Here is a 70,334-nt window from a genome sequence, read left to right as displayed (position 1 = left end):
TGTTCATTTTGACCTCGAACATATTCTAGTTTCAAAGAATCCTTTAAAGAATTTAGCATTTTTCAATTCTCATGGAAGTGGTCTCATTTCACTCTCTCATAGGTGATTTTTATTAAGAATATCCTGTAATACCTCACTTGGATTTCTTAAGCTATAAGAATAATTAAAAGTTTAACTTATCTTCTTTTTTTTTAGTTTAACGTGGGTGTCCGGGCCAGCTTGCGCGCACCTCAACTAATTCCACAGACCCTGAAGTTAACGATCATGTAAGCCTCCAGTGGCCATCATATGAGCAACCACAGGGCTCGAACCTGAGACCACAGAGGGAGCAAACCTCTTAGTCCCAAGGTCTTACTACTCGGCCACCACCTAGAATAATTAAAAGTTTATCTCATCTTGTTTTTACTACAGGTAGCACTTTTCATCATAGGAATGGATAAGAGTGCTTCCACTGAATTGACACATGATTTGGGTTTTTTTTTTTAACCTAGATCTTGAGATCTCCAATCAACTAGGTTGGGTTGCCACCATGGCAATTCTTTGAATATAGGCTTTAATCTCATTCCCCTTGATGATTTATCGACTTGCTTTATTGTTAAGCATTTTATTAGCTGATCCATGATATTATCTTTTAACTTTATAAAGTCAATAAAAACAATCCTACTTAAGAACAACTATCTTACGGTATTGTGTCTAACAATTATGTCAAGACTTACCGTTATATGTAAAATTTTATGCCCTTCCAATTATAGATTGGTTATTGCAATGTACACAAATCATTGGCATAAAATTTTGGTCAACTTAGAATATCCTCATAAAAGTTTTAAAAATCACTTTGCTTCTTTTTCATATTTATCTAAAGCTATAAACTTAGACTCCTTCATGGATCTGAAAATGCATGTTTATTTAAAGGATTTCCAAGAGGATATAACTTCTTTAATAGTAAAGATAAATTCATTTATAAATTTTAAATCTTTAGCATTGAATATCCATTTAGCATTGCTATACCTTTCAAGTATAGATTGATATATTATATAATACAATCTACATTTTGACTTTCTAGGAATCATCTTATCTAATTTCTTAAGAGGTATTTTATTTATAATATAATTTATTGATAAAATAGCCTCTATACAAGTTCCAAGATAATCTTGAACTCATCATTAATTCTTTCAATATTTGATTATTGTATTTAGCAATATCATTCTCAATTTCTTTTCATCAACATAATCTTCATGCTAAGTTGATTTTTACCATTGTTTTCAAAATGTTTTGTTATAGAATAATATAAATAATATCTTGGGACCTTACTTAACAATTTAAGTTATTGGGTTGAGATGGTTCTTTGACATGTTTGAACACTCCTAAAGCCTCGTCTTTACTTTTTAGCAAATAGACATAATAATGACTTATGCAATTATCGATAAAAGTAATAAAATACTTTGTATCACCTCTAATTTGCATAAATTTTAAATCATAAATATCAGTGTAAATTAAATCTACAAGCTCGCTAATTTTATTTATGGAATAGATGAGAAGACTCGACTAAATAAATAGAGGAAGAAGCTTTATTAATTTATTTATTTTTTGTACTATAGTCATAACATTAAGCTTAAATGATCTGTCATATAAATATTTGTTGCCCATATGCATCCCACTCTTGGTGCGGACACACTTTTTGAACTCAAAAAACAATGTAAACCTAGTAGTAGTAGCAAGTAGGAACCCAAATTCTTTTAAATATCAGGAGCATGAACCACATTTAGAGTAATCTATTTTCTAGATTTCATCCAAAACACCAAATTTCCATGGTCTAGGATTTTGTGCCCAGAAGAGTTTTCCATAAACAATTGTTTTCCATGAGTAGTTGTTGCATACTCAGAAAAATTATTCATATCATCGCATACATGATATGTAGTTTCAAAAGCAACCCATCATTGTTCGGGATTGTCTTTCAAGTTCACTTCTGGTATAACTACAATAAGCTTAGTAGCTTTCTCATCAATGTTCTTAATCACATTGGTTTGTGCATTCTTTCATTTAAGATGGCAACAAACCTTAGTATGGGTCATGGCTTGTTGTAACCAAAACAGGTTCTTTTGAACCCTTTTTTTTTTTTTTTGGTTGCTGCTGCAACTCGATAGGTTATGCTTCCTGTTTAAGTTCACGCCATATAAATATTTGAAATTTTTTTTCCATATGGAGCATGTGTAATTAAGAATAGGGTTTACCAACAGGACAACAAGGGTTATTGGTATTACTAGTGCATTAGTGTTATTAATACTAATTTTAACCATCTATTATCTCAATAACAGGATCAACTATACACATGTTTATCACACTAAAAAATAATATAAGCAAATTGAATCACATAATGCATATAAAAAATCAAGCAGTGGCAACGAGTTCGACATTTACTGTCAAGGAGCAAAATAATATTTAAGTATTTATCAATGGAAAGTGGATGTGGTTCTTCCAAGAGTTCTTGTGTTCAAAGCCCAGCGTCCACTTCCTTTCTTGCATGCCTTAATAAGGCAATTTAACATAAAAATGTGCACCCACACGGTAGAGTTTCTTTAGCATTTATTTCCGGTTTTGTTTCACCAAAGCAAAGCAAAGCAAACAGTCACTTCTTTTATATTATTGAAATTAATTAGGAGACACGCTCAAAATTTAGATTTAATGTAAATGCTATACTCAAAATTGCCAGTGCTATTTATTTAGCAGTGGACTTCTTTTATATCAAGAGAATTTCATTGCAGAAATAAACATAATATATAGACGTAATATTGTAGAAGCAAACCAAACATCCTTTTATATTTATTTTTAGTTTTGTTTCAACAAAACAAAGCAAATTAATATCACATAATAGCTAGACAACTTCCTTTTCAATTTCCGTTTATGTCACTCATAAACTTCAACAATAAATTAAGGAAGGCAGTGATCAACTTCAGCAATTTTATTTCAACAAACGTTCTTCTTCTTCTGTTCTTCTTTTCCAACGTAGACAGACCATTAAAATAATTAGTATAGTAAAAAATATTTACTTCACCTTCCCAGTTAAATGCGAACATATATCTAGTTTGTTTTTAACAAATTATCTATTAGATCATACTCATATATGAGCAAGCTAAATTGTTTTAAGATTGTTGCAACACTTTGAATAAATAGTTCTTATTATTGTTCTTTCTTTACTCTGATGTTTTGGTTTCTACAAAACATAAACATGCATATAAATCAACAAATTAAAAAAAAAAACTAAAGATCAAGTACAAATACATGAAAGTTCTCTCAAAGAATTCAATTCTATAAAGGAAGTAAATGATCAAATTCCTTTCCTTCATCAAACACTACCAAATACATAGATATATGAATAACCAAATACAGATGCGGCCATGTTTTTTGATCTTATAAAAGATTTTGACGAACCATTATAGGATGGCTGCATAAATCACAATAAATTATTGGTTATTGCACAAGTGTTTACTATTAAGTCGGATTATAGGTTGAGTGAGGCTGGTTATAACAAAATTGTCGAATGGGCGAGAAGCATTTCACCTGAAAGAAATAGGCTGAAAGAAAAATTTTATGTTGCTAAGTCCATGATGAAACCCCTCAGTCTAGGATATCAGAAAATTGACATGTGTCCAAACTTCTGAATGTTATACTACCTTGAAAATGTTGAGCTAACTAAGTGCAGAACATGTTGGCATTCCCGTTATAAACTCAGAACTAGTAGGAGAAAGACTCTGATAGCACATAAAAAACTTAGATACTTTCTAATCACACCTGGACTACAGAGGTTATTCATGTCACTAAAGACTATTGAGCACATGACATGCACCAATCACATGATGCGGTAGATGGAGTGATGATGCATGTAACGGCCTGGCCCAACATGTTGTATATTGTCCACTTTGGGCCTCCCAGTCCACCCATTATCAGGGCTTCCACCCAGGTCCCCCTCACGGTTTTGTTCTTGGCAGCCACGCATGGCCCCAAAACGCGTACAACATGTTAGCAACCAGCATCACATATAAGGCCCTGTCTTTGAACGCTCGCTTCCGATGTGGGATCTTACAATCCCCCCACCTTAAAACAAGTTGTCCTCGGCTCTGATACCAAATGTAATGGCCTGGCCCAACATGCTGTATATTATCCGCTTTGGGCCTCCCAGTCCACCCATTACCAGGGCTTCCACCCAGGTCTCCCTCACGGTTTTGTTCTTGGCAGCCACGCATGGCCTCAAAACGCGTACTACATGTTAGCAACCAGCACCAAATATAAGGCCCTGGCTTTGGACACTCGCTTTCAATGTGGGATCTTACAGTGCACCCTTCTGATGGTGAATTAAGAAAACACTTTAACAGTGTGCATCTTTATTTTTCAGTTGAATCAAGGAATGTGAGTCTTAGGCTATGTACAGACAGATTTAATCCATTCGGTTCATTTGTTGCGCTTTATTCTTGTTGGCCGGTTATACGAACGGTTTACAACTTGCCACCAGGGATATGTATGAGGCTAGAGTTCATGTTTTATCTACGGTCATACCTGATCCTAATACTCCAGGCCGGAATATAGAGATTTATCTTTGACCGTTGATTGATGAGTTAACGCAATTATGGTCCTCTAGGGCGTTGACTTATGATGTATCGATGAAACATAATTTTCTTATGAGGACAGCTTTGATGTAGAATATTAATGATTTTCCAGCTTATAGAATAGTTTCTGGTTGGAGCACACATGTAAAACTAACATGTTCATATTGCATGAAAAATAATAAGGCATTCACGCTAACAAACGAGGGTAAAACATCTTTTTTTTTTCAATGCTATCAGTGTTACTTGCCAACAGATCACATGTACAAAAAGAACAAAAAGGATTTTTTTATTGGCAGAGTTAAAAAAGATGTTGCACCCCTACATCTTTCCAATGAAGAATTGTATGACGTGGTGTTAGAGTACGGTAATATTGTGTTTGGTTTTCAATCTGGTAAGCAGAAGTTTCCTGATTTTAATTTGACCAACAACTAGGCAAAGCAAAGTATTTTCTAAGAGCTTCCTTGTTGGTAGCGTAATCTCCTCCGTCATAACCTTGACGTCATGCATATAGAAAAGAACGTGTTTGAGAACATTTTTAACACGATTATGGACATGAAAGGAAAGACAAAGGATAACATCAAAGCTAGAATAAATATAACATTGTTTTGTCACCATAAAAATATGGAGTTGATTTATGCTAGGTCACGGGTTGCAAATCCCAAAGTAAGTTTCGCCTTAGACAAGAATGCACAACTATTGGTGTACCAATGGCTGAAGAGTCTATGTTTTTCTAATGGACATGCCTCGAACATATCAATGTTGGTTAATTTGGAGGATTGTAGATTGTATAAAATGAAGAACCACGACTGCCACGTGTTTATTTAAATACTTATTCTATTAGCTTATCATGATTTATTGTCAAAGGGAATATGGGATGTACTTACGAAGATCAGTTATTTCTTTATAAATATATGCTCTAACAAGTTACAGAAACAACACATTGAGATGCTTGAAATGGATATTGTCGAGACAATATACATTTCTCCATCATTTTTTGAGCACTTTATAGCTGAAATATTTAACATATCATACTGTTTTTCTCCCTCTCATAACTTGTGAACCATAAATTATTTTTTTGTGGTGAGTCCCATATTTTTATAAAAGAAAGGAATATGATTACTTCATACCTGATAATTTCTCACTTTTAAAAAAAAATAATAATAAAAACATTTACGATTTAAATTCATAAAAAATATATTTTATTAAATGAATTGTTTTTTTTATATATATGACTTTTTCTACCATAGTAATTTTTTTATTCGTCATGTTTTTTGAATTAATAGTAAAGGTATATAATTATAATAAAAGTTTGAAAAAATAATTTAAAATAAATGAATATATATATACACACACATTCAATTTAAACTACATTTTCTTATTAATGAATTTTTTTCTAACAAAAAAAGTTTTTTCATCAAAAGTATATATATATAAATTAAACCAAATCAAAAGAAAAATTAGTTATTAATTAGCTGCCATATCCATTAATTCAAAAAAAAAAAAGAAGAAAAAACTCTTAAAATTCGGAAAAGATCGAGCTTCAATCTTTATATCAAAAGAGATGGGTGGATGATCTTTAGAAAGCACACAAGCCACCATTGTTTAAAAGCAAAGGGGAACACTGCACTTCTTGACATGGGTGGATGATCTTTAGAAAGCACACAAAAATTATTGCCTGTTGCTGCTTTGCTCGACAGCTCCGATACACAGGGGATTCTGTGGTGCGGCGGTGGACATCTTTTCCTGCATGCTTGTGTTATTACAATTCACAGGCTTACAGCTAGGACAAAGCTTCATGAGAGCACGCACATCCATTATAAACCACTCCTCTCCCTTCTAAATCTGCTAACTTCTCCCCTAGCTCGCTCCGAATAAGAAATTGGTTCGAAAACATTAAAATAAAAATGATTTTTTAATATAATTTCTTTGCATAATGTTATAATACTATATTCCAGGTATAAATTGGGATTTTTAAAGAAAGTATGGAGTTCTTTATCTACAGGTGAATCCGCTCTTCGTTTGCAAAATTTTCTGACTTTAATATTGGGGTTTTATTTATCGCGCTTAACTGTTCACATGAACACTAATAATTAAATCAGAATATTTTTTAGTCCTTTTATACCAATTTTGTGACGTAGTTTGGAGCACTCACTGCATCCAACACAAAGCTAAGAACTCTTCAGGTTTTTTTATAAAAATAAATAAATAAATAAAAGACCAATAAAAAAATATATATATATATTAAACTGGGCTATTATGACGGGCCAACCATTGAGCTTAGCCTGTTGCTGAGTTTTTATTCTTTTTTTTCACCTTTATTTCTTAGGTTTTTTTTTTCGACTCTAAAAACCAATTTATTATATTTACTTACTTTTTAGTTTTGAGATGATTTTTAGATGCTATTTAATTTTAATATTTTAAAAAAATATTATCTATTTAATTTGAAAATACTAATGCTAATAATAATTTTTTTCATGAAAAATTGATTGAAATCGGTGTTTTATTGTTAAAGTATTTAAATAGATTCTGAACATGATTTAATAACATTTATGATTTTTTTAGCTTTCAATAACACAAAATATGGACATAATATTTTGATTTTTTAGCTTTCTTTAAAAATAATATTTTTTTAATAAAAACAATTCTACTTAAAAATATTGCATTGGCAAACACAAATAAGAGATATGTTAATAGAAAAAATTATCTCTATGAAAACAATACCCAAAATCACTATATTTTCGGGTTTAATGTCAATGTTGAAGAATTTCTTGAGATCTAAAAGTTTTTATGTTTTAAAAAAATATTGATCCTCCCTTAATATAGTGTAGGCATACAAACTAGTTGCTAGCTAAATGAAGTTTGATTAACAAATTAAGACTTTCAAAGTAAATTTAAATAAGCAAGCCACTTAATTTTATCAACACCGTATATTACTACTGATGAAATCATGAAAAAACTTCACATAAAAGTTTGGTTTTTCATGACTGGGTTGCTAGGCTTGATTGATGGCTATTCGGTTTGTAAGAAAAATAAATAAATCTCATTAGAAGCATGGAACTCTTCAATACTTAAGTCACTTATGTGTTTGTAGAAGGAAAAATTATACATGATAATAAAAAATAAAGTGAAGGCTCAGGAGTGTAAACCTAGCCTATAAAATATATGCACTAGCCTAGTTTGCCATGGCTTTTAATGGTTTCACCCGAGTTTCATGGCTTTTTATTGGCTTTTTTGTTGTAGCTAGGACTTGTCTTGCTAGAAATTGTTACATGGGCCTGCAGTGCATTGGATGGTTTGCCTAGTGAAAAATATATTCATACACCTAGTTTTTTTAATTTTTTCATGGCAAAAGAGATATATCATCTGTTAAAATATTGGTTGTGAAGCTAGTTACCAATTAAAAGAAAAAATAGTTATATGTCAGTGATATCCATACCTTTTATAGAGGATAAAAACATTAGCTAGCTATGATGGATGTGTTATGTCATGGTTGTGAAGCTAGTTACCAATTAAAAGAAAAAATAGTTATATGTCAGTGATATCCATACCTTTTATAGAGGATAAAAACATTAGCTAGCTATGATGGATGTGTTATGTCATGGTTGTGAAGCTAGTTACCAATTAAAAGAAAAAATAGTTATATGTCAGTGATATCCATACCTTTTATAGAGGATAAAAACATTAGCTAGCTATGATGGATGTGTTATGTCATGCATATCTTTGGTGAGACATGCATATCTTTGGTGAAACTTTTTGTTATAGATAGTGTCATTGGTATAAAAAAATGGTACTTACTCTACATAGAAAAACTCTTGTGTGCGTGAAAGAATTATGGGTGTGAAAAGTTTGTATAGTGACTCATGGGAACCTAAAAATGCATAAAAACACAAGTCAAATAGGATTGAATAGACCAAGTAAACATCGAGTCAAAGGTGGATTTTTCAACTAAAATTTCTAGTCATTCGAGCTACCAAATGAATAGAGATATTATATTTGTTTGGACTATATATTAGAAAAGGCTTATTTTTTTGTGTACCAATATTCTCCTCTAAGTTTTTTAAACAAGCATATTTGAAAGACTTTGGCCAATAAAAATAAAACTAATTGTATAAATATTACATTTTGGCTTGGATTACGTTATGCCTATATGTGGCTTTTGTTAATGTTTCTCCTATGAAGTTTTTCATGTATATTTTGTTAACATTTCTATAAGAGAGAGGAATTCAATTGTGTTGCTTGTAAAGAAAAGTAGTGTAGTAATAAGAAATAAGTGTAAAAATAATATGGATTATGCATACATTTTTAGGAATGTATTTTAGATAGAAATGTTCCTAAAGCATTCGTAAAGACTATAGAAAAATCCTCGATCCTCTTTGTTGTTATTTATTTTGGGCCTCACGTGCTGAAAACAGTGCATGTCTTTTTTTAACCAAGTGCAGGAGTGTAACTCATGTTTGCTGGAAAATTGACAAAGCAGAGGAAAAAGAAATGTTTTCCGAACCCTGTTTGAGCTGTTTTTTACTCTCTTTATCCTCCCTCTTTGCTGCCAAAAACATCAGGTTTCTTAGGTTGATAAGGAGTCTTCATATAAATCCCTCGCTCTAATTCTGACTTAATTTCGTATGATATCTGATCATCCTAGCTATATTATGTCACTCATGACATGTTGAAGAATTGACCTAAACCTTTATTGGATCCTAGGGCTCACTGTTCTTATGACAGACTCTAAGTCAGATTTTGATGCTCGACTTTGTTAGCTCAGAAACCCTTTTTAACCAACCAGATTGCGGTCATATTTTGTTCTTCAAAACGAATTTATCTCATTTTGAACCCTTCATAAAAATTATAAACCTATATGCATAGATGAATTTAGGTTTTTTAATTCCCTGATTTCAATATTAGAAGCTTAATATATTCCCATAAAAATATCTAATAAAAAAATAAAAATTCCTACTGCAAGAAGGATTTCTGACAGATAAGCTTTAATCTAGCAACTTGTTTTGCTCTTTTTTTTATAGGAGAGCTGGGGTCATAGTAGCTCTTCGTTGATTACTTACTACAGATGGTACTTGGGAGGGGCTCACGAGCAATCCACTGGCTCCGTATTATAGAGTGGGCTCGAGCACAGATTTTTTCTCAGCTAGCTTGTATGAATCATTCTGAGCATGGAAAGATATTCATCCGCATGCATCTCGACAAAGAAGCCTTCAAAATGTGATCATTTTTATATATATCTTGTTTTCAAGTGAAGGACTGTCTGGGGTTTGGAAAAGGTCCCTTGCACTATACACTCTGAGGACTTCCCGGAAAGGAATTTGACAAAATGGTGATGGCCGATCTATTTTAAACAAATCCAACTACAGGAGTACAACATTACATACAGCCCCTCTCCCAACTCTTATTTACCCCTCTAAATTAATGCCTGCTTATAAATGCTCAATCTGTTCTTTCGCTCGCTGTTCTTCTAAAGGATACCCCGGATTTTACACCATTTAAAGGGTTAACTGATCCTAATTTTGTTGAGTCATAACTACTACTACTACTAGCTAACTTTCTACCTTGTTTAGCCGTGTCAGAATGCAAAAAAGTTCCTCCCTTACCTTCCAAATACACCAGCTTGCTGCTCTCACTGGGTACCCTGTCCCAAAGATCAGAACCCCCAACCCCTGAATCTGCATATGAACCATGCTGGTTCATCTCACCATGAGGTGATTGCCTTGAGTACAATGGGGGGGAAGATGAAGAAGTATCCGAATCAGATGTATTCTGCCAAGAGTTCCAACCTCCAAAAATGTAATCAGAAAGGTCATCAGTACTTGTAGAATCATGGGTGCTGTCAGTACTGCACGAACCTTCATCTGAGTTGCCACTAGTAAAAGAGAAATTGTCACTTGATGAGTCCTCTTCTAAAATCCTCTGAAGCCGGTGGAACTTCATATAGAAAGATTCAACACTGGCCAAATTATCTGGAGGAATTGAATCGGGATGCAATTGGAAAGCGCTTGATTGCATGGATGTGGATCTTGAATCCAATGCAGTGTTTGTTGCATTGATTTTGGAGGTGTTGCATTTATTTTTAGGATCAGAAGATATTATTCTGCTCCTTATCGATCTTGGGGCCCTTGGTGAGCACCTGCAAATATTAAATTGAGTCAAACGTCACAATAAAAAAAAACACTCAAGAAATTTCAATCTTCATGGAACTAATCTCCTGAGATCCATCACCTTGCATAAAGAAGCATGTAGGCGCCTTTTGATAAAACCCTTTCAAGTTCCACAGCTGTAACCTAGCCAATCATTGCCAATACCATGATCACAAGCTTAAAATAGCAAATGCACAAATACAAACATGTAGATATTTTATCCAAATTATTTAATGCATAGCAGAGAAGGTGTTAACACCAAATCAGTACAATTTGAGACTAAGAAGAACTTGGGACCCAGCTACCAATAGGTCTTACAATGAAAATACTTCCAGAAAGAAAACCAACAAGAGCCTTAGAAGATACTGCTACAATAAACAAACTTTGATTCTCTATATGGTTTGCTACCTCACGGACATGGGTAAAACACAGGTTTATCACCAATAATCAAGGTTTGGACTTCTTTATAGAGACAAAAAATATGCAAGATACACTGGCTTGGTCATCTAAATAAAAGATTTAATCAGACAACAATCCTAAACGAAACAGAAATGTCGAAGGTTCCTTGACTAAAGCACAAAGCCACAAACCCCTAACTTTTCTTGTAATGCACCAATGGAGATTATTAACAATAAAGTTATTTTTTAGTTTAGCCAAGGGAGCTGGAGATGCCAGGTTAAAGCATGTCAAAATACCCAATTAATCAAGCATAAGCAATTTACATATCAAATAACCAAATAAACTTGCATTGCATATTAAGATAGAGAACATACTGTGCTGTCATCAATTTTGAACCACCTGTTCTGGATGTTTTTGACGTAGCACACATAGTGACCAGAAAATGCAGCATTCATGACATCCAAGTGAACAATCACCCCATAAAGCCTGTATATGGGTGATTTATCACTAGTTCCACTCATATATGGTGCTAAGTCCAGGATCTCTGGGAACCGGATAGATTTATTGAGCTTTCCAAATTTACCAGACTGAAAATCAAGCACAGTAATGAAAAAAAATAAGAATTTTCCTGTAACATGGGAATAAAATACCATCTTTGATTTCAAAATCTACCTGAAAGCGCTTCAATGCAATTGTAAGGACATTGGGAGCCTCCAATATTGTCATTTTTTTCTTAGCCTTCTCATAAGATTTGCATCTGAACAGAATGATGATGGTGTAAACAAACTCTGAAAGCTCAAAATCAACAACTCCAATAAAAAGAAAATTCAATATACACTAGAATTAATACAAATTCAGATTCGAAAAAAATGATATTTCCTTGGAAGTAAAGACTGGCAGAGCAATCATCAAAATTCTGTACAAGCAGCATATCACAAAGCATCACATCTCAGTTTGTTTTCAGTAACAAACAGTTTGATCCAAATGCCAAGAAACTCAGATATAAAATCAAGATTTAACTATTTATGGTTGAAATAACTTGGTTAAGTCTGCAAAGTCCCACTGCAGTATAGAATTTTAGTAAGAACAAATAGCCAGCACACCGCTGAAGACAATTTAAAAACATGCTTTGACAAAAAAGTCGAAATGGTTCTCTCCTGCTGGGCCCCAATCCCCCACCCCATGCACACACACACACAAGAAAAAAAGAAAAAAAAAACAGGTTGAAGAATAAACCCATACAAACAATATGCTCAGGAGTTTTATCAGAAAATGTAAACTGACAAACCTGCCACATTGGTACTTGTTGTCTCCATCCAGAATCTCAGCACTCGTGAATCGTCTTAGTGCATCTTCAAGCTTCCCTATATCCCCCTCTATTTCAACAGTAAGATCCATCATTCTTTCTTGCCGCTCTGACTTGTAATGGCACTTCATGCATTTTATCTACAAACAACAGCAAATTTTGTTTGCATGAACTAAATTATTGAACTTTTCCCAAAAGTAAGCATTCAGATGCAAATGTGTTAGGGGTAAGAAAAATAATAAAATAAAATAAAAGGACAATTGCTTTGCATTAAATCTCTGAATGTCATTAATCTCCAAAAAATGTATTACCTTTGAGTGAAGGTAGCCTCCAAATGTAAGGCCTATGAGAGTGGTTTCTTCTGCAAAGGAGTCCATTGCATTTACCCCAGCTTCCTTAAGGCAAACAGATTGCATTGCATCAATTGCATACCTGTTTATTGTTCCTTTATTATCTACCATGAAATTCTCCAAAAGACGAAATCATAAAAACAAAAGAAATTCCTATTTCATTGGTTGTGATGCAAGGAAACCAGCTCACCTTAGGAATTCATGTGCATCTTCTTCTCTCCCATTACCAAGCTGACTCCCGATATTCTGTAGTTGGGATAGAATGCCAAGGGGAGAAAGTGGAGATTTCCCTTCCTTTGCCTTCAAAATTATACTTTCAAACTCACAAGAGAAGCAACATTCTCTATTTAAACCTGATATGGAAACAAAATGATGACCTTATTTGAAATGTTACCAAAACATGCTATTCAAAAACTCAACATGTTAAATCTAATAAGGTGACCATGATGAGAAACATACATGCTTTGGAATGGAGTCCTTGCACAAAAAACGAAGTCAAAGGAGGAGTAAATGCCAAGCATTGTAGAACAGCATTAGCATAGCAGCTGCAGAAATGGAACAGAGGATATGTTATCAACATCTTGGGGTAGTTTATGCAATGCTAACATATAAAAGTAGATGCAATCAGATAGTCACAGGCATAATTAACATTAAGGCAACTGCATGTAGCATTCATATTTCTAAATAATGGATAGTGAAGCCCTTTTAATCACAGCTGCAGCTACTTCAATCTGCTTTCACTTGAAAAGAAACATATTGCATACCTGTTTCCACAGTTGATAAGACCACATGGTCGCATTTCCACCTTACTCGAATTGTATAACTTTACAAATAAATCATATGGGAAAAGGCCCTGAAAAGTAAAAATAAACTTATGGTAAATTCATCGCATCCAAAGAAAAAAAAATTGTTGGAGATGCAAACAAGAATCAATATATAAGCCAAACCTTTTTACTATATCTTCCACATTTAGGTCCTCTGAATTGGTCAACAACTTTCCACACTGATGACTTCAATCCATTAATAGAACTAGGAGAATAGCTTGCCATTTGCGAGGAACTTGCAGTACCCAGTTCAACATTTCCATATTGCACACTTGAAACTGAGTGCCCACCAATGGTAGAAGTCAAATGGGTCTGCAAAGCATTAGATGATGATCTGGACTTGGATAGATGTAAAGCACCAACAGGGTCATTAACAACAATATCTGATCTTTTAGATATCGAGGATTGAGATCTGCATACTTTTGAAGCACCTGTATCTAATTTAACTCCTCCAGAACTGGAAGAAACATGACCATAAGAAGACGATGATGATACAGATTTACGCTCACTGGAAACATTCAAATCACCACGAGAGTTAACATCAATATGACTGGACCTTTCACAGCTTATGGATGTGGAGTTCTTGACTTTTTGAGCATCAACACCATTCTTTTCTGATGAAAGAGCTCTATCAGAAGCGGAAGGGAGTGCATCATCTGGTATGATGTCATTCACCCTTGTGCTTTTTGCATGCTGGGTAGGAGCATCACTTCCAGATAGATGGAACTTGAAATGTAGGAATGATTCATCATTTGATGGCTTGCTGTTAACAGGGCCAGTTAAATTCGACATAGCAGATCTGTCCATGGTATCACTGCTGGACACGGCAGAATCCAGGGTTCTACCCCAGAAGCCAGAAGAAACTTTAGCTGGCTTTGTGATTGAATCACCATTCCTGGCACTGATGCTATGACCTGAAGAGCTAGATGAGCACTGGCTCTCCCCATCATTTCCGTGAGGTTTACTCTGATTTGATTTACTCAATTTATTAAAACTATCTACAGAATCAACCAAAGTAGCAAACTTTGGAGACAATGGCTTGGTCACATCTACCTTGTTCAAACTGGACTCCAGTGTGTCAGGAGCAGTATCAGCTGGCATTTGTCCATCTGATCCCTCAGTTTCATTTGAACCGATGCTCTCACTTACAGAGACATTATCAGATGATTCACCACCTGAATGAGCAGAGAATTCAGAAAACGAAGAGCCAGTAGGAGTAGAAAATCCAGAAAATGAGGTGCCTGATGATTCAAAAACGGAATCTGTTCCTTCTGTATCTAAAACAGAATCAACTTTAATATCATCATCCTTTACAAATGAAACTCCAGGAGAGTAATTGGAATCAGACACTACAGGCTCCACAGAGAATGTATCAACTGGTCTATTCTCATATCTGCCATCATAAATATCATGTCGGTCTCCCTTTGCAGCCCTCTGGCCAGGATTACCTCCGTCATCGTTAATGTGATATGTAGTGGTAGGAGGATGGCATTCTTCCTTGTGACCTTGTCGCCAGTGGATAATTTGACACTTGCCAGAACTGAAACAGACCAAATTATGACGTCAATATACAAATACAAATAACAGAAGCCTACCAAGTAGGGAGGACAAAGGTGAAAAAATAGTCTTATAGGTTGTAGAGAAGAGCACATCACATGTTAGCTGATCTCTATTAGGTCCTTATAAAACATGTTTCATCAAAAGTCAGTGCAGTAAATGACATTAAATTCTAGAATACCCCTGATTATGCAAACAAACTTTGTACAATTATATAACAGAATAATACTGGAATTAAACACTATTTACCTATAACAAACAAGCATTTCATACCAATCCAGGTAAGCTACCAACTTGCAATATTTGGGAATTTAATTTCATATAACGATAAAAAAAGTGGATTGTAGTTAAAACAAGTAGTGATTTGTAAGTGTATGAAACCAGTTGTACAGATAATGATTAATATGAGACAAAATCTCTACATATTCCTTCAAGTATTGACTCTCACCACACTCTCTTTTTAACAAACTAAAATGTTTTCAGTTAGCAATACAAGTCTTTTCCTTAGTTTCCCATATACCTAACAACACTAATACAACCCACGCAAAACAAGAAACTAGTCTGCATAGATTCTTAAATCGCACATTCAGTATCTAATTAATAAACATTCATAATTAGTTTAGTAAGTCAGAAATCCCTAAGGATTTCCACGCAGATTAAACCTCTATTTGGGAATTCCCTTCATCAATTAGCACCTAATTCCACAGTTTTTTCCCTTTCCCCGTTTAACTAGAACAACGCGAAGTAAAGAATCAGATTCTTCTCAAAGTTCACTGTTAAAAACAGCTTCCCTTCAAAAACATTACAAATTATAATCAGCAATTATCTCTCATTCACTTAATTACAAGAAAAAGCAAAAACAAAAACTTCAAATCTCCCCAGAACCAAACCTGAATTCAACGCAATTAAGGACTAAAACCCGATAAAAATCAAGCATTAACACGAAATTAGCATACCAATATCTAACAGCTTTACAGCGGGCACACCGTGTCGTTGTCGGGCAAAAACAAACAGCACATTGATAGTTATTTGTCAACACCGGAACGGTGCCGTATGAAGCCGCGGCCTCAAACTCAGCCCTAGCGGCTTCCTCCGCTGCCAAAACCAACAGCCTCTTGATCTCCTCCTTTCTCGCAACCGCACCTCGCCATTTACACCTAATTATAAAACAGCCCAGCGGAATAATCACTACACAGAAAACAAGGACCACCAGGCTCGAAAACCCTAGATCCCCCTCGACATGCATTTATAAAAATGAGCAGCATCCACCAAATGTCACAATTTCAACCTCCTTATCTCGTACATAGATGGTAGTGATGTCTTCGTGGACGATTTTGCATCGGTTGATTGCAAGATCGGAGCCGCTGATTAAAAAGCCGACAGTGGTTGAGGAAAAATTAACTTTAACTGGGTTTTGATTTCGAGCTAGTGAGAGAAAATTAAAAAGAAAAAAAAATAGTGGTCTTTTAGCTAGAGGATTTTCGGACAATCAGATCGAGATTTCAGGGATTCTTGTTTTTGTTTTTGTTTTTGTTTTTGTTTATTTTCAAAGAGAGGGAATTAAGAAGGAGAAAATCGAAAAGGGGAGGCTAAATTGGATTTATGTGTTATTTTAATATTGTTTTTTGAAATAAAAAATAAAGAAATGTAATGGGTGAGGGAAAGGAATTTTGTTTCCAGGAACATTGAGATGCGTGAATTCTTTGCCCATCAAATATTCGGACCTCCGTGGCCCCCACTGTGTCTTAGTTTTCCAATTATTTAAAGTATTTTTAGAATGGGTTAACGGTTGATTTTCATTTTAAAATATTTTAAAATAATATATCTTTTTAATTTTTAAAAATTATTTTTAATACTAACATATAAAAATAATCTAAAAATATAAAAAAAAATTATATTAATTTAAAAAAAAATTAAACTTTTTAAAATTACTTTTAGAACACAACACCAAACCCACCCAAAACTCATCTACGCTGGGAAACCAGCCGGCGTTTGAACTTTCTTAATTTTTGTTCTTAATTTTTATTTTTCTTGTTTGATTATTATTTTTTTTATAATATTAGTTGCTGTTGGGATTAATGGCTTTTTCTTTCTTTTTTAAGGTTACGTGTATGGTTGATGGCTGTCCCTGTCAAGAGATGCTTGATCATGCCTGATTGAGCCGGCCATGTGATGGGAAATGGGCTGAGGCTGGATCTGGGATCCGACGGTGGCGACTTGTTGATTTGATTACATCGAGGATGACGATGACGATGACGATGACGATGGGTGTGTGGAATTAAATGCCTTCCAGGGCAAGGAGTTGTGGAAGTCCTCGTCACAGGTCACAATTTTTGGCTGTTGATGGCCCCAAGCCGTGACTCAAATTGATTGGATAATTACTTCTTGTTCTTTTTTCTTTTTTTCATTTACGGGTTTTCGTTTCATTTATAAGAACGACTGATAATAGCAATAAGTTATCTTATGCTACGAGCCAGGTTAATTTTATATCAAAAAACAAAATTACATTATATTAACATATTAAAAGGAGTAAAAAAAATTAGAACAAACAAAAATAAAATAAAAATCACAAATAAGGCATATGATGCTTACTCTTATGCAATTAATTTAATTTGATTGAAAAAATAAAATTTATTTTATAAAATTTATATGCAACAAAGATCAAAAAAATAATTCCAAGTTAACCCTTGTTACTTTCAAAACCATAGAAAAAACTCATAGAAAGTGAATAAATAAAAATAATTAAATATCAATGGATGAAACTAAAAAAAATTAAAAAAAAAACCAAGCAAACTCAGATAAACTTTGTAAATTTAAGTTAATTTCTCAAACCTGTAATCCATTAAATTGTAGACCTAGGTTAAACTAAGAATCTCAACACTAACGAAATTAAATCTTAGTGGATAAAATAAAAAAATTAATTTAATTAAAAAAATCAAATTCCTTTTAAAAGAGCTAAATTTAACAAAGATCTAAAAAAACCTGAGACAACCCTTGTTATTTTTAAAAATAAAGATAAATCTCATAGAAAATAAATAATAAAAAAATATTGTAGGATCAAATTATATTAAAAAAAAAACATAAGAGGGGGGGCAAAACAAGTCTGAGTGAACCTTGTAAAGTCGAGTTAAACTCTCAAACCTACAATCCGTTAAATTAAATGTTAAAGGATAAAATCGATTAATTTAATTTAAAAACAAAATTGGTTTAGAAAACCTAAATACCTAAATTTAACAAAGACAAAATAAACAAGGCAACTCGTGCTATTCTCAAAATGACTAAAAATTCACATAGAAAGTGTAGAAAAAAATAACAAAATGTTGAAGGATGGAAAAAAAAATTAAGAAAACCCACATCAACTTTGTAAATTAGAATTAATCTTTTAAACTCATAACCTGTTAAATTCTATAACTGGATTCAACTAAAAAATAAAACACCTGACCAATTAAATGTTGATGAAGAAAATAATAATAATAAAAAAGCAATCTATAAAAACTTTTCAAGACAAAAAAAAAATACAATAACAATAAGAAATGATTAGATTTGATAGAAAAAAAACTCAAGAAGTATGAAATTAAAAAAGAAACAAGTGCAAGAATTATTTTATATAAAATAAATAGTAATTAAAAGAATAAAAATCAAATCTCAAAGATAAAAATATCTATGGAGGATGAAATTGAAAAAAAATCATTAACTTCATAAATTATTTTAAATAAACAAAATTTTAATAAAGACAATAAAGATGCAATTGATAAAAAAAATTCGTAATTTCAGAAATATTTTTTAATAAAAAATTATAATAAAGATAATAAAGATGAAATCTTGAAGATAACAAATTTTAGGGGTTTATTTAAATTTTGTAAAGTTGGCTTGAAAAACAAGCAAGGAAGAGAAAAGAAGAAGAATAATTTGGTGACGAGGGTGGATTCATTAGACAAATAAATGAATAGTCGAAGTTGGATGCATAACTTCCAATATCTCGACTCCTTACTTGCCATTTGCCTCCAACTTTTAGACGGGCAAATAACGATGCTTGGGTGGCGATCGCGGGGGGATTTCTTCACCACAATCATGGTAGCTGTGTTTCCTTCGTTTTGACACAAGCCACTAGCAGTATCGTGATAGCAAAAGAGCATTTTGTTCCTCCTTTATAATGCACAACATGGGTTGGGATTTGAAACAAATGCATCACACCTGCAAGCTGTCTCTAGACATGAAAAGCAGGATAAAGGTCACCAAGTAGGTAAGATCTTAGTTGAGCCTCTAGAGAGACATCTTCTCTCTGTTCCTCGGGTTAGCCAACTCGTTTTTTTGGATTTATAAGGTCCTGCATCCATCTAACAAGTTGCTGCCGCGAAATATTGCTATGTTAGATGATCCATCCATTAAGGAATGATGCGCCATTCCCTTCCATTCTTTTGCAATCCCAACTTCAAATCGAGCCATTTTCCCCTTCACAATGCTCGTATCTTCTCCATTACGTGTATGCTACATTTGCAGGGCTATTTATAGACCATGCCTATGGCGTTAGTTGCTGGGGGAAAGAAAATAAAAAATAAAAAATTACAGCAATGGCCTCCGTCGTTGAGATATATGGAGGCAGCCTATCAATAAACAAAAGCATCAGAGCTTTCGGTTTTGGTTCTTTCTTCCTGGAGAAAAATTCCAGATCCCCCACGAGATATTACGGTAAACCAACCCCTTAATTTCAAAAAAAAAAAACCTTAAAAATAATTTGGAATAATAACATAACCTCCGGTAGCAACACCAAACTAGAGGTGTTCAAAACCCGGATTGGATTGGCATGAGCTGAAAAATCCAACTAAACCAAGTTCTTTAATTTTTACAAAATGTGTTCATTACCGAGCCAAAAATCAGTTCAAACGGACCCGGTCCAGCTCGTTCGGGGTCGAATTTTGTGTTTTGGAAACCCGAAAATTCAATACCATCAGAGCCTTTAAACTTCCCAACACTTCTCCTGTCTACCTGAATTGTTCCATCCGAATCTCCCAATCCAATGAATGGTAATTAACTCCAGATTAAGCAATGAAAAAATATTTCTACCTAACACTAAAAAACCAGGTCTAAAACAACTAAAAAAATTTACTTAAGAGAGCCTCCATCTTACCAAGCACGTAAAAGGAAAAAGAAAAAACCTTTTTTAAAAACACTTAAAAAAAAACAAAAAAAAGACTTGATTAGCACATGGATTTGCCAAAAGCAAATAAAAATGAGAGAATTAAAAGAAACCCAAATGAAAACCTCAAGTGGTTCACAAAAATATTAGCTTCCCATCCCATAAAAACTTGAAAAATGAAGTGGGCAAACAATTATACACAAAACGAAGAGATGTGGATATATAGGTATGTATATTCGTATATGCAGAAGCAAACTTATACTGATGGAGTAGTTGAGGGCAGCACGGAGAGTGGCAGTGAGTTGTTGAGAAGCATCCATCTTGAAAAATGCGGGCCGCGTTCCATGTCCTCCTACTTGAAACAACATCTTCCTTTCTTGAGGTTTTATAACAGGAAGTCGTTTGGACTCCGATCACATCGGGGAGAATGAGGGGGCGGGGTGTGATTGACAGCAGTGATTATATTTTTTAAAATGTTTTTTAATTAAAAATATATTTTTATAATATTTTTTTATTTTTAAAAAATTATTTTTAATATTAATGTGTTAAAATGATCTAAAAATATTAATTTGAAAAAAAAATAAAAAAATAAATTTTTTTCAAAAATATTTTTAAAATACAAAAATAAATAGGGATATTTTTATTTTACAATTAGTTTAATTTTGATTTTTTTTATAATTGATTGAATTATAATTTAATCGATTGATTCTATTTTAGTTTTTTAAAATTAAAATCAAATTGGGTTGAATAATTTTTGTTGTTTTTAATTTTTTTTAAAATTTTGATTTATTTAACTAATTATTTTTTATTTTTCAATTCTTTCACTTCATAGATTATTTTGAACAACCTTAATCCAAACTATAATATCATCTATAAATTTGGAGGATTGACATAAATTCTTTGCAAGTTTTAAAAAACCCCCAACAAAAACACGTTTATACTAAAAAAAATGTCTTTCCACATTTTGAACTTAACTTTCGTTTCTATACGGATATTGTAATTATTTTGATATTGTGATTTTAATATTTGGTAATAAGAAAAAAAACAATAATCAATTATAAAACTTGATGAAAATATTTTTAAAACACTAAATAATCTCAATGATTTTGTGTTTAATTTTATTAAAGAGAAAAAAAAATTCTATTAGCAACTACAACAAAGTGTTGTTTATATACTATTGTTTGATTTGATCTCAAAACTAATATCACATAAATTATTAGAAAATTACGTAATGAATTATTTTTTAAAAAGAATCAATTAAAAATTTATTATGATTTATTCAATATATTTTTTTTAAAAAACAAAGTCTTAGTTAACTAACATTGAAATTGATAACAACAAAGCAATTAAAAGGCATTTTTGGTATAAATATTGCACTTAAATAATATATGTCTAAGGTAGTTATTATAATTCACCAAATAATAAATTAATTACTTGGAAGTATTTTGTTGAACAGAATTTAAGGAAAAGATAGTCCAAGAAGACACGGCTGACTATTCTATTCGCGCGCATCGAAGAGCCGTCTCCTTCACGCTCTCTCTCTCTCTCTCTCTGGTTTCTCACGTTTTTTTTTAAATGAAAATGAAAATAAAAATAAAATCACCTTCTATCATCCTCCTTTTCCAATCACCACCTTCTATCGCTGCTGGACTTAATCTCGGTGCCATCCCGTTCGGTGGATTCAGTTAAGTATTAAACTCCTGTGTCTTCTGCTTTCGGCCTTTCGATACTGTTTGATTGTCACGATTTCTGATTCTGAATGGTTGCTTTGAAATTAATTAAGGTGATCTGGAGGTACCTGCCTTCAAGACGGCGATTGAAGCGCATCAAAGGAAGATTACGGAGGCGATTCTAGAACATGCCTTGGAGATTTGCCATGAAAAGAAAGGAACTTTTGTTTCTGTCGTATCAGCTTCATGAGCTGCTATCTCTATTAATTCGTTTTGCTATTTTATTGAGAGTTACTTTAATGCTCAGGAAAATGTGAAAACACAAGGGGTGATGGGGGATTCGAAGGAGAAGATATTTGAAGTTGTTGAGCATCTACATTCTGATTTGCTTGTGATGGGCTGTCGTTCTTTTGGCCCCTATTAAAAGGTAGTTAGTGCCACTCGAGATTAATTCATTCGACTACTAGCATTTAGTGCCAGAATAGCATATTTCCATTAATTGATGTTGAAAATCAAATGGAGATGGCTTTTATTGGTTCCTGTAGTCCCTTAATTAAGCATATAGGTAAGCCGTAAGCACTATCCTGGTGGTAATTTTGTGATTGAGAGTTAAAGAGTTATTTATGGGCAATTTTACTGATACAATTGCATTCGATGCAATCAGTTATTTCTAGTGGGAGTAGCAATTTTCTTTAAAAGTTATCTTGGACAGAAATTCTAACGATGACAAATGCAGGTCCTTTGTTGGAATGGATTTGCGTACTTAATGCAGTCCACAACCACTCATGCATCCATTTAACTGAATCCCTCCAATGATTTTGATTTCTCAATGCATAGATATATGGATAAGGTTTTTTTTGTTTCTTGTTGTTGACTGTTGAGTTACTTTTTAGATACTAATTACTGAACTTTTCATTTCAATGTTATTCAATCACTTTTTGGCATTTCTTTGCATTCATTTACCATTTTTTCCCCTCAATTTAATCATGATTTTTAAAGTGTGGTAGACTTTCAAGTGAAAAAGCATGGTCAATTTTTATTTTTGTTCTTAGCTTCATAAAGGCATGACTGGCATGTCAATGTGCTCCTTCAGAATGCTAAAATTGCTGAAGTATGTTGTTTGTGACCAGGATGTTCTTGGGAAGTGTAAGCAATTACTGCACCAACCATGCACAATGCCTTGTCATTATAGTTAAGGGAAAGGACCCTTCATCATAAACTAAACGAGGTATGCTTCCTAATACTACAGTGGACAAATGACAGCACTTCATGTCTTTAACCCTTCGATTTATGATACATGAATCATCTATAACCTCTTCAATCTTCCAACATTTCTTTTCTGTATATCTGTTCTAGCAATTCATTGTTATACACTTAGATAACTACTGTGGCAATGGACACAAGGTGCATGGTTTGCATTCTTGAGTTACTTCAAGTTGATATCTTCTTCTGCAGATAAATTTGTTTTGAAATCAAGCTTTCTTTCAATTATGTACTTGGCGAATTCCAACTAGTCTGGGACTAGGGTTAGTTGAATTGGATTTGATGCTGTTCTCGCAAACAACTAACTGCTTTAGAATATTAGTTTGGTTGATACTATGTGCCATCGAGCAATTATTTCTAAGCCTGAAACTTTGAATGAGTGGTTCCTAGATTTCATTAATAAATTAAACTGCATAGGTCAGTGTTTTTTTAGATGGAAAAGCTTCATTGTCACACATTCTTGGACAAATTTTATGTTCTACATGGCAGGCAGAAACTTGATGTTGTCTCTTTGGCAAATAGGCTGCTGAGTGACTGGTTTTTGACTTGGAAATCAAAATTCTCGTATTTTCACTTTGTTTCCATATATAATTTCCTAATTGGAGAGCTAATGTATAAGATGCCTAATTGATTGCACAAGTTAAAATGCTAAAATAAGCAAAACATGTGTTTCGACAAATTTTGGGTGCTCAAGTTTACTTATTTAATGAACGAAAAGAAAGTCTAGGAAAATTAGAACATGTAAATACTTTCGCATCAGTTTGGATTGACTCTTTTTTGCTCAGTGGTACGAGTTTGCTTTTAGTATCTTTGGCAGGGTTCTTGGTGCTTTTAACAGGAATCCCCTAATGCTTTTAAGACTGTTTTGCACCAACAGTTTTTCATGCTTCAGATGAAATTATGCAGGTAAGAATATGTTTGGAAAAACCATCTCCAGTGAATTAGGTGGACTGCAGTATTACTTGAATCTCGACTTCTAAATTGGATCTCACTACGTTGAATCTTACCATGCCATTTATAAATTTCATTCGCTTTTAGCTTTAGGTTATACCCTCTGGTTACGTCTTATTCCAATCAAAATCATTATGGAATGTTATTGTGATGCTGACCAATACTGTTCTGTTATTGGCTGCAGTTTATTGTGGATGTGATGGGAAAGAGTTTCAAGCCGTAATGTAGTCTTTCACTCTGTTTTGTAGAGTTTGTGAGTGATTTTGGAGGAAAAGCTTGGTAGTGGGATATGGAGTCATCTGTGCTTGCGCTATTGCTGGGTGAATAATAATAATATTCTGCTGTATATTCATTTTTTTTAATAAAAATGCCTTCATTTGTTTACTCTGACGGGCATTGCTGTCTGTATTGATTTTAGCGTAGGAAAATTGATTAATTTCCTCAACCGCAGGTGGTTGCTTCAGAGTCAACTTCTGTGTTGGTGCGTTTGATTTTAAGTTTTGTATACTGTTATACTCGTACATGAACTGCGGCATTTCTGCTGCATAATAAAATTACAAAACCCCCTCACTCCTCCCTATAAAATAAAGCGAGCTCAATAATCTTCTCAATTCCAATTTCTTGTTTTCATGCGAAAACTCCTTGCTTAACTCCAGAAAGTCTGTCCTGTGCTTCGATTTTATTTCAGTCTGCTTGTAAGGTTCAGAATGGTTGCTCAGCTTCTGCAACAACTATCACGAATTTTGCTTTAAGTTTTTAATTTCACATAAAGTTAGAGAGATATCATTGCTTTTAATAATTGGTTTTAGATGAACTTAATGCAGGGTAAAAAAGAAGAATATGTGATTCGAATTAGCTTGAGGGTATGTGTTCGTGATGGACTGATGTGTTTGTGTTGGATTATCACGAAGAAATATAATTTGAATTGAATATACATTGAGAATATAGAATGTAGAATATATTATATGCATGTATTCACAATTAATCTATTTGTTTTTTCTTCTAAATTCATTAATAAGCTTGCTTTTATTATAAAAGTATAATATAGAATGTGTTCTGAGCTTATAAGGAAATAATTTATATCGTTAATGTTTTAGTATACAAGATTTAGAATTCGGATAAATAAGCAACATTCATGAGTATCTGGTTTATTATTATTTAAGTTTAAACATGACAAGATTAATACAAATAAAAAACAATCATATCAATTAACATAATGCTTTGATAAGATCACCTCATAAAATATTAAAATGATTAAAATTATAAAAGATTTGTAAAAAATATTTAGATCAATAATCAATCTAACTTTTGATATTTTATAATTTGTCAACCCGACCCTAATATTATCCAAGTAAAGTTAGATTTGAATTTTGGAGTAAAATTTTCTACTATCTAATGTATGCTATTAAGCATAACTTTTGATTCGACTGTTGAATCAGGTTAAGATATTTACAAAAGTTTCTAGACATACTTTTATACATTAGGTTAGAATTTCAGATAAATCAGAGTTTTGTAAGGAATTATTTCAGGAGGTTAAAATTACTGGACGTATCGTGTCAAATTTGTCTATCTAGATTTTTGTCTACTATTTGGAATATATATAGATCTATAGAAGGATTATGTTAAGATTCCAATCAGGTTGGAAAGTAGACATTCATACCTTTCTAGCGATATATGGTAGGTCTGTTAATTCATCCAAACAAAAAAAAAACGACATGGTTGAAGTTAAAATTAAATTTTTTCAAGAATATACAAAAAATTTGAGAAACATTGTTTCCTTGTGTATTATGGATTCCAGTCAACGCTAAAATTCCTTAATGTTCTTTGAAGCATGTGTAGAAGTTATTGGCTTACCTATTCTATAAGGATTCTATATCAAACATAAGACATTTATGACAACAATTATTATCCATAGTTTGCAACAATTCTATATCCATTATGGAATGTATGTAGTGGCAAGAAGACTTGAGATTCTTATGTTGTTCTTTTCTTTATTTTACAGGATTTTTGATTAGTACTTAAAAATGCATTTTTCATTAAGGTTTTATATCATCATTTTGCACTTAAAGTATCAATAACTCCTTAACTAGAGCATGTTTTATAATATCATGTATAATATTATAAGATACCTTTAATTTATGGTAAATGTTCATCTTAAATGCAGGCCTATCACATAAATGAAGGGATTGATTGATTAGTTTAATTACTGAAATTGAGAAGACAAATAGAGGGCTAAGCTTAGAAAAAAGATGTTGGTTCAGTCCAAACTGGAACACTGTTCAGTCATCGGGTCATATATGGAGCTGTAGATCTTGGATTTCAGTTTGGTTTATATGGCTAGAAAGCTAAGACATGGGCCTAAAACATTCAGGAGGAGTCCAAGACTCAATTCTGCTGTTTGAAAATCCAAATCTTAGCATCAAAAGAGAAGTCTGAATCTGTTCTGCAACCCAGACACTGTTCAGTATTCAGCCCATATCTCAAGTTCTAGAAGTTCAAATGCACCGATTTTTTTTTTTGAAAGCTAAGACAATTTCCTAGAACTTTCATGAAGACAATCTGTTCAAATTCTGACGTTAGCAATGACGTTTTGTTCAGATAAGAAGATAAGGATTGTCACCAAGTCAAGATGTGGCCACCCACTCAACAATTAGTCATCAAATCAATAGTTTTAAATTTTGGCCTATAAAAGGAGGTATTTGTCATGCATTTAGGCATCTTGGTTTTCAGATCAAGATCATGTTCTTACTCTCTCTCTTTATATTTTTGTAATGCTTAAGTTTTGTTTATATTAATCTCTTGTTTATGCTTTTCATTTCCTTTCCTTTACTTAGTTAACTTATATCTTATTTATGTTCTTATCTTGTTTATTTATGTTTCTCTCTTTCATTATGTTTAGCTAAGTTTATTATATCAAGGTAAAAAAGGTTACAATAATGGTGTAAGAATAAGTATAGTATAAATTCAATATGGACTTTAATGTTTGATACTAACATGTTTTGTATTTGTTATCTTGTTCATTTTTAATACTTTGCTTAGTAAATGGTTAATCTAAATTTATGTTGTATAAAACATTGATATAACAAATACTTGACACTTTCATAGCCCAACCGTATGGTATAACCGACACCTGTGCTATAAAAGAAACTTGATTTGTTGTTAACATAAGTTATAATCATGAATACCTAACAACATTTACCTCCTGCTAAGAAAAGTGCTTCGGTTTATTTAAAAATACTTCAATTGGTACACGCAAAAAATAGGCCAATTCCGCTGCTTTTTGCTCAATTTCTCGTGGAGTCAAATTCTCATCAGTACGAGTAAAAGGAATGGCCCCCTGGCCTCTGATTTCCATATAAAGGACACTTCGAGCATTAAAACCCTCTTTAACTTCTATTCTAATAGACTGAATATCTTTTATAAAGAGTCGTAGTAAGATGCGATGAATTTTTCCTGGAAATCCCCAACGAAAAATACACACTATTCCTTCTTTTCTATCGAATCGATCATAACCACTACCTACATTCCATGAAATTTTACACCACAAATAAGAGCTAATAAACAGATCGGCGAGCCAACAGAAAGACATCACGATCCTTTGTGGAAAAAAAATGATTTGCTGAGACAAGAATAAAGATATCAAATTTCTGTCACGATAACTGGAAATTATTAACATTTTTCGAATAAGATAACTAATGTAATCATGTTAACAATTTATAATTCGATTGAAATCTTCTTTGTGTGTGGTTTCCAGTTGAGTAATAAAAAGAGTTTATACTATACTTATTTGAAATACCATTAGTGGATCCTTTAACCTTGACAATTATTTTATCCTTATTTAATCCTTATATAAATACACATTTCAAAGCTCTCTTCAACTCCTTTTCTGTTATTATCTATTTTTTTATTTGTAGTTTATGTAGGTTAACCTCCCTGTGGTTCAACCCTAGTCTTGTCAAGTTATTTATTACTTCGAACTTCTACACTTAGGAGAAGACATCAATCTTTTGATCATATCAATTTTCTTATTAAAAAAAGAGATTACATGAGGCTATTTAAAGGAGATATTTCTACCACTTTCCTTCCTATTTTTGATAGCATAGTTTTGGCTAAACAAAGGAAGAAACTTCAACATTCAAGAGATCTTTTAAGCAAGGAAAGAGGATTAATGGACGACGCAAAGGGACACTTTGGGATTGTTTTGATAACTTGTATTAATCTGAATATTTCTTAAGGTTTATTTATTATTTTAATTGATATTTGGGATAATTATATTTTAGTTTTTGGGCTTTTATTTTCATTGAGTTTGTTTTGGCCCAAAATTAATGTTTAGACTTGTTTTAGACATTAAGCTTGTTCTTGACTGGGTTTTAGTTAATGCACATTGGTTTGCAACCTAATATGGGACCATTAGAGTTATTATTTTATAACTATATTATGTTTTATCTTGTGGCAAATTTAGAGCAGCCTTTAGACATTAATTAGATTTAGTTTTGCATGAGCAAACTTCTTCTTCTTTGTTGGGAAAAAGAGTAAATTTGACTTATCATGATATAATTGACTTTGTGGCATCATTCATAATCATTCAATACCTCTAATTCTTAGTTATAGATTAACTATAGGTCAATGTTCAACCAAACCTGATTATTCAGCTTTTTTAAGGAAGTTATCATCTTTGTTTTGGGTTGCATAACCAAATGATTATGAGGTTCGTATCAGACCCATTCAATATCTTTTGAACTCAAGCAGGTTAGATATATCAGGTTAGACTAAATGTTTTATGGATATTACAGATGTTCATGAATTGGGCATATAGAATCCGTTATTTCTCGATGCTACTGGAAAAAATAAATTTACAAAGACAGATAATTGGATAAATTACTTTACCAAATACATTTAAATTGCTAGCCGGACATGCAAAATCCTTGTCTACATTCTGCATAACAAGAAAGCAAAATAATCCATTGGCAAAAAAAAGGAGTAACTATGTGAAAGAAAAGATGAAATTAATATCTACAATTCTAGGTCTATAAACATACAATAGACTTCTCTCTACTTTCTTATGAATAATCTTTGTTAGTCATCGATGAATAAAAACGAAGTTTTAGAATTGACAACATAAACATAGAGAATTGCATCTTAGATGACACCAGCACAAAGTTTATAATGTTTCAACACAACTTAAATTTTATTTTTGTAATTAAAAAATACATGTAAGACCAAAACATCAGTGAAATAAAAGAATAATTTAATAAAAGTTACTAATTCTCAGACAAAATCCTATCATTAAATTTCAATGGCATGCGACATGTATTGTCCTCGGGAAGGAAAAAAAGATACGGGTACATGGACATACATTTTTCTTCTAGGATAATTCTTCAATGTATAGTCCTAAGAACAATACATGCCTTTATTCAACAAAACTTCTCTTTATTGTTAAAAAAAATATATATTTTCTTAAGATTCGTCGCTTCATGGTATATGCAATATTCAATGGAGGAAATAACAAGAAAAAGCTACTAATCAACTCAAAAATAAGTATTTGCATCACATATTCAGAAAAATTAGGTTATGATAATACAACTAAATACACCTTATTATTTATTAATATGATCTAAAACTAACAAAATCTAATTTAAGAGAGAGAGAGAGAGAGAGATCCTACCTGAAATTAGAAGAAAAGACGGAAGGAATAGTGTAATAGAAGCAAAAGTATTCAACACCTTTAATGTTTTAAGATTATTTGAAGTCTGAAGGAGAGAATTAAAGGGAGGAGAATGAGAGGTGATTGTAAGGGGGGAAAAAAGAACAAAGAGAAGGGAAAATGATATTTATACCAAGAACTTTCTAGGGTTACTTGTATTTAGTGAGCTATACAGGTTGGGTTGGGTCGAGCGGGTTTCAAACATCTTAATCTGCACCCGACCCGTGATTTTTATTTATTAAGTTTTTTTTACCCACCATCATTTGTAATATCCATATTAATTAATTTTAACAAATTGGGCCGGGTTGGATAATGCAAATTTTACAGATACCCTGGCTTTTTTAAAACACCTATAAATAATATAATTGAAAAAAGTTCATGAAGTTATAAGATATATATGGATATAAAGCTCTTTATTTGCAATGATTTTAATTTTAAAAACAAGTAAAATTGATAATGAAATAAATCACAAATAATCTACTTATATAATTAAAAAATTAATTATTAAAAAATTAATTATAATAAAGAAGGTGATAATCTTAATTACCTGTTTGACATGCAAGCCTCCAAATAGTAGCTTTATTGATTTTGAAAGGATGAAATCCTTGTAAATAAGTAATAAGAGTGGGACAAAATGGTCCCTAGTGATTGAGTTGCCACAATAATGGCATATTCAATTAGCCAAAATAAGAGCTAAAAATAAAATAAAAAGAACTAATTTCTTAATTTTTTTTCTTTAAATTTGAAACTTAAATAAGAAAGCCAAATGAAGAGCTAAAATGACTTGTCTGTCAAAGAAAAGTCATTCCTATATATTTATCAAAAGAGTCAAAACATTAAAATATATTATTTAAAGATTTATTCTTTTATCAATTAAACTTTTTTTAAAAAACCAAAATTATTAATATTAAATATATTAAAATAAAAATGGGTTGTTAAAATAATTGTTTTCCAATTGAAGTTCACATAAAAAAAAATATTTACACTTGTCGCACTCGATGTCGCGGTAACCTTTAAAAGTTAGATAAAAAGAACAAATATATGACATCTTGTTTTTTAAAGAAGAAATGTCTTATTTAAGAAGTCACCATCTAATATTATAATAACTAGGAACCCTAACTAGTCAATAGGGATTCTATGATATAGGACTTGTTACATAAAAAAAAAGAAGATACTATCACTTTTAAAGCATCCTACCTGAAATAGGTTGTATTGATGATTTTGTCTTAAATTGCTAAGGGTCTACTGTGTTATGCTATTAATGATCTGCCTATAATATTCTTGACTCTAATATCAGTGAATGTTCAACTACAAATACTTCCAACTCTAGCGTTACTAAACATACAAAGAAAAAGATATAATATTCCTAAACTAAATTTACTTCCAACTTCGACATTGATATGTATTATATGAAGAAAGGTATTGCATTTTTAACTTTAGCTTCGTTCAATACTCAACTAAAATTACTTCCAACTTTAGTATTGGTAAATATTATATGAAGAAAGGTATAATAGTCTTGACTTTGATATCAATAAATATTTGAGGTTTGAAGTTATTTGTAATTCTAGTGTCAATATTTATAACTTTTGTCGCACCTGACATTGTGATAGTCTTAAAAAATTCAAATTCTTTACGCAAAGAACAAATTTATGGCATCTTGTTCTTGAGTAGGAAAATGTTTTGTTTAAGGAATCGTCACCTAGTATTATGATCATTAGAAACCTTAATTGGTCAACAAAGATTCTATGGTACGAGACTAGTTACGCGAAAATGAAGATACTATCGCCTCTTACGCATCCTACCTGAAACAGACTGCATTGGTGATTGTCTTAAATTGCTAAGAGTTTGTCTTTATTCCATTTTTTTGTTATTCCTATAATATTCTGATTCTGGTGTTAGTGAATATTCAACTATGAATATTCTCAACTCTGCATTGATAAATATTATGGAACCCAAATAATATGATATTTTTAACTCTAGCACCTATGAATGAATTTACAAAATTTGGATTAAGAATAAAAAAACTTTATTTATTTATTTATTTTTTATCTAAATCTAATTTAATCCGTACAAGTTGGGCTACACCTATGAATATTCAACTATGAATATTCTCAACTCTACATTGATAAATATTATGGAACCCAAATAATATGATATTTTTAACTCTAGCACCTATAAATGAATTTACAAAATTTGGATTAAGAATAAAAAAAATTTATTTATTTATTTATTTTTTATCTAAATCTAATTTAATCCGTACAAGTTGGGCTACACCTAGCAGCAAAATCTGGTGACCCGGCATGGCAGCAGGCAAGCGCGGATGCACAAGCGAGTGAAATATACGTTGGCTGAACAGTAAGCAGTGAATTAAATTTGCATATGTACAGTAACTATGTAATTATAATTGCAAAGGGGAGGGAAAATATAGAACTTACGTGTGCAGGGAGGCGAAGTCGAAGACGGTGGCTTGCTTTGGATCCCTCTGTTTCTCCTTTCGTTTTCTTTCCCTCTAATTCTTTCTTTTCTTTTGCTTTCCCTCTGTGCAATGTTTGTTGGTCTTTATTTCTGTTTTCTCTCTGTCTCTCTTTACGTCTGGCTCTCTCTCTCTGTTCTGTCTCCTTACCTTTTCTGTGTGTTGTTCGTCCGTCAGTCTGTTTTTTTTTTTTTTGATCCTGTGTTGTTCTCTGTTGGCTTGATATCGAAGCCTGGTTTTCTCTGTGTCTCTCACCTTTCTCTGTTTTTTTGTTTTTGTTTTCTGTTCTGGTTTCCACTGTGATCTTTTCCTGGAATGCTTTGTTTCTGGTGCAGTTGCTGCTGAAGATGGAGCTTTGGAGCCGTTACTGAAGCCGGAGTCGAGGGCGTGCTGCAGGAATACAACGGTCTCCCCTTTTTTTTTCACTTCTGTTTGTTCATCCCCCTCTGTTTTTTCACCAGTTCCCTGTGTTTTCGTTCTTCTCTGTCTTGTTCGTTCCTCTGGTTTTTCTCTCCGTCTCTTTTTATGTCTGGCTCTCTCTCTCTGTTCTGTCTCCTTTCCTTTTCTGTGTGTTGTTCGTCCGTCAGTCTGTTTTTTTTTTTTTTTGATCCTGTGTTGTTCTCTGTTAGCTTGATATCGAAGCCAGGTTTTCTCTGTGTCTCTCACCTTTCTCTGTTTTTTTTGTTTTTGTTTTCTGTTCTGGTTTCCACTGTGATCTTCTCCTGGAATGCTTTGTTTCTGGTGCAGTTGCTGCTGAAGATGGAGCTTTGGAGCCGCTACTGAAGCCGAAGTCTCGAGGGCGTGCTGCAGGAATACAACGGTCTCCCCTTTTGTTTTTCACTTCTGTTTGTTCGTCCCCCTCTGTTTTTTCACCAGTTCCCTGTGTTTTCGTTCTTCTCTGTCTTGTTCGTTCCTCTGGTTTTTCTCTCCTCGTCCCTGTCTTTTTGCTCCCCCTAGTGTTTCTCTGGTTTTTTTATTCTCTCTCCCCCGGGGTTTTCTCCTCCTTCCTATTTCTGGCTTTTATAAAGCCAGAGAAAGCCGTTCATCCCTGTTTGAAGAAAAACTGGGGACTAACAGTCCTGGCAGGACTGTTAGTCACGATAACTTGGCCATTTGGAATGGTATCGTGGAGGATAGTAGGCAGCTGAGGTAAGAGTCGTGGGTGACTGTCTTTGGCGCATTTCCCTGGATTTTCCTGTTGAATCGGTCATCTTTTGATGAAAAAGATGACGATGAACAGTGATTCAAAGACGAAATCCATGGCTATTTTCAATTTGGCCCCTTAACTCCTGGAATTTAACAACTGGGTCCCTAATAGAGGAAAATCTTCTTTTTGTTTTTAATTTTACCCCTGGATCAAATTGCAAGTGAACCCCTAGATTTCAGCACCATTTACAAAATAGTCCTTGGTTTTCAATTTAATCAATCCAGTCCTTAATTGACTCTTCAAAGTTTAATTCTTTCAAAATTACCCCTGGAAAAATCAATTAACCCCCTAAAATATCACCACATATTCACTGTAGTCCCTTGACTTTAATCTCTTGCAATCTTGATCCAAATCAGCCCCAAACTTTGATATTTTTTCAATTAAGCTCCTGATTGCATTAATTAGTTAAATCAAAGTTTAATTAAATCTCCCAACTTATTAATTCTTTCAATTTTTGATTAAATTTACTCTCAAATTTATAATTTTATTTTTATCAATCCTTAAACTTTCAATTTGTGTTGTCTTAATCTAATCCTCAAATTATATTTCATTCATTCATTCAATTTTTTTGTTAAAAAAATGAAAAATTAAATTATAAGTTGTTAGTTAATATCAAGCAAACGAGAACCTTAATCGCCACACACAAGCAAACGAGAACAAGCATGGACCTAAACAAAAACAGAAAACGAAAACCACAGCCCCAAGACCCGTACCTTTCCCACTATGATGCTTTATATTACCTTTTTTTGAAAAAAAAAAAAAATTGAGGTGCTAGCATAGTATTTTAACATGGCATGTATAGATTAGAAATTGTACGTACCAAAAGAATCCTAAGGGTAGCCCTACTGTCCGGACTTAATTTCAAGACAAAGAACATATATAATATCTCTATGCATGAAGGGGATGGTACTGTGAGTAAATTATCACTAGCAAAGACAGAGGGAGACCTTATAGGAAATCTCAAGCATAATGCATATATACAGGCTTACAAGGCAGGCATGAAGTCTCTAATATAGAAGAGAAACTCCTGATACTTGGCTTTAGGTAGGAAGCACATTTCTTTCATGTCAACCACAAAAAGCACGAACCGACATTATCGACAAAGCAACCTAGACAACTTACTATTACAAGTATCCTTAATTAAGGCCAAGGCTACAAGACCATGAAGCTCAAATTAAGGTAACATGGATGAGTTATATATGACACAAAACAAATAAATAAAACACACGCTTGACAGCTGCTTTAACCAACTTCTTCACAAGGGCTTTTTCCATAAAAAGCAATTATTTTTAGACGAAAGGTGGAACCCAGCGGATGGCAATAAGTACTAAGAATGAAACCAAAGTTTTCCGATCTATAAACTAACCTAGCTAAGATGCAAACCTTCTACAAGCCAGAACACGGACTCTTTTTTTCTTCATCTTTCTTCTTTTGTGTTAAACTAACGGGAACTGATTAACTGGAAACCAAGCACAAACTACATGGGCACGTAGCCGAGAAATTAACAGAAATGCACCTTTAGGATATATATGATATACTTCACATGTATAAGAAATGTTAATTCAAGTTTGGCAGTGCCATAAGATAACAGTTGGCTATGTATGAAGGGAGGAAAGCCATAGAGTCAAAGTGGTTTCCTTCTCCGTCCAAACAGAGTACAGTCCATGATCTACACTGTCTTGTGAAAACTATGTTGAGCAAGTTGGCGAACAAAGAGGCTTGCAGTCTTGGATCTCGGAGGATTTGTTTAACAGTGTCTCCTATTCAAAAATCTTCTTGGGTTCTTGAGGATGGCTTAGAAATAGAAGGTGGCAGCAATCGTGGCTGTCGTTTTTGACAGAGAAGGGATGGTGAGTTTATATGTTAATTCCCTGGCCGAATGGAAGGAATGGTGTTTGTGGCAGTTTTCACACTAGGTGTTTATATGGCAGTTTCAAAAGGTGGTCTTTCTCTGAGGGATTGATGCTTGCTGGTAGCTCCAAAACTTCAAACAATCCCAGGTCGTCCTTTTCAGTTTTTATAGGGCAAACATGGGATCACCTCCCACAAAATTCGTCTTCCCTCTTATCTTGTTGATCTTTTTTAAGAGGGAATGAGATCCTCTCAACGTCTTGATCTTGTTTCGCATTTGGTGAAAACGGGACACCAATAGTCCTGCCATTTTTGGACTTTTAAGGGTGGATTTTATTCGTGTCAGAGGAGCCTCATACGGGCGAAGGAAACAGATCAAACCTGTGAAATTAGAAGATGGTAATCTGGGTGGGCTATGATTTGGAGCATATTTGGTGCAATTTGGTGGGAAGATTGGGTTGAACCGAAGCCGTTTTAGTAGCTTCTCGAGGGTTAAAAGAAAGAGGAAAATAAATAGTGGTTGAATGACATGTTGTTTGAATTCTTGATTTAACATTAGACAACGAGTGGTCTACCAGGGGGATTTAGGTTAAATTAAAATTATTTTTCAACTTGCCCACTTAACTTCTGAAATATTTGAATTAAGCCCAAAATTATCCTTGTCCTTTATAATCTTTTTAATTTCACCTTTGGAATTTTGCAATTACACTCTTGGATTTCCATGTTCCTTTCAAAACGATCCTTAGTTTTGAGTTTCTTCAATTCAGTTCTCAATTGACTCTTTAAACTTTTAACTCTTATAATTTCACTCCTGTTTAAGTCAATTAAACCCTTAGAACCTCAATTCCTATTTATTTTGGTTTTTGAATCCTTAGTCCTTGTAATTTTAACTAGAATTGAATCTGAATTTTGATATTTCTCCAATTAAGTCCTTGATTTCACTAATTAAACAAATTCAAAGTTCAATTACATACCTAGACTTGTCAATTCTTTTGATTTTAGACAAATTAACTTTCAAACTTTATTTTTTCTTTCATTTTAGCCCCCTAATTAAACCAATTAAGCTCTTCCAAAATTCATTTGAGCAATTGGCTTCTTTCATTTTGCAATTTTTCTCCTTTATTCAATTTTCTTCTTAATCAAGCCTTTATTTGTCAAAATTGGATTGCAAAACCTTACAATCTTGTCCACGCTGGTCATCAAACTTTTAATTTGTATAATCTTGATCAAATTCTCAATTGTTTTTCTAATATTTCTTCAACAAGACCCAAAATTATTTATCCATTTGACAATCTGAACAATTTTGCATGCCTAAATATTGATCCAAAATATTATTTTTGTTTTTTTAGTTAAAAACATTTTCTACATGAAAAAATGAGAAATTTTGAGAAATTCCAAAATTAAGTTATGATAATTGCCCATTCTTTACATCACTTACAATGCAAAGACAAATGGAAAAATTATTTTGTTTTGGCTTTGTGTAGTAAATTTGTAAAGAAAAAAAAAACATGAAAGCCCCCATTTTCTTTTCTATTCAAATCTTGCGAAACTTAAAAAACAGTCATTTGATGAAATTTTAAAATTGATCATTTGAGAGGTGATCTATTTTAAAGAATTGAAAGATTTTTAGAAATGATCTAATTATTCTAGGTGATTTGTCTGTTGTATGAAAAATTCAAAGATTTTTCAAAAGTGATCTAATTATCATGGACAACCTGCTCAGATAAAAAATACAAAGATTTTTTAGATTGGTCTAATTGTTTCAGGTGAACTGCCGATTGAAAATTTTATTTTATTTTTGAAAATGATCTAATTGTTTTAGGTGATCTGCATGTTAGCGTGAAAAAATCAAATATTTTTTAAAAGTAACTAATTATTCCAGATGAATTATCTATTTCTGAAATATATGAAAATTATTTTAATATTAATTTCTTATCTGTTTGTGAAATATATAAAATTAATTCTATCATTAATCTCATTTTCTAAGTGACCTACTTTATTTTGACAACTTTTTCCAAGTTTTTTTTTTTTAGTTTAACGTGGGTGTCCGGACCAGCTTGCGCGCACCTCGACTAATCCCACGGGCCCTGAAGTTAACGACCATGTAAGTCTCCAGTGGCCATCATATGAGCAATCACAAAGCTCGAACCTGAGATCATAGAGGAAGCAAATCTCTTGGTCCCAAACTCTTATCATTAGGTCACCACCTAGATGGTTACTTTTTCCAAATTAATATGCTTAGCTCTGCCTTTGATTGATGACATTTTGTGTGCGAAGCGACAACGAGATTGGATGAATGGGACAAGAACCTTCTTTGTTGTTTAACATGTAACATCAATGATGCAATAACTAGAAAAATAATGTTGACATTAGTTTTATATTTTCCCTGTTTATTCATTTGATTCAGTCTCTTTTTTTCATTAATCTCTTATAGGCTTATTTGGATTTTTCCTGAACCTCTGCCCATCTGATTGCTCTTTTCAAATTACTTTTGTCCTTTGTTTCTTCTTCTTTCGTATGATCATTAAGTCAACTTAATGGTTGAGTCAACTTCATCTTCATGTGCAGGTTAATGGTTTCTATTATTTTTTTATATATAATTTTTACTTTAAGCCATGCTTGTCATTTTTGTTTCTACGTGGTTATCTAAAAAATATTTTTTAAAAAAAAAATTAATATAAGTGTTCAAGCCAGCTTGCGTGTATTTTGACTAATTTTACGGGCCCTGAAGTTAACGATTATATAAACCTCTAGTGACCCTAAGATTTGTGGAACTCGAACGGGTAATCTTTAAAAAATAAAACCTGATCAGTTGGATTACACATTGAGGTTTATCTAAACAATGTTATCATTGCTTATCTAACGTGCTTTCTTGCTTTTGTTTTTAGAATAAAAATTGCATCTCCTTTTTATGTTCATGTGTTATGTTCTCCATTCTTAGTGCTTCTTAATTGTGCATTAAATATGAGAATTTTAAGTTACAAGATAAATCTAATTTGTATGTAAGGAAATCTTGAAACCCATTTATTGATTTTAATCCAAAAATTAACTTTATTTATTTTTTAATTTTTATATTTGAGTCAAGAGAGAGAAACTCTCCAACAAAAAACAGCAAAGAAAAAATAAAGTTATCAGTTGATTAATTATATTCCAATAATAAAAAATTAATTTTGGTATTAATAAGTTTCATCAACGAGTGAGAGAGTTTCATTGAGCTATTTTTAAACCTTCATCTAGTTAAAAACAAAAAAGATCAAACTTGAGAGATGATTGTTTTCCGGTTTGATCTAAAACAATATAGAAGCGTTTTGAGTTAAGATATTGATTTGTTAACATTATAATTATGTTTATTATATTTTTTTAGGTAAAACAAGTTGAAAAATAAATTTTTAGATCTAAAAACCCTAGCTAGATTTTTTATCCACCTCTCCAGTTTTACTATTCATATAAATGTGCATCTATATTTTTTTTTAAATAGTGGACAATATATCGTCAGCTTCTTATACTGAAGAAAAAAAACGCAAGCCAACATGCATGGACTTTTCTATAAATGGATCAAGTGCTCTGATCCACCCAAACTCACATGTTATGATTCTAATATTTTTTTTGCTTCAAAAATAAATATTCTGATAAAATAAATTAGAAAAAGAATCGCATTAATAGGATAGAGAGAATTTAATTAAAGAAATGTCTTTTATCATTACTTCGGATCAATACAGTCTATTAGATATTTATTCTAATCGTCATTGATTTTTATTAAATTAAGAGCATTGTTAAAAAAAATTATATATTTGGTTTATAAAAATATATTAATAAGAAAAAAAGGATTATACTAGAAAATTATTATTTTTATATGATTTAAATTATCAACTTTTTTTATAAAACATATAATGAAATAACAAAATTGTGAATAGCTTCCTGCAGATCAAATATTTTAATTTGAATTTACCTCTTAACTTTTAGCAACGACGGGTAAAGTTGACGAATAACTTATAAAACTCATCAATAATAATAATAATAATAATAATAATAAAAGCTTCATACTCGCTTAAGAATGTTATCTTCAATGCGATATTAGGAGTTCCAAGGGCTCTTTCCTTAATCATTACTAATGATCTAATTAAAGGTCATTGGTAACATATCAAACGAGATGGCATGCAACGTGATATCATGGATTTATAAAACAAATATATTTAATAGTGTTATAATTATAAATCAGTACTAAATAAGTAATAGAAACTAAAGGTATGATAGAGTCAATATTTCATAACGGAAAAAAAAGTTGTGTTGGTGATAAAAAAACTTAGAAACTGAACAAAATAATTTATAGCAATCCACAGCATTTTGCGGGAAAATATACAATGTTTTGGCCACATGATTTAGCTTTTCTGTTAATAAAAAGCAAAAAAAAATTATAAAGCTAAATTGTCTACCAACTTAATATTAAAAAAAAACAAAGATAATTTTGAAAGGAAAAAAACCTATGAGGAAAAATGTTGTAGCAATTAGGGGTGTTCACGGTTCGGTTTAGACTCAAAAAACTAACCGACTGAATTACATTGATTTTGTGATGTATAACCGAACCGGACCGAAAATCGAGAAACCTAATCCCATCATTTAGACTCATTCATTCAGCAAAGCGAAGAAGATCTGTTTTGGTTTCAATTCCTTGATCGAAACTACCAGAAAGACACGATATGGGGAGCCATACTCTATGGTCTGGTCTAACTGATGTTCCTAAACACTTCAGCAAGATAAAGAAATAGAATAACTAGTAGAGGTGTGAGGTGTTAGCTCGAAATTTGTTGGAGCCCCCTCACTAAACTAATTCATGTAGCAAATCCAAAAAATGATAATGTCAGCCTATTATTGCTTTACTGACTAGATCACTGTTTCTTTAGCTTGTAGAAGCATTTGATGAGGAGGTAGATGTTTTGCTTCCATCACGACTATCAGCTGACTTAGACGACTTCTTTGGGAGCCTATTGACTCAAGTCCACAGCATGCATTGAGAGGAAACTGGGAAAGGAAGATTAGGAATTAATTGAGAGGAAGATTGGGAATTTCTTTGGGTAAGCGGCGGCTTTTTGTGAGAAGCAGAAAAAGGAAGGTTATGTTAATTGTTAGGGTTAGCCGGTTAGGTTTAACTATTTATACCTCAAAGATTTTTGTAATTTTTGGCTTTTAGTGGGTCTGGTTTCTGGTTCAAAACTGAAACCGAACCGGACCTGTTAAAATTTATGGTTTTGAAAATCAGTTTAATCGGTTTTTCATTTCGGTTAGGTTTTTTCGGTTTGATTTTTTCGGTTCTCTCGGATAATTGGTTATTTTGAACACCCATAGTAGCAATTAACACTATTTTGTGAGGAAAATTACAGTGTTTTCCCCAATAAAATAAAATAAAAAACAATTTAGAGAAATACTGTAGCAATCCACAATGTTTTGTGAGAAAAACTACAACGCTTTCCCCGTACGATTTAGTTTTATTGTAATTATAATTCTTAACCAACTCAATATTAAAATAAAAAATCAACAAAGATAATTTTGGAAAAAATCATAAAAAATTCATATGTAAAAACATTGCAACAATTCACAATATTTTTTTAAAAAACTACAAAGCTAAATTCTTAATCAGCTCAATATTAAAAAAATCAAATCGACAGAGACAATTTAAAAAAAATAACAAAAAAAACACCAAAAAAAAGGAAAAAAATCATGTTAGAAACACTGTAGCAATTCATAGCGTTTTGTGATGAAAGCTACAGTGCTTCCCCACATGATTTAGTCTTGTTTGTAATAACTTGTAATTGTAATTCTCAACCAGCTCACTATTAAAAAAAATAAAATTGACAAAGATAATTTTGAAAAAATCATAAGAAAAAAAACCAGGTGGAGAGACACTGTAGCAATCCACAATGTTTTGTGAGGAAAGTTACAATGCTTTCCCCACATGATTAAGTTTTATTACAAAGATAAATTCTAACCAACTCAATATTTAAAAAGTAAAATCAACAATGTTTTAAAGAAAAAAAATTACAAAACTAAATTCTCAATCAACTCAATATAAAAGAAAAGTCGACAAATATATTTTTGAAAAATAAAAAATAAAATAGAAAAACTATGTGGGAAAACACCGTAGTAATCCACAGTATTTTAAAGAAAAAAATACGAAGTGAAATTTTTAGCCAGCTCAATATTTAAAAATTAAAATCAACAAAGATAATTTTGAAAAAAAAAAGAAAAAAAAAGAAAAAAGAGGAAATTTGGAAAAAAGAAAGAAAGTAATTTTGGAAAAAAAAAGAAAAAATAAACAAAAAAAAAAGAAAAAAAGGGGAAAGTTGGAAAAAAATGAAAAAAGTGCAAAAAAAATAAGAGGAATGCACTATGGATTACTATTGTAATCCACAGTGAAGTTAAATTCTAATAAACTCAATATTAAAAAAAAATATCGACAAAGATAATTTTAGAAAAAAATATTACAAGAAAAGAAAACACAAAAGAAACTAAAAAAAATCATGTGAGGAAAACATTTATCAATCCATAGTGTTTTGTGAGAAAAAAACTTGTATTTACTTGTAATTGTAATTTTTAATTAGCTCAATATTTAAAAAATAAAATTGACAAAGACAATTTTAGGAAAAAACATAACAAAACAAAAAAAAAAAACAACGTGGAAAAAAACACTGTAGCAATCCACAGTAATCCTCACATATTGTAACTGTAATTTTTAACTAGCTCAATATTAAAAAATAAAATTGAAAAAGATAATTTCGGAGAAAATCATTAAAAAAACAAAAACAAAAAAAAAAACCATGTGGAGAAACACTGTATCAATCAACAATGTTTTAAAGAAAAAAATTACAAAACTAAATTCTCAATCAGCTTAATATAAAAAAAATAAAATTGACAAATATAATTTTAAAAAATAAAAAAATAAAATAGAAAAATTATGTGGGAAAGCACCGTAGCAATCCACAGTATCTTAAAGGAAAAAAATTACGAAGTATAATTTTTAACCAGCTCAATATTTAAAAAGTAAAATCAACAAAGATAATTTTGAAAAAAAAAAGAAAGCTAGAAAAAAAATGAAAGTAATTTTGGAAAAAAGAAAAGAAAAAATAAACAGAAAAAAAGAAGAAAAAGGAGAAAGTTGCAAAAAAAAAAGAAGAAAAACTGCAAAAAAAAAAAAGAAAAAAAAAAAGGAAGAATGCACTGTGGATTTTTATGTATAATATATCATGAGTACACAAAACTATGCAGTGACGAATAATAGCTAAAGTCACAAGATTTTATTATGATCGAGGGAAAAAAATATCATATGAACCAATCATATTATAGAAATGCAGTAATCAATCATTAGTAATGTTAAAATTGTACCTATGGTGTAGGGCTCTTGAAATCTTGTTTGTTTTTATATTTTAAAAGTATTTTTGTAAAAAAATATTTTATTTTATTTTATTTTAAATTAATATTTTTTGGTGTTTTAAGATTATTTTGATATGCTGATGTTAAAATTTTTTTTTTTTTTAATTTATTTTTAAATTTTTTTTAAAAAAACAATTATTATTGCATTCCAAAATACCTCCTAAATCTAATCAATTTACTAACCTGTAATAGTTCAAGCCATTGGCCCCAAAGCGATCATACTTTATAATACACGAAGTTTACATTATTGATCCTGCAGAAATATTGAAAATATACGATGGAAAAAGGAAAAATTACCCTTTTTTGTGAAAATTTATTGATTTTTGTATATTTTAATGTTGGCTTTCCAAAATAAGAAGGCTACTATTTTCATTTTTATTTTTTATTTTTAAATGCTTCCTTTTATAAAATTTGTAATTATATATATTGAATGCCTGAAACATGACAAGAAATTACTTGGAATAACCCAAAAGATAAATTCGTTTACAAAATATTATAAATCAATTACCTGTTATTTTCACTAATAATAAAAAGGTTGTTAAATATATTCCAGCTACAAATACTCCATTGAGAAATGTTTTAAATTGAGTAAAGGAAATAAAATGAATTATGTGTGAATTTTGATAAAGATGACACAAATATATGTATCTATTAAAGGTAAGGATACAACAATTGATCCAAAATCATTTCTTGTAAATGTTTGATTAAGAAATGTAAATCCGATACAACTTAGGAGTTCCATAAAATCTCTAAAACAAGTGTGTAAGGAAATTAAGCAAATAAAATACAAAAATTGAGGATTTGATACTTGCAATAAGGGAATGGATATGGACCTTTGAAATTTAGAAAAATAGTTAGCGAACAAATTTTTAAATATAGAAGTCTGAAAATATCTGAAAAATAAAAAAGGCTCAAAATGTGAATTAAATTTTAATGAAAGTGATTTGTGAGGAATGAAACCTACTGAGGTAGAAATTAATGAATTTTGATATCTCCTATTAAAAATCGATATTAAAAATATATCGAGACATAGAAAATAATACATGATAACTATAAAAGTTACTATTTGAAAGGATAGTGGGACTTCAATAATTTTTGCCTATAAAAGGCTTGGATGCAGCCGACTATAATGGGGATTAAGAGAGAAGAGAGGAGAAAACTAATTTTTTGCTTGAAAAATCCTTGAGAAACCTAGAGAAAAACAAGGAAAAGAAAAGAGTTAGTGATACTAAAGGATTTAGATAATAAAATCACTTAGACTTAGAGTGTTATTGAAAGAAAAATTTGAGGATAAAGCGAGAGGGAAGGGGCTGCAACAACAAACAAGGAAAAAGATGTAGGAATCCTTGATTTGTTAGCATTTGGAACCTAGATTACTTCTTGGTAAGGTGTCCCAACATCCATTTAACAAGTTCTTATAATATTTGTTAAGTTTCCATTAATTTTTCATCAAATTAAGGTTAGGGTTCATGATGAATTTCAGGAAAAATGAGAAATTGAATTAAATTGATGTTTGTGACATGTAATACGATTGAAATGAGTTGAAATAACAAGTAATTTTAAAAGTAAATTAGTAGTCCCTCATTAGTATGTGGTCGATCATTGATGTAATAAGAGGAAGAGTGTTTTATTTGAATTTTTAGCTTGATAATATGTTTTTATATAAATTTAAATATGAGAATGCATGAAGCAATAATAATAAAGGTGTTAGAGAGGGATGAGAAAAGTGTTAATTGATAAGTTAATGAAATTGGGAGAATTGTCTATAATTGTGATAAGTTTCAAAATGATGATAAATTGGGTAAACTAGTTCTTAGAAGGTGTCTTTGGCAAGAAAATGATTTTGAATGAGGATAAGTTAAATTGGTAATGTGTGAATGTTATGGAATTTGTCGATGAAACTGGACAGTTTCATTTCTTGGTCTTCCAAAGGGAATTCGAGCATAAAAATAGGGGAATTTGGACTAGGTCACTGCATAGAAATTGTAGCCTTGAATGTTATCTATCCAAGAAAGTTGACGATGCTTAATTTGAAGTTTTATAACTCCAACTATGGGCTAATAATCGAGAAGGGGTCGAGACAGACCCTATTGAACTGTTGGTCATCTTCTTGATAACGAGTAGTTTTGAGGGATTTAAAAGTAGAACTAGGTTCTTCTTCCTTAAGTGGATTTATAGCCCTGTGTCTTAGTATTTTGAGGGATTAAGCCACGCTTTTAAACTGAACTATATAATGTTAGTTATGGATAAAAGACAAAACAATGTTCAAATAAGGAATTACACCAATTGTGATGTTGGTTTAATGGGAACCTATGGAAAGGGATTTAATGGGAACATGACACATAAATATAAGAAAAAAAGATAATAATGAATGAGATTATTAAAGAAACATTTATATAGATTTTGGATTTAGAAGAAATAAACGCTTATGAGTAATGATGTGGTATACATATTGATGTAGGGAGAGCCAGAGGACTAGGATAGCAGCTCGGGACTACCAATCAAGCTTTTACAATAGGTAGGTACCCAACACCTATACTTTTTTTATATATATTTTTAAATTGTTTGGCATGTTAGTGCTTTGAACTTGATAGTCTATATATATGATATTAATAAGAAAAATAAAAGGAGATCGATACGAATGGTAGGTTGAGATGACATTGATTAGCTATCCGGGTTTGGATAGCTAATTGTATCAATAAGGTTCCATTGGTACCGGTATTCTAGATGACATTGATTAGCTATCTGAGTTTGGATAGTTAATGGTATCAATGAGATGCCATTGGTGTCAACATTCTTTAAATTGATTAGTCAATCCAGGGCAATTGGGTGACTAATGATGTTAGTAAAGATTTCTAACATTGGCATGATTACTCTCGGTTAAGGGAAAAAATATAAATTGATTAACTATTCTGAGTTGGGAATAGTTAATGATATCAATGGATTGCATTGGTATCAACAATCATTTCTAGTATGATTAGCTACTTTGGGTAAGGAGGCTAATGATGTCAAGGGTTTTTGATATCGACAACTTTGATAGTAAACCAAATATGCATAAGAATTGATTAACTATTTTGAAGTAGGAATAGTTAATGATATCAATCGATATTATTAATATTGATACTTGAATGGAATTGATTAGTTTAACCCAGTATTAGAAGACTAATGATATTAATTATATTCACTAGTATCAACAATTTACCTTTCAGGGAATGAGAGAGAAAGTATTGATTAGTTATTTCAAAAGAATCTGATAAGCTAATGATACCAAGAGATGAATATCTTGGTATCAAGTGAGAATTGATTTATGAGGAGATGATGTTTGAAACCATTGAGTTGAGTTGAGATTTTCAAGATGAAATTATTCTCGAAAAATAGGTTAGAATATTAGACAGATATTGACAATAGATGAAAAATATATGTTATAAAAGAAGTTTATGCCTAATTTTATGTATCAAAGAAATGCCATGAAAATTATTACATGTTGTTGTTATGTTTTTTACTACTTTTTTTTATTTATATGTACATATTAATTTTTGTTTTCAGGTCCATCGGGGTCACGTCAAAAGTGATATTGGTTTAGTCACATTTTATTTTTGGACATGTAATTATTTTTTAAATTAAGAGACTTATCTTCTAGAACTTGAAATGTAATATTAACCTGAAAATTTGGATGTATGACCTTAATTAAATGTATGTAATTCTAAGTACCTGTTTAACCATGTATGTTTATAGTTAAAATCGAATTCTTCACTTGAATTACATTATATGATGTTATTATGCGAAATACAGTTTATGTGATGATATTATGTAATAATTGAATTATGTATTATTATTTTGTGAACTTGAATTGTATGATGTTATTGAATAAGGTGTGTTGTGTTGATGAAGACGGGTTGGGTTGAGATCCATGATGATTGGATTAGGTTGTGAAATTAAATTAAAAGTGTAATATGATTTTGTTGATAACTTAAAACCTCCCAGTATAGAAGAGACTCCATTGAAATTTTGGTGGAACTTGTATAAAAACAATTTCTGAAATTTCCATTTACCTGTTATATGTTTTTCTGGAAATTAGAACTGTTACACAAAGGTATTGGAAAAAATACTTGAACCCAGAGATAACCTTGTATTTAAGAACCTTAAGTATGTGAATGACATCACAAAATCAATTAATCTCCGATAAGCTAGTGTATGATTTTTGTTCCCATAAAGAAATATTGTTTTGTCATAAACAATAAAAGGAAAACTCATGTTTATTCTCCAACTTACTGCTAACATTTGCAATTAAAAAAACATAATATAGTCTCCTTTAACTAACCCTGATGGACCTCTTTTGGATTGCAAGCTAGTCTAAACTAGTAATCAAATAAAATGAGTTTAATAATGAAATAAAGACCTAAACAATGCTTAATGGGCCAAAACAAACTCAAATTAAAAAAAATTATTTAACATTAAATAAATAAATAAAACAGGATAATAAAAACAAAGTATCCATGCTAAATTTTCTCTATGTAGCTCGAATCTTCAATTTTCCCACATTCTTGGTAGATTTTGAGTTTTGACTTCAAATATATCGTTCTCTCTTGTTTGGATGCATTAATAGGCCTACTATATATGGTTGAAAAGCTTGAGATTTCTAGTTTTCATAACAACTTGAGTCGTATAAAAATTCCATATATTGCTCTAGATATATCCCAAATAATATATAAAGGTCTAATTTGGCATATATGACAAGATTTGTCTAATAACTTTGATAATTTAAAATAATATGTTTTTGAACTCCATTTGATCTTCAAATTTTCCAAAATATAGTTCTATGTGTCTAGTATCTCCTTGAAAAATTTCAGCACATTCCGATGTACAATTTTTGAGATACGTCTGATCTCATAAATTTGATCAGCAGATATTTAAGGCCAAATTCAGACCTGATTTGGTTCATATCAAGATTAATTTAGGATTTTTATTAATTAGCTTTAAATTATGTTATTAAACTATAAAATAAATTAATTTGAGTTGATAATTATGTTATTTATGAAGAAAATCTATGAATATAGGTTGTTGTCAATTATATCATGGTTAAGGTTAGGGTTTTTTAGGTTAATTTAGGTATTTTATCCAATTAGGTATAAATTATGTTAATTAGTTATGAAATACATCAATTGAGTTGATAATTTTTTATTGATAAAGAAAATGGATGAATTTGGATTTTTGGTGATTATGTTATGGTTAGGGTTTCATCGAATAAACTTCTACCAAAATTATGTACTATGATTAGTTTGTGATATTGATAAATTAGACTTAGATTTTGTTGTTTGATAGAATATCTCATAGTATTTGAATACTAGGTTCTTGTGGTGGTATTATTGTCAATATCACCAATGTATCACTTATAATGAAGGAAGTAATAAGTTCCTAACTGTTATATTAGATATGTCTCTTACCAAGCTATCTTGATTGTCAATGTGATTGAAATTACTTGAAGGATGCAAACTAGGATGTGTCTAACTTGTTGTGTCGGTATACCCATCTCTAATGAAGGTAGTGTGAATTTAATGTTTGGGTTATTCATCGATACTTGATTGTGAATTCTAGAGTTGTACTTGAATAATAGCCCTAAACGAGGAAGCTCATATAATATAGAGTTCACCCAGGTGCCAAGTTATACTCAAATGACCATATAAGCATCACAAGTAGCATATTCCTCTAATTTAGGTGATAATGTAGTGAACCTAACATCGACACCATAAATTGTAGATATGAAAGCTTGATTGGATATTGCATCTACTTCATATGGCTGTGGAGAATCTAAACCAAGTGATGATAAAATGATCATTATATTGATAAAGTTGGGTATAACATCTACACAGTTTGGCGAGCTTTCATATGCAACTGAGCTTCCTCATCTTCCTCAACCAAGCTTTCTTATATTGTTAGAAACTCATTCCTTCCTCCATTGTAAGTGATATTATTGTCGGTATTGACAATAATAACACCATAAAAGCATAATATTCTAATACTACGAGATATTTTATCAAATAACACAAACCCAAGCCTAATTTATCAATATTGCAAATTAATCTATATTTTTGCGACAAAAGCTTATTCAACGAAACCCTAACCATAACATAATCAGTAAAAACCCATATTTATCAATTTTCTTCATAAATAATGAGATTATCAACTCAATTAATATATTTCATAGCTAATTAACATAATTTATAGCTAATTCGATAAAATCTGTAAATTAACCTAAAAAACCTTAATAATAACATAATCAATAACAACCTAAATTCATCAATTTTCTTCATAAATAACACAATTATAAACTCAAACTAATGTCTTTTATAGCTAAGTAATATAATTTAAACCTAATTTAATAAAATCCTAAATTAATCTAAAAAAACCCTAACCTTAACTAAATCAATCAAAATAAAACATTATAAAAATACTATAAAATCAATATAAGAGCAGGGTGTAATAAACCTTAAATTGTTGATAGTGAGTGGTTATGGTGGCGGCCACAAATCCATGAGAACTCGCAGTGCAAAGAGAGAGAAAATGTCATGAGTTGGTGGAGGGGGAGGGGGAGGGGGGGGTCAAAGTGGTGGAAATGGTGTTTTATGGTTGGAATAGAGAGGGATGGGTGGGGCTGCAGTGGTGGCAAGGGGGAGAGGAGGACAAATAAAAAATAGGGGATGAGTTTTAATTTGTTTGAAGTCACATAAGACTCGCAAATTGTAGATAATACAAGTGACTCACATAAATGTGTTATTTCCCTAAATATTTCATAGACTGTGTTATATGTTATATTTTTTTCATTGTGCTAATTTGTTTTTAAAAAACTCCAAAAATAACCATAGCCTAAAATTTAGGACACTGATAATAAAGAGTTTCTTTTCTAATCTATAACAGTGGAGAAAAATTTTCTCAAACTAGCACAACTAGAAAAAATTTCTCAAACCAACATGATATATCACCCATGCAGGTCATGCATGTGCGACATGCCATTATTATTTTTTTATTATGCTAATTTTTTTATAAAAAAACTCCAAAAATAACCATAGCTTAAAATTTAAGGCACTAATGACAAAGAGTTTCTTTTCTAATTTATCACGATGGAGGAAAAAGGTTTCTCAAAATAAAATGTTCCCAAACTACTATAACATACTCACCCACGCAGGTCATACTTGTAGGACTCGCTTGGAACATTTTTTTGTTTCACACACTAGATACAAAAAAAAATTGACATGTTGGCGTGTGTATTACACGCGCTAGTAGGTGAGCATTTTGCCACTTTTCGGTGACACGTGTGACTCTGAAGCTCCATAGATGGCATTCCTCAGTGTCTATGGATTCGTCTCATCAAGATTTTTGTAATGATATCAAGTTGTCGTAATCTGAGTTATGGTGTATTCTTGATGTATCATTTTTTTTTTCTATCATTTTCTTTTATATTTTCTCTCTCTTGCTTTAATTATTGTGCCAACCTATTTTTCTTTTTTTTCTTCTCTTATTTAGTCCCTCAAGTCTTATATTTAGTTAATTTTAGTTATATTATTATGATTATTTTATCAATTAAACTTATTTTTATTTAAGTTGGGAAAAAAATAACTACTTTTTAGCATTTTTATTCAAAAATAAATATCAACTTTAGTTAATTTTTTTTGCTCAAAATATATATATGAAATGATTATAATAATAAAACTAAAATTAATTGAATAGCAAAAATTGAGGGATTAAATAAAGAACTGAGCTAGAAAAAAGAAAGAAACTTTTTTTTGGCATATGAGTTGCGCAATTAATTAAATTGTGTTAAATATTATTTTCTAACTATATTAATTTGAAAACTATTTTTATTCACTTTGATAGTTTGGAAAAAGTCTCGATAACAAACATATTGATGGCTGCGAAGTGCCCTTCATGCAAAATGAACTTAGCAAGTGGTAAGGGGTTGGCTAGGCACAATCATGCAGCCCTCTGTAGGATTTTGATATAAAGGGAAACTAAGAACCCTCCTGATGGTCTCAGGTATTGTTTGGAACACTGTGTTTTATGAAATTTTAATTTTTTTTAGATTTAAATTTAATTTTTTAATATTTTTAAATTGTTTTGATAATTTTTAAAAAATAAAAAAATATATTATTTTGATATATTTCTAGACAAATAAACATTTTAAAAAACAATCACTACAAGATTTCACAGTTTTACCGACGGAAATATTCCGTTGGTGTGTGACTAGAAGTTCGTTGGTGATTTATTTACCGACATCTTCACCGACAAATTATGTCCGTCGGCTTTCCCTTTGTCGGTGATTCCCCATTCCGTCGCTATATCGGTTGGAAAAACAAAAAAACCATTTGTCGATGGTTTTACAGACGGAATTTGCGCTCCAAAAAAAAATTCTTGCTTGAAATATACTGATGGATTTTTATTCCGTCGGTGATATTGTGATTTACCGACGGCTACTTATTGTTGGTAAAGTTGTCGGTGAGTGTATGAAATACTGACTGAATATATCCGTCTGTAAATTCATCAGTAAGTGTGGCAGCTACTATCAAATGCCGACGGATTAAGTCTGTCAGTAAGGCTGTCAGTGAGTGTTAGGCTACTATCAAATGCCGACGGATTAAGTCTGTCAGTAAGGCTGTCAGTGAGTGTTAGGCTACTATCAAATGCCGACGGATTAAGTCTGTCAGTAAGGCTGTCAGTGACTGTTTAAAATACCGACTGAATATATCTATCTGTAAATGTGTCGGTGAATGTTACTATCAGATGCCGACAGATTCATTCCGTCAGTAAAACCCTTGGTAATAGTTTTTTCTAAATTTGTTTTTAAAAAATTATTTAGAATATATAATATAAAACTATATAAATTAATGGTAATAAAAACCAATTATGCAAATAAAATTTATATTAAACATTAAAAAAAATCAAAGTTAAATAATATTCATTACAAACTGAATATGTTTCAAAAAAATTATTAAATGAAGTTTTAAAGGTAAATAATGTTTATTATAAATTAATATAAAGGTGGAGCTGGAGGAGGAGGAGGAGATCCTGGAGGAGAAGGCTGGTGGTTATACGGCCAAAAAGGATTAGGCGCACATGTTCCACTATGTGTTGCCATGTTCATGATCATTTCACAAAGCTGTTCATAAGCCGCTTTTTGTTATTCATAAGCTGCCTTTTGTTGTTCATACTCCGCTTTTTGTTGTGCTTAAGACGCTTTGATTTGTTCAAACTCCGCTCTTTGTTGTGCATGAGACGCTTTGAGTTGTGCGTACTCCGCTGATAGGTGGTCATATTTGTCGGTGAGCTGAGCTGTGTGTTGCTGCAAGGCCACGAACTCCTTAGATTGGGAGCTTGATATTGATTAGGATCTCCCAACGATTGAAACACTACGGGTCGACCGCAAGTTGTCGGCCGTAGTGTTGGAGAGCCCGTAAACCCGATTTTTATCATTTCCACCTGACGATCCAACCTCCATCCACAAATCCGGATCGAATTTCAGATGGGTCAAAATATCGTCCCCGTATCTCTCCCTCAACCGATTATTATAGGTCTCCTAAAAATAAAAAAAGTAATCATCATATTCAATTCAATAAACATAATAACTTACAAAATAAAATGATTGAACAAACATACCATGAAATGTTGAGCACGGTTATCAACGAACTGTTGCACTCTCTTTTGGCAGTCTTGACTCCGCACATACGTCTCCACAAACAGCTTCATCGGGCTTGGCTCACGTCCAAGAGACGCAGCCTATAATGAAAAAAGATATATTAACAACAACTTAATTTAACAATATATTTCATTTAAATTAATCTTACCATCCGTTTCACATGTGCAACAAACGGAACAGAGCCGCCAGTGTGCATTGTCACCGAGCCATGAATTGCTCGATTCTGGTTGCCAGCACCGGACTGTGAGCGTCGTGTGAACCACTCAGACGTCACGTGCTCAAGATAGTGCAGCCATATATCTTCTGGGATGTATATCGGTTTGAAATCCCTCCAAATCACAACATCATTCCAGTCTTGGAAACCCCTATTCCTCGCGGTTTTTTTTTGCCCTTTTTTGTGCTTCATACCAAAAATCACGCAACCTACTTCCCGCAACCAAAAATTACATTTCGAAACATAAATTTTTGTCTAAAAATATCTTGTATTGTTTTCGATCTTACCTAGTTGCCGCGTGATTTTCCCACACCCTCCTCACAATAGTGTTATGCTCATTGTCCCAGCAGAATTTGTGTTGTGTATAAATAAACAAGTTTAAATAAAAATAGTAATTTATTTACAATTATATTAATAATTTATTATAAATAAGCTGAAAATTATAAATTAACACCAACCTGAAATTATTCAATAATAGAGTAAAATTAACAATTATTCCAAAATATTCAATTACTAATACTAAGGTAAATTCAACATTAACAATTACAATTCAAAAAATTATTCAATAATTATGCCAATACAACAAAACAATAAATTAAAAAAAAAATCAAGAATAACAATCAAAATAAATGCAAAAAATTAAACACAAATCATGCAATAATAGAGTAAAATTAATAATTATTTCAAAATATTCAATTACTAATTCTAAGGTAAATTCAACATTAACAATAATTATTCAACAAATTAACTAATAATAATTATGCTAATACAACAATAAAAAATATTCAATAAATTCAAAAAAAACTATAGACTTTAGGAATGAAATATGCTTACTTTAATAATGTGTTGAATTCAATACTTTATCTACATTACAAAAAATACACTAAAACAAAAAACATAACAAAAAAAATAGCAAAAAAAACAACCCTTAAAGTAAAATGAAATAGAAGAAACACATACCTTTTAAACTGATGAAGATTCATAAGAAAACTTGATTTGCTAGAGATTGCAGGTGAAAGCTTTGAAGAACGGATTCAACGATGAATATAAAATTAATTATTATTTTAATTTATTCCATCGGTGAAGTATCAAGAATCCGTCGGCAAGTTTTGAATTTCGCATCAATTTTTTTAATGACCCTCCATATTTTTCGTGGTCCGTCGGTAATTCCACCAGCAAGATGACGCGGTCAGAGATGCATTTAATGCACAACCCTTTGGAATTCGCGCAGTCCGTCGGTAATTTTGTCGGTAAAATTGACCAGCCAACAACTTACCGACAGACATACATCCGTCAGTATTGACGTCGGTGATTGTGGCATTTCAAGTAATTATTTTCGAACTCTCTGTGAAATACCGACAGACTTAATCCGTCGATATTACGGTCGGTGATTGTGGCATTTCAAGTAATTATTTTCAAACCCTCTGTGAAATGTCAGCGGACTTATATCCGTCGGTATGGACGTCGGTGATTGTGGCATTTCAAGTAATTATTTTCGAACTCTCTGTGAAATGCCGATAGACTTATATCCGTTGGTATGGATGTCGGTGATTGTGGCATTTCAAGTAATTATTTCGTGTTACAAAATATATCATTCATAATCTATAATTATTTCAAGTAATTATTTCATGATTGTGGCATTTCAAGTAATTATTTCAAGTAATAAATATTTCATGTTACAAAATCTATCATCCATAATCTAAATTACATGAAAAAAAGGGTTTTACACAAGGCTTCATTTTGGTAGTTAGTCAGAATTTTCTTCTTCTTTATCATCAATTGAATTGTCATCACCTTCATTGCAATCTTTAATATGGATATCATCTTCTTCATCGACATTTGCTTGTCCGCTAGAGCTCAAAACAAAATTCAACTCCTCTGCGTCAACATCAACAAGACTATCATCGAAAACACAAAAATTTGAATTTTCTTCCAATTCAATCGAAGAAGCAACTCGATATGGTTCAACCAACTCACTAACTTGAAAGACTTCATCTCGCACACTTGTGTCTTCGTTCTCATCCTGAACAACCTCGACACGACCCTGGGGTTTCGTTTTTAAAACGGACAACCAATCCACTCTTGATCGATCCTTTCTAAATGAAGGGGTGTATGTGTAATAAACTTGTTGACATTGCTTTGCGAAAACAAAGACATTGTTTATGTTGCGGAGTCTAGCTTTTGAGTTGATTTCGACCAGACCATAGTGCGAATCAACTCTGATTTCTCTGTAAGTTGTGTCATACCAATAGCATTTAAATAAAAACACTCTATTTTGCTCGTTATGATATTGCAGTTTGACGACCTATTCTAATCTACCATAGTAGTCAACTTCTAACTCACTACTAGTGGATCCCTTAACACAAACACCGCTGTTGTATGTCTTTCTTCCTTGACCGTATTCTTCAGTATGGAAAACATATCCATTAACAAAATACCCATTATAACACTTACATTTTTTTTCAGGCCCCAGGCTCAGTGAAGACAATGACTTAGGCGCACTCCTTCCCATTTGATAAACCTTGTATGTAATGTACATCAATAAACAGTAAATGAACGAAAATCTCGCAGTGACATGCATACGTACAACAATTTTGCAAGTTAGAATGACTTTGTGATAGTGCTTACATGTGTTCTGAACCACGTGGTAAATTGTTCATCTTGTAATTGAAAGATCTGAGATTCGGTCACTTGTGAGTTATTGGAGAGCAAATATTATCGATGTTGCCTGCAAGTGATAATGAGTGTATGATATTACAATATATAATTAACAGTATATTACTCACAAAGTTTAATTAGTATTACACATATATAAACTTACTGAATAAAATGTCTCAGCTCATCACAGTTAAATAGAACATAGTTGTGTGCTTGTTTGAACTCTATTTCCGACAAATATCTTCCTCTTACGGTATTTTTAGGTGTGGGTCGTCCAGTATTGGAGAATATTGACAAGTTCCTACTGGAAGGCACTTCACCGCCATCATCATGCCGTGGAACGCGATTGATCTCGTTCTCGGATGAGGTTCAAAATAGTACGAGATAAATATTGAGATCTCCTCAATAATATAGGCCTCACATATCGAAGCCTCAACATGCGCCTTGTTCTTAACCTTTTTCTTGAGATTAAACAAATACTTGGATTGAATTAATCAAGTATTTTCAATTAAGAAAAACATAGAAAATACTTTTATATATGAATTACATTACAACTGTAATATCTAACCGTTCGAATGGGTACATCCATCTATATTGGACCAGTCCTCCAGCTTTTTCCTCTAACGGTAGATGTATAGGGAGATGCTCCATTAAGTCAAAAAATAATGGAGGGAATATCATCTCAAGTTTGCATAGTGTCTCGATCATATTCGTTTGAAGCCTCTCAATGTGATCAATATTCAATTTGCTGGAGCATATAGCTCTGAAGAAATGACTGATCTCCGTGAGTGCATCCCATATTCCCTTTGGCAACAAATCACGAAAAGCTAATGGGATGAGTGTTTGCATAAACACATGGCAGTCATGACTCTTCATTCCATACAATCTATAGTCCTCTATATTAACCAGCCTTGATATGTTCGATGCATGTCCATCCGGAAAACGCAGACTCTTAAGCCATTTGTAGACTAACAGTTGTGCGTTTTTCTCTAACACGAAGCTTGCTCTTGGTTTTGCGACCCGTGACTCATCATAAACCAACTCCATAATTTTACGGTTACAGTATAAAGCTATATCCAATCTAGCCTTGATGTTGTCCTTTGTCTTCCTTTTCACATCTATGATGGTGTTGAAAATGTTCTCAAACATGTTCGTTTTGATGTGCATGACGTCAAGGTTATGGCGGAGCAGATTGGTCTTCCAATAAGAAAGCTCCCAAAAGATACTTCGCTTTACCCAATTATGGGTCAAACATCTATATTCTGCCCCGGGCTGCTTGGACCGGGTATGACAGTAGATAAAAATATGAACTCCGACCTCATACACATTCCCAGTGGCAAGTTATAAACTGTGAGTATGACCGGCCAACAAGAATAAGGAGCAGCAAATGACCCAAATGGGTTGAATCTGTCTGTACACAACCCAAGACGCACATTCCTTGATTCAGCTGAAAAGTGAGGATGCACACTGTTAAAGAGTTTCCACGCTTCGCCGTCAGAAGGATGCATCATCACTCCATCAACCGCATCATGTGCTTGGTGTCATATCATGTGCTCAGCAGTCCTTGGTGACATGAATAACCTCTGCAATCTAGGTGTGATCGGGAAGTATCTAAGTTTTTTATATGCCACTAGAGTCTTTCCCCTGCTAGTTCTAGGTTTGTAACGGGAATGCCCGCATGTCATGCACTCGGTCATCTCAACATTTTCAAGGTAGTATAACATGCAGAAGTTAAGAGGCACATGTCAATTTTCTGATATCCTAAACCGAGGGGTTTCAGCATGGACTTCATAGCATATAAGTTCTCTTTCAACCTATTCCCTTCAAGTAAAATGCTTCTTGCCCATTTAATAATCTTGTCATACCCGGTCTCACTCAACCCGTGATCTGACTTGATGGTGAACACCTGTGCTAAGGCTGATAATTTATTGTGGTTCGTGCAACCATCTCATATTGGTTCGTCAGAATCTTTCAACAAATTAAAAAACCTAGCTTCATCTGCATTAGGTTCTTCTTCTACGATTGAACATTGACTCACATTACCTTGATTCATTCTCATTGCATCCATAACCATATTTCTGTAAGGATTAGTGTTGTCATTTGCCGCTTCATGCACATTGCTAGCACTAGAAGAAGACTCAACCACCGTTTCTTCCATTATACTCTTACTAACAAATACTTCTCTATGTGCATACCAACACTGGTAATTCTCCATAAACCCTTTGTGTAAAAGATGCATCATTACAACATCTGGATGCAGATACTTTTTATGTTGACATTTTCTGCATGGACACCTAATACCGCCTCCAGCAAAATTTCTGGGAATAGATGTTGCGAAATTAATAAAACTCTGAACCCTGTTACAATAATCCATCCTCCGCAATCCTTGGGGTGAATCTCGATATATCCATAAACGATCATCTATGACTTATATCGAACCTCTATAAAATTATGATGACATCATGTATTAATTAACTAAGTTAGGTAAATAAACTTACAAAAATATTACTTTACCTCGAGATTATCCAACAAACCAATCACAACTTCTCATAAATATTAAATATTCATTATCATTTATCAATGTCCATACAAATTAAAATATATAAATATACGGAAATTATCACTCCACAATACCATTGATAAAACTTTAAACGGACCCATTAAGCAAGCTATTAATTATTTAAAAACAGCACATGTACTTCGGTAGTTCCATAAAGTTTTAACAATTTACAAACAAATACAATCTTACAAAATCTAAAACAAACCATAATAGGTATAGAATTATACATTCATATACTACAAGTTTGTTTAAGAAATAACAATAAAATATGTACATCTACTAATAAAATACATATACTAAAAAAACAATAAAATTGACATTTAATTAAATGTTAAAATTTAAAAAGATAGAATTACTTACAAAAATTGATAAAATCCATCGGTAAATCAGAACACGGATGTTGTGACCACAAAACTTCAAGAAATATAACTTATTGTGCTGATATGAGGGAGATTTTTGTTTGGGGGGAGGGGGGGCTGGTTGTTTGCAGATGGGAAGAGTTGGGATTAGGAAGAAGAAGGATAAATAGGGGATGAGAGGGTCGGCAGAGCTGACATATATTAACTTTTTCCGACGGTTTCACCGACGGAAACTCCGTCGGTGATTACGTCGGTAATCTGGCAGAAAAATCAACACGTCACCATACGGATCTGCCATTTCAAATCCCTCGGTGATTCCGTTGGCAATTTAAATGGCGTACCGGTCACGTCACTGTACGAGTTGTCGTTTTGAATCCGTCGGTGATTCCGGCGGAATAAATAACCCGCCAAAACCTCCACGTCAGCGGACCGTCTTTTTTTTTTTAATTCAAAAACTTTTCCGTCTGTATTTCAGTCGGTAACTACCGACGAAAACTTTTCGTCGATAGTTTTTCGTCGGTAGTTACCGAATGAATTACGGACGGAAAAGTTTCTGTCAGTAGTTACCAACTGAATTACGGATGGAAAAGTGTCTGTCAGTAATTTTGACCTCAAATTACCGATAGACATATTCCGTCAGTAAATCTATTACTATTTAGCAAATTTCTGGTAGTGAATAGCTACCATCCTCTCTATTAACCTCTAAATACATGAAAATAAAGAAGAGGAAATAAACAAATAAAGAAGGAAGACAGTAAAGATTGTCCTGGCTGGCTGGCTGGCTAGCTCCTAGAAGATAGGAAAAAAAGAGAGGAGGAAATAAACAAATAAAGAAGGAAGACAGTAAAGGTTGTGCTGGCTGACTGGCTGGCTCGTAGAAGATAGGAAATAAAGAAGAAGAAGAGGAAGAAATAAAGAAGAACCGGGCTTGCTGTTAATCATAAAAAATCAAACCTAGAGTCAAAGTCAAGCCACAGAAAGAGGTCAGGTCATGGCAGGAAAGGGCAGTTGAGGCTTGGCCTCCCTCCCCCTCATAAACCTAAAAGGCACTAAGATGGACCCCATCAACCCGCGTATTTTATTCTTACAGGACAGCTTCCACACGCCCCGTTCCAAGCATCGAATTTCTTGACAACTGTCCTATTCTATTTTCTCCTATTTCTATTCCCTCCTCCTCCTCCTCCACCACCCTCTAAAGACTCCTTACCTCTCCGCTCCCTAAACCATAAAAATATATATTTATCTCTTCTTGTTTGCCCTATTTCTACTAGCATGTCTCAAAGACCGAGCGTCCCTCATTCGTCTTCCATGCTTTTAGCCCACGTCTCCAGTGACTTGAAACCCAACTGGTAACATAAAAGAACAACAAAAACCCAATCTTGCGTACACGAAAACATTCTTTTATTCTTTGTAACCCAACCAAACGATACTTAGTTTGCTGATAATCATGGGTGTCAAGGGTTTTGTGGAAGGAGGTATCGCTTCAATTGTTGCTGGGTGCTCCACTCACCCTTTGGATCTCATCAAGGTCCGTATGCAACTCCAAGGCGAAAATTTGCCAAACCCACAACAAGTTCACAGTCTCCGCCCTGCTTATGCCTTCAACTCCGCCGCAATCCCTCATAATTCCGTCCACATCCCTCCACCACCACTACCGCGTGTGGGGCCAATTTCTGCCGGCGTCCGCATCTTCCAGTCCGAAGGTGTCGCCGCTCTCTTCTCCGGCGTCTCCGCCACGGTCCTCCGCCAGACTCTCTACTCCACCACGCGCATGGGACTCTATGATATTCTGAAGCAAAAATGGACCAATCCGGAGACAGGAAACATGCCGTTGTTGAGCAAAATAACAGCCGGTTTAATCGCCGGGGGGATCGGAGCTGCTGTTGGTAATCCAGCTGATGTGGCAATGGTTAGAATGCAAGCAGACGGGCGTTTACCTTCGTCCCAACGGCGGAACTATAACAGTGTGATTGACGCTATTACGAGAATGTCGAAGCAGGAAGGTGTTGCTAGCCTGTGGCGAGGGTCATCTCTTACGGTGAACCGCGCGATGATTGTTACAGCATCGCAATTGGCATCGTATGATCAGATTAAGGAAATGATTTTGGAGAATGGAATGATGAAGGATGGGTTAGGGACTCATGTGACGGCGAGTTTTGCAGCGGGTTTTGTGGCGGCGGTGGCGTCGAACCCGGTAGATGTGATTAAAACCAGGGTCATGAATATGAAAGTGGAGCCAGGGAAAGTTGCGCCTTACAGTGGAGCAATTGATTGTGCAATGAAGACAGTGAAAGCTGAAGGTATCATGGCCTTTTACAAGGGCTTTATACCTACAATTTCAAGACAGGGTCCTTTTACTGTGGTTTTGTTTGTGACTCTTGAGCAGGTTAGGGAGTTGCTCAAAGATTTCTAATTGACGATGATGATGACGAAAAGCATAGTATAATTGGGTTGATGGTATAATTACTAGTATCATAGGAACAAAATTTATTATTATTTTTATTTTTATTATCAACGAGATATGTTTTTCTTAATCTTTCATTTCACATTATGATGAATCGGGTAATAATTTTATTCTTGAAAATTTTTAATCATCTTAGATTTTTTTTCTATTTAAAATGGTGAGTAAAATTAATTTTTGTTTTACAGATAATGTATTTTATGTTTGGTAGTGTAATAAAAGTTGTTTTTTAACTGTTTTTTAATATATTAAAATAATAATATTTTTTATTTTTTAAAATTTATTTTAAACATTAATATATTAAAAGAATCTAAAATAAATTAAAATTTTTTTAAAAATTATAGTTGAACGGCGATGTGAAAAACATTAGTTGGTTGGGTAAGTTAAAGATTAAAATGTTATTGGTTAATGTTTTGATCTGTTTTTCTCTTGTCTTGACTTTGTACTTTGAAAATAGAATACAAAAACCATAAACTGGCAGTGATGTTTTAAGGTGAGTTTTTTTTTTATTTAATTTATTTTTTAAAGTGTTTTTTATATTATTTTTTATTTTAAAAAACATTAAATTAATTTTTTAATAATTTTGATGTGTTTTAATTAAAAAAATCTTAAAAATATTTTTTTAATTTTAAATATATTAAAATAATATTTTTATAAAAAATCTTGCACTGCACTATCAAATGTTCTTTTAAAAAATACTGTTGTTGCTAGCACTACTCTTGCCAATAAAATAAGATATAATATAGGAATGTTGTTGCTGCTAGCACCACTCTTGCTGGTAAAATAGTATATAATATAGGGTTTTGGTAGTTTGCGTTTTGCTATAAATTATAAGAACATATAAACTATAAAAGTATGTGGCTCTTTTATTATAGACATTGTTATTCTCACATTTCATTATTGACAGTAATAGTGCAATTTTTAGAAAAGTTCAATTTGATTATTGATCTTATATATTGCATGAATAAGCCATGTTTTTTTTGTTATGAAGGTTTAATTGAAAGACAAGGAACTAAAGTGACACACGCGTGTAACATAAATGGTTCTTTAGAATATTTTTAAAAAGTTCATTTACATCTCCCATCTTTTAAAGTTATTAGGTGATCAGTCTCTATAATTTTTAAAAATAAAATTTTGGTATAAAACTTAATTTTTCTTAATTTTAAAATTTTTTTTTGGTGGAGGAGAGAGGATGGGTCATCAGATTTCAACTTAAAAAAAGAAAGCTGTCGTTGGAGAAAATTTAAACCACCAAAATGGTTGATTTTTATGTCGAATAGTTCCACATGAAAAGGGGGTTTCTATTGGGTTTTTTTTTAATCTTCAAAACACGTATAAAAACATATTTGAGATCAAAAATATATATGGTTTCGAGTTGATTTTGGGTTTTGAACCGGTTTTTTTTTTATTTTTAGAGGTCATGGGTTGGTTTAATAAGGTTCTTAAAATGTTTCATAGATGTTTTGAGTAAAAAATATATTGAAAATAAGTTTTTGAATAAAAAAAAAGAGCCTCATTTTTCCTGTCAAATCACTGGTTGGATTTTGGGATGAACAGATGACAAGTCGTCTGTTTTTTGCTCCAACTAGTTGAGGTGGACAACGCATAGAACTTAAAAAAAATAAAAGGCTCACGCACAAGGGCCTTTTTTTATTGGGCCAAGCCCAATAACACCTAGCCTTATTTCTTTTTTTTTTCAATTTGTTTTTATATTAATGGCTTTTTGTGTGTCTATTTTTATTAAATAATTTTGAAATTTATGTTTTAATTAATACCCTTTTTATGATTTTTTTGGTTTTTTATCCTTCGTTGAATAACGATAATTTTTTAATTATATTGGACGTGTTTAATTTTTTCTGGAGTTAGTATGATTCATCTTTAATTTTTTTATATATTTTATATAGATTAATTTTTTTTAATATATGTAACTTTGAATAATATTTTTTCTTTTATTTTATTCAATAAATTTTATGTGTGTCAATCTTTAGTACAAATTGATTTTCATAAACAAATTTCTTAAATACAACATGATAAATGATTCATTTTGAGATATTAAATATCTTAATTTATATTAGTATCTTAATTTTTCTAGTTATCTTTTTTATTGTTAATTATTCCTTTTCATTTATTTACACAATGGTTCGTGATTTATTTAATTGAATTTGTGTATAAGTTTTTTGATTTGCATTTATAATTTTTTTTTTATCTAAAAAAATACATTGAAAAATTCTACATGTCCAGGTTTTTTTCATCATGTGTTGGTGTTTTCAATTTGATCCTTATTCTTATGATTGTTTTTCTTAACTCTTTTATAAAATTTTTATTATTTTTAATTTTACCTTTCAATTCAAGTTGATAATACATTTTTTTCTTTTCTTTTCTTTTTCCAGTTTTGGTCCTCATTTATCACTAATATATATATATATATATATATATATATATATATATATATATATATATATATATGTGTGTGTGTGTGTGTGTGTGTGTGTGTGTGTGTGTGTGTTTTCCCATTTGCTATCATTGCCTCTCTTTTTTTCCCATGTGATTCAAATATATCCAACTTATTTAGTTCGTCAGGACTATAACCCGAGTTATTAGATTTCTTTTAAAAAAATCCTTGCGACGCCTAAATTTTTTATTGGAAAAATAATGCAAACTCGCGGCATAGCGCTGGTACCAACCTAGTACTAAATAGAACTTGTGGTGAACAAGTGGAACCTAAAACGCGGACACTAAATTTTTTTTTTTACTCTAACACTTTAATTTTTTTGAAAATAACATAGCATAGAAAAGTTTTAGGAAAATAGTATAGTTTATAGAGTTGCAGATGATATCTGCGACTCATGAGTCGTAAGTGTTATTAGTAACTCTCTCGAATTATAAAATGGCCTGACATAATTTACAACAAAGAGAGAGGAGAGAGAAAGAAAGAAAGAAAGAAAGAGACCTCAAAGGCACACCAAAACTTTAATGGCACCACCTTTGATATTGTCAGAAAGATTTTGATGAAAGAAATCCAATGAAACTAAAAAAGGTCACTAATGATGAATAAAGAGGGCCACAGAAGCCGTCCAAAGATAGCAAGACTCATTTGCCTTTGGATGGATCATGTGGTCCATTTTGGTCATCGTTGGTAACCTTTCTTGATGCTGTTAGATTTCTCTCATCGAGATCTTTTTTTATGGTACATATAGTGTCATCATCGGAGCTTTGAAGTGCCTCAGATATTTGTTTATTTCTTCTTACTTTTTTCTCTCTCATCTCTCTTCACAAATTACTAAGAGGAGAAAGGAAAAAAAACAAAGAAAGAAAAGAAAGAAAGAGACCTACTGAAACTCTAATGGTGACATCATCGGTACCATCAGAAAGATCTTGACAAGATAAATATAAATCAAGAAAAGTCATTGGAGGTGACTGGATTAGGTCACATGATCCCTCTAAAGGCAAGTGAGCCCCCCATCTTTGGAAACTCATGTGGCCCACTCCATTCACAGTTGGTGACTTTTGGTATCGTTGAATTCATCTTGTTGAGATTTTTTTTGTGGTACCTAATATGGATACTTCTCAAGATATGCTAAAATTATATTTGAATGATTTGCAACTTGACCCAACAAGAACTTGCCTTGGAGAGTTAAAGTTATACGCAATGATCACTCTCACTCTATGCATGTAAAGAGACCTGAACAAATAGTTTAAAATCACAGTGAAGTTGATCAATCTATCGAAAAGTTTGTAAGTTCAATCAAGATCTTAGAATGAGAATCACTCAACCACACAAAAGATAACAAAAACAGTGATTTCTTTATTAAAAATATTCTTTTCTCCAAAAGTCTTTATAAGAGAATATTTATACTAGAAAGAATCATAAGTTTAATAAAATATCCTTAATAAATATGGATAAACTTAATAAATAATAATAATCCAATAAAACGTAATACAAATAAAGGCCTTAATATATTTAAAAGGCTTACTAATAACTAAAAAATAAATAAAACAATAGTTCAACTAATTTAAATAAGACTAAAGTTATTTTCTTAATCTGCTGTTAGAATCAAAGCTCAACTTAAAACTTATGGTTCTCTCTCGTATTAATTAATTAGAAGGCTTGCTATATATCATTAGAAATATATGGATGTCTACTTTCTAACGTAACTAGAATAGTATTAAAATGCCTTTTACAACTATAGGTATAACTAAAATAATAGCTAAAGGTAAAAGTTGACAAATTTGAATCTTTTTATTCCAATCTTTTTGCAATTTCTGAATGCCAACCTACAAGCTCTTCTTAAATATGAATTATATAAATTAAGGCTTGTACTTTTTTATTTAATATCCTCTTGAAGTTTACCACAGTCCATATGCATTGAAGAAGTCCATTGAAAGCTTTTTTGAACCTTTTAGCTCTAAGTTTTGTTACTAGATCAACTGGAACCTCTAATAAATATCTTGGTATTGCTTGGATCATATTAGTTCTGGTGGTGTCGTTGTCAGAGTTTTGATGTGCATCCGAGTTCTCTCTATCTTTTCTCTTTATTGTAAATTGTATCAAACGATTTCACAATTTAAAAGAGTTATTGATGATACTCACGGGTCCTAGATATCATTTGTGACTCTCTAAATTGTGCTATTTTCATAAATATTTTTTGAATTTTATTATTTTAACAAATTGTTTTTACTGTTAAAGTAAAAGAAAAAAATTCCTAGAGATGGTTCCTTCCATCCATTTGAATGCTAATGTCAAAAAGAGGCACAACTCCACTATTATTTCTAAGTTGGGGTGCTTCAATTTCCTATTTTAATTTATGGAACATTTGAAAAATAACTGTTCCAATTATTCTTTATGTTACCACTTGGAAAGAATTTTCAAGTACCAAGAATTCAAGGCCATGCATGAAATCCTTCCCTCTTACACTAGTTTAATTTGTAAATGAAGGGTTGGAGTATTCAGATTATCTCCCCTCGTTAGTTTCTTATCAAAGGAAGTAATTAAAATGTAAACTAAAACATATGTTATTTTTATCGTAGCAGATGATAATGTGAACAAGACATAGTTTTAGTTTATAATGGATTACACTATTTTTAACAAAAAAATCTTTAAAAAATGTAATTTGGTTTGTGAAGTAAAAAAATTCAATTTCATTTCTAGATTTTCAAATTTTACATTTTTCATCTTTATATTTTTAAATGTTTACATTTTGATTCCAAAACATTATTTTCCTAACCTTTTAGTCCCTAAATGTTGAGAAAAGTTTAATTTAATCCTTTATATTCTTACAAAAGCTCAATTTGTTCCTTTTGTTTATCCATATAGTTTTAGGTGCTCATGTTTTGATACAAAAACTTCATTTCCAATCCAGTCTTTTAGTTTTCAAAAAAAATAAATCTAGTCCTTAAATTTTCAAATTTTATGTTTTTCATCCCTCTAGTTGTATGTGGTTATGTTTTGGTCTAAATCCTTATTTTTCTCACTTTTTAGTCCTTGAGTATTGAGAAAAATTCAATTTAGTCATTGAATTTTTTACAATAGTTCAATCTTATCCCTAAAGTTTTTTTATTTTATATTTTATCCCTATAGGTTTGTATAATTTCATTTTATCTCTAAAACTTTATTTCCTAGCATTTGTTTCTCAAATATTGAGAGAAGAATAAGTCATTTGAAAAGGGAAAGGAGAGAGAACATTTTGACTTGCCACATTCCAACCACATAAAGATTAGTCTGTGTATCAATGAGTTCATCTCATAGAGAATGACGTGGAGCATGTTACAACTATATTTATAAACCATATCGACAAGACCAAGCCTGAAGAAAAGTTCACGAAGAAGCCAGGAAACATATGATATAAAGATTGAAATTGCTATTTTAATTATTTTCCTAGTTAATTTTTTATTGTAATTATATATTTCTAATTATTATTTAGGAATCCTAATGCTAGATGAATTTTATGTTTAGGTAAGTGTTAATTATAAATCATTTCATGTAAAGGGTTTTAGTTTTAATTAGGAATCATTTTCCATAAAGGATTTTAGGACTAATATAAATAGAGATGTTTAGTATATTTTGAGAAAAAGATTATTATTTAGACTTTTAATAAAATACTAGAATTTTATCTAAATTTATCTACAACTTAGGTTTATAACTTAGGGCTAGAGAACCCTAGCTTTTATGATTCATTACGTTCATTGGTATTATAATATGTTGGCTTCTTTGATGGATGAAGACTATAGCAACTCACTTCATGATGCAAGAGTGGAGGTCATCTGGGGTGCTATGCGGGCTTAGGAGCACAAACTAGATAATTTGAAATAAAGGTTTAGTTGTTAGGAGTAAACTATAAAAGATCTAGCTCGGCTAATAGGCGATGCAAATGAATCAAGAAGACAAGATGAACTTGTTTGGAGACTTGTCTCGAGGCAGGCCAAATCCTAGACCTAATCCTAAAGATCCACCTAGATAACCAGTTATCCATGTGAAGGGTGTTGGTAGAAACAAGTTTGATGGAGCTTGTATGGCTTTATCATTCTGAGACAGACCACTATAATAAACATATGATTTTCACATCAAGATAAAAAGCTTGACATTCTATGGAGATATGAAAATATAAGAATTCCTTGATTGGGTTGCTGAATGTGATAGGGTTAAGGAGAACTCAGGTTTCTTGGAAGAGAAGATGGTGAAACTCATCACATATAACATGAAGGTGGATCTTTTTTCTAGTGGAAACATCAGACATATACATGATTAAGAGAAGGAAGACAACCTATTACATCATGGACGTACATGAGGCAGTTGTTGGATGAGAGATTTCTTCCTCCTGACTATGAGCAATATTTGTTTCATTAATACCAAAATTTTTCACAAAGTAATAAATATGTCATTATTATATCAGTAAATTTCAAAGACTCACAGAAAGTAATAGGCTTTAAGAGATGGGGAATCAACAGGTTGATAGGTTTATGAGAGGGTTAAAATCAACAATCCAAGATAAAATTAGGGTACAAATGTTGTTTATGTTCTCTAAGGTGAGGAATATGACGTTAAAAGTTGAGATACTGATGAAAGATAAGGTTGGTAGAAGTAATATATTTGATAGGTTTGATCCTTTTAAAAGGCTGTATAATGAGACAAATATATTGAAACGAACAAAGTCAAGTCTAAATTTAGCCTTAAAATATTTGCTGACTAGTTTGACAAGATTAAGCATATCTCTCAAACCGTATATAGGATCAAACTAACATTTTACAAGGAAATATTAGACATGTGAAACTATATTGCGGTAAAAATTCAAATCAAATGGAGTTCAATAACATGTTATTTTATAGGATTAGAGTTACTTGATGAATCTTGTCAAATATATCATACTAGACCTTCGCATACTACTTGAGACATATATAGAGCTATAGATGGCATTTTTCTGTGATTCAAGTTGGTCTGGAACTAAACATCTTAAGCTTTCCAGTGTGTGTGTGTGTGTGTGTGTGTGTGTGTTCCAGAAGAGAGAGAACGATGTGTTTAAAGTCAATACTGAAATCTATCAAGAATGTGCAAAAATTAGAAATTTAGGGTACATGAAGATATTTTAGCATGAAGAATTTATTTTTATTATCCTATTTTATTTATTTGTTTATTTAATGTTGAATAATTATTTTAAATTTGGGTTTGTTCTAACCTATATTAGTCTAGAGGTTTATTTCATTATTGAACTTATGTTAATTAATTACTAGTTTAGGCACATTAACTTGCAACCTAAAAGAGGTCCATTAGGATTAGTTAGAAGAAACTATATTATGTGTTTTGGAGCTATAAATTTTGGCAGCAAGTTGAAGAATAAACGTGAGTTTTTCTTTGTTTGTTTGTTGTAAAACAATCTTTCTTTATAGAAACAAATATTGTACACTGATTTATTGAAGATTGACTAGCTTTGTGGCATCATTTGCATACTTAGAGTTTTTAGATACAAGATTATCTCTGGGTCCAAGTCTTTTTTCAATACATTTAGTTTTTAGGTAAAAGGTTATCTCTGAGTGGTTTTATCAAACCTAATTATCAGTTTTTCGGGTTGTTATCTACTTCGTTTGAAGTTACTTGACCATATGATCAAGAGGTCCGCATCATATATTTAGTTCTAATGATAAAGGAAAAGTAGTACAATCATCAAGGCCAACTCCAATAAGGCCATATACTACTAGACCTAACAAGACTTTGGGAAAACAAGTTGAAATGAACAAACTGAATAACCTTTATGTCAAGCTAACTAGACCTAACAAGACTTTGGGAAAACAAGTTGAAATGAACAAACTGAATAACCTTTATGTCAAGCTAACTAGACCTAACAAGACTTTGGGAAAACAAGTTGAAATGAACAAACTGAATAACTTTTATGTCAAGCTAATGATTGCCAAATGCTTTAAATATAGAGAACCAATACATTGTTCTAGTGATTGTAGATGACAAAAACCAATCAATTTGATCAAAAAGCTATATTAGCCAGAACCCTCTAACAATGAAAGCGAGTTGTGTGAACTTGATGGGGGTGCTAGACAGAATATGTATAAGTACGACGATGATGATAAGAGACAAAACTATATGGTTAAGAAGATGCTTCTAACAACAGAGGTTATTGAGGATTCGTAGCAAATAGGTTATTTTGTACCTATTGCACCAAAAATAAAAATTTATTTGACTTAATTATCGATAATAAGAGTTGGAAAAATATTATTGGTAAATATATTATTGATAAATTAAAATTACCACAAGAACCACATCTTGAACCTTACAAGATTTGACATATTATGTTAATAAGAGAGATAAGGGTAAACTAATGTTGTAGAATATCTTTTTTCTATAAGAAGTATAAGGATGCGATGTAATGTTATATGATAGATATAAATGCATGTAGTTTGATCTTCGATAGACCTTGACAATATGATGTGGGTGCTAAACAAATAGGTAGAGATAATTTGTACAAGATTAGGAAAAATAATGTGAATTATACCCTTCTACCTTTGAAGAGAGAATCCAACCTTATCTTCTAAAGTATAGGGGGAGGTTTTCCTTACAATAACCATTTTAGAACTTGAGATGCAAGCAAAGGTACAAGAAACTAGCATATTCATGCAATGGTTATGAAGGAATTAGTAGGTGAACGAGAAAAAGAGAAAATATTAGACATTCTTGAAGCAATTAAGCCTTTATTTACTGATTTTAAGGAGATTCTACCTAATAAATTGCCAGATAGATTGCCACCATTGAGACATTTAACATCAAATTGATTTGGCACCATGAGCTGGCCTACCAAATCTTTCATATTGTTTAATAAGTCCTGAGAAAGGTGATATATTTAAAGTGAAGGTAGAAGAGCTATTAAGAAAGGGACAGATTTAGGAGAGTCTAAGTTCTTGTGCAATTCCAACATTATTAACTTCGAATAAGGGTGGTAGTTGGCGGGTGTATAAGGATAGTTGTGTCATCAATAAAATAACCATGGGATACATGTTTTTCAATTCCTCAGTTAGATGACATATTTGATCAG

General features: G+C 32.0%; 2 protein-coding genes and 1 long non-coding RNA gene across 4 annotated transcripts; 2 read left to right on the top strand and 1 right to left on the bottom strand.

Moving 5' to 3' along the window:
- Positions 1 to 9,807: 9,807 nt before the first annotated feature.
- LOC133694483 (ubiquitin carboxyl-terminal hydrolase 17-like) lies at positions 9,808 to 16,843 on the bottom strand. The gene is made up of 11 exons (XM_062116010.1): positions 16,137 to 16,843; positions 13,747 to 15,163; positions 13,564 to 13,652; positions 13,259 to 13,344; positions 12,990 to 13,152; positions 12,761 to 12,881; positions 12,432 to 12,589; positions 11,816 to 11,900; positions 11,518 to 11,730; positions 10,827 to 10,888; positions 9,808 to 10,734 (listed from the first exon to the last, which is right to left on the bottom strand). Exons 1-11 carry the CDS (start codon positions 16,424 to 16,426, stop codon positions 10,038 to 10,040), a joined length of 3,381 nt encoding a protein of 1,126 aa, XP_061971994.1. The 5' UTR covers positions 16,427 to 16,843; the 3' UTR covers positions 9,808 to 10,037.
- Positions 16,844 to 21,793: 4,950 nt separating this feature from the next.
- LOC133693688 (uncharacterized) lies at positions 21,794 to 24,812 on the top strand. 2 transcript variants are annotated; one of them, XR_009842156.1, is made up of 5 exons: positions 21,794 to 22,001; positions 22,101 to 22,414; positions 23,118 to 24,156; positions 24,386 to 24,521; positions 24,653 to 24,812. It is a non-coding gene; the product is annotated as an uncharacterized LOC133693688 (long non-coding RNA). The 2 variants fall into 2 exon arrangements; XR_009842155.1 differs by having other exon boundaries at positions 24,386 to 24,790.
- A 34,661-nt stretch (positions 24,813 to 59,473) lies between these two features.
- On the top strand, positions 59,474 to 60,874 carry LOC133694060 (mitochondrial uncoupling protein 5-like). The gene has a single exon (XM_062115484.1). It carries the CDS (start codon positions 59,788 to 59,790, stop codon positions 60,751 to 60,753), a length of 966 nt encoding a protein of 321 aa, XP_061971468.1. The 5' UTR covers positions 59,474 to 59,787; the 3' UTR covers positions 60,754 to 60,874.
- The last annotated feature ends 9,460 nt before the right edge of the window (positions 60,875 to 70,334 follow it).

The sequence above is a fragment of the Populus nigra genome, chromosome 5 (genome assembly GCF_951802175.1).
Source record: "Populus nigra chromosome 5, ddPopNigr1.1, whole genome shotgun sequence".
In the NCBI taxonomy this organism is placed as follows: domain Eukaryota; kingdom Viridiplantae; phylum Streptophyta; class Magnoliopsida; order Malpighiales; family Salicaceae; genus Populus; species Populus nigra.
The sequence above is the reverse complement of the archived record's forward strand: the minus strand, read 5'-3'. Positions and strand labels throughout refer to the sequence as shown.

Excerpts from the sequence above, each read along its gene's own strand:
- LOC133694060 (XM_062115484.1), top strand. The coding sequence starts at position 59,788 with ATGGGTGTCAAGGGTTTTGTGGAAGGAGGTATCGCTTCAATTGTTGCT.
- LOC133694483 (XM_062116010.1), bottom strand. The coding sequence starts at position 16,426 with ATGCATGTCGAGGGGGATCTAGGGTTTTCGAGCCTGGTGGTCCTTGTT. Across the intron at positions 15,164-16,136 it reads TGTAAAGCTGTTAGATATTG|TTCTGGCAAGTGTCAAATTA; the intron begins GTATGCTAATTT and ends GGTCTGTTTCAG. Across the intron at positions 10,889-11,517 it reads TCAAAATTGATGACAGCACA|GTTACAGCTGTGGAACTTGA; the intron begins GTATGTTCTCTA and ends ATGATTGGCTAG.